The sequence below is a fragment of the Melospiza georgiana genome, chromosome 8 (assembly GCF_028018845.1).
Source record: "Melospiza georgiana isolate bMelGeo1 chromosome 8, bMelGeo1.pri, whole genome shotgun sequence".
Taxonomy (NCBI): Eukaryota; Metazoa; Chordata; class Aves; order Passeriformes; family Passerellidae; genus Melospiza; species Melospiza georgiana.
In genome coordinates, this window is record NC_080437.1 from 27,232,419 (window position 1) to 27,301,592 (window position 69,174).

Here is a 69,174-nt window from a genome sequence, read left to right on the forward strand (position 1 = left end):
ATAGCCAGGGTGCCATGACCATCTCTGGTCAGCCTCACTCTGTGACCCAGGGATCCACACAGCACTGACCTTGTACAGACCAGGTGCTGTGCACAGCCTCTGTTTGTCAGATTATTGCCTCATTTCCTCCTTTCCAGATGCAGACAGAAATATGAAAGAAGGGGATTGCAGCAGAAAATAGTGAGTCCACAAGGCAGATTTCAAATCCTTTTCCTTGACAGCCAGGCTCTGTCACCAAGGTTTTGTGGACATATTCCTGCTGTTATAGTATCGTACATACAACTCAAATGCACTTTTTACCTTTTGCACCATAAGGTTTTCTTTTCTCCTTCAGTGCTATCACATTTTAGTTAGAAGTCATCACTCTAAATTACCCAACAGCTCTGACCCCTCAGGTGCCTCAGCTATTAGATTAGCCTGCCCCATCTGTGAAGGCAAGGATATCGATATCATCTGTACATCCATCCTGATGAACTGCTAACCACTACAAGATCACCTTGAGGGAAGAGGCATTTCAAATGCCCAAGAAATTAAATTTAGAGGGGGAAAAGACAAAGAAAAAGGGGAAAAAAAAGACACTTGCGTGCATGGAGTAGAAGTCCATGGAATAAATGCTTCCAGCAAAAGATATCTCCTTCTGATGAGGAGATGTCTCTGCGTTGCTGCTGCTGTTGTTTTTATAGGAGTATGAACAAAGGACTGACCTGTTCAGGTAGGAGAAATAATTGAGCCTGTAATCAGTTATAAGTCTCCAGATGGAGCCTCATTAGCTTTCCAGGCAACATACATTAAAATTGTGACAGGTTCATGCCAAAGTCCCAGCAAGTCAAAGCTCTCCCAAGCATGTCTGTGACCTGTAAGGATCCCTTGTAACCCTCACTGCTGCAGAATTTTAGTTAGAGAGGCAATGAGGAGAATGCTCCAGCTCTGAATGCAATCCATTCACAGCAGCAACACAAAGGCATCAGGATGTAAACAGACTGACATTTGGTATATTTAGGGTTTAATCTATATGCAAATCTCTTGAACATACTTCAATAAAAAAATAATTCACAGAAATTTATGTTTACAACTTTGGGCGTGATTCTTTATGTCTTTAACTAATGGTCTCAGATCTGTACTGTTGTATTTTATAACACAGAGCTGATAGATTGTTTGAGCAGGAGCAGAACTGAACATTTCCTTTTGTAAACACAGAAGAGACCTGAGAGTTTTTTCAGATGAGTAGCACACAGTGGTTACTTGTGGTAAGACACACAAGACCTGCAGCAAGTTTAAAATTCCACTTCCCTCTCCCTGTCCCCAGTCCACTTTTCTTTTGAGTAGGGACACAGAACAGCATGGATGCTCCAGCTGGATCCTCAGGTTGGAGAATCAGTGACGGGGACTCCGGACACCTCTGTGTATGTCATGTGCCCCACAGTCTAAACACAGAATGCAGCCACTTGAAGATTTGCTGAAAGTGAGAAACCAAAATATCATGGAGGAGACCCATAGCATTGTCCTAAGTGAGCTGTAACCAAACCAGCGTCAGGTCAAGTGCATTCCTAAGGACACACACAACACTGTCAGCAGGAGCTGAGACCTCCAGAGGATCTGGCTAGACTGAGTATAAAAAAAGAAATTTGCATCAGAAACATCATTTTAGGGCCAGAAAAGAGCCTTAAAGAAAGACATAGGTCAGTACCTCCTCTAGTTTCTCCTGCACCGAGAACAATAACTCTTCGAGACAGCCAGCCTTGATTGAAAGTCTTCAAGCAATGGAGATTCATCATTCCATTAATTCTCACAATTTCTCATTTCCATGGCAGCGAAAGAGTAGTTTTCGTGCAAAATGAGAAGCAGGCATTTTGAAAGGAAATGCTCATACATACAGAAGAAATGAATCACAAATGCTCATACTTAATATCCACCTAAATCTCTCACAGCAACATGGAGGTTATAAACAAGAGACGCAACAATTTTCAGATCTTTATCTAGATGCAATGTTCTTTTTAATCTTAAATCCTGTATAATGCAGGAAATGCTAAAACATATACTTCTGCATATCACCAAGCAATTCATATGGAGATGTTTTAATTGCCTATTTCAGTAGGAGCCACATTAGTTATCTGTATGTAATTTCCAGAATATTTTATTCGTATCATGTTTGTAAAAAGACTGGAAAAAAAAGGACTACATACACTTTGATGTCTTTCTCCTAAAAAAGTAGGAATATTTACATGCCATATCTGATTTAAAATATACCAGTTAGTAATATTGAATTGGGAAAATTTAAATATAGTTTCAAGGCAAAATACATGAGGAACACATAGACGTAACTTAAGAGCAAACCTATTGCAAGCAAAATCAATAAAAATATTCATTAAAAGCCTTGGCTGCTCAGAGTTAATGGTTCTCTTAGAAGGCTCTCAAACACCTTAAGGGGAAGACAATGCACAATGAAGACATTTAATTAACCTTAACTCTGACCCCCATAGCAATAGTATTCACATATCTTGCAATCATTATTTCTTCCCTACCTGCTCTGTACCCCTGAGAGCACAATTTCTCATCACCTCCTCATCACATGGATCTTTCTGTGCTCTTCTAAACTTCTCCAAGATGAGCATAAGGGACACTTAATGAAATCACAAAAGGAATCATAGACAATGGAATGAGATGAAAGATAAGCATAGGTGGAGATCATCTCTTCTGCTGGGAAGGGAAAACTTTCAAGATGTGAGAAGATGATCTGTGTTGATGCAAATGCAGCTGTTCCTCTCCCCTGGCCGCACCACAACAGGGGATCAATGAAGAGAGGGGAGGACTTACAGAGAGAGACAATCTTCTTTCTAACAAAAAAGAGAAACTACATTATTCTGGGAATGAGGAATGCTGCCAAACCCCCCTGTTATCTTGATTCTCTGTTTGTAAGAAATAATAATCATGGTTTTCTCATAGGCACCAAAGTAGGAAGCCCTTTGGAGGTAAGATGAAGGATGGGAGGAAGAGGCTGGTCCAGGTTCCTTCTCAGAAAACTTCCCAGGTTTCTGCTAACACTCAGGAATTCCCCCTCCCTCAACACTGTAACCAAGATTAGAACTCAGACTGCAAATTGTTAAAGATTTACCCTCTATAAGCTTTTTAACTCAGCTTCCAAATGCACAGCTAATTCATGCAAGATTGTTAAAAAACCCTGAAAAAACACCATGTGGAAAAAGAAAAAGACTGAGGGTTTTAAAGATGTGCATAAGAAACACCTGATTTACACACAGACCCCTCAGTGTTCACAGGGGTTTGGGGGCACACAGATTTAATGGAAAAGGAAAGAAACCCCATACTTCACAGAAATCCCAACTATGGGAGGTGATATAAGAAAAGTGTCATTTTCTTGCCCCACAAAGAATAGTTACAAAAGAAGTCAAGCAGGTCTTAAAAAGGTAGATCTGCTAAAGGTCGAGGTGAATCCAGTCTGTGCTGGATGAAGAGCAAAAAACACAACTACAAATGTATTTGAAAGTTATTTGGAGAAGAAAAGAACTATCTGTTCTGCACAATTACAAAATAGACATCCTCATATAGCAGTTATGTGAAACAGTGCCAAAAAAACAAGAATGCAGACTATTTAGGAAAGTAAAATTTAGTCTAATATGGGTTATTTTTCCTTGACTTGTAAAGGCAGTATACTTTTACTTTATCAAGTCTTAACTGTGAACCCAAAAATCCTCTTAAGTCAACAAAGAGACTGCCATTTACTTTATCAGACTATAAATCCAGTCCCAGGGAAGATAAGTGCAATGTGTCATTGACAAATGATGGAACTGAGGAGAGCTATTTTCCAGCCATAACCGGTTCCTCCAATCCTGAGAGCATTGTCCTCTGAAGCACAGCCTCTGCCAGGGCAGCACTGGGCCTTTCAAACAGAGCAGGGCTGCAGCATAGCCTGCTGTGGAGGGGAAAGCAGCTCAAGCACTCACACATGGGCAGGAGCAGGTGCCATGCCCCAGGAACCCTGCTGGATCCCCCAGCTAGCCCATGGGTCCCTGTCATATTTCCTGAAAAATCCCTTCACCAGGATTTCCACTCCTGGGAAGATTAAAAGCCATATTAATTAAAACAATATTATTTCATTGGCTTCTCCTATGTTTGCTGCTTTGGAATGTGGTCAGGAGATTGTTTACCAGCTGGTCATTGTTTGATTGGTTGCATGTGAATTGTTTTTACTTAATGACCAATCACCATCAGCTGTGTCAGACTCTGAGGAGTCAGCCACGAGTTTTTCATTATCATTCTTGTTAAGCCTTCTGTCTGTATCCTTTCTCTTACTTTAGTATAGTTTTATTATAGCATTCTTTAATATAATATAAGTACATAAAATAATAAATCAGCCTTCTAGGAACATGGAGTCAGATTTGCTCATCTCTCACCTCATCCTGGGGACCCCCGCAAACTCAACATCCATGGTTGCCCAGAAGTGTGTGGGTATGTTCAAACAGCTGGAAGTATCAGAACAAATGTGCTTGTGCAGACCCTCTCAGGCTGTTCAGGACCAGGAATTCAGTCTCAGGAGAGATTCTATGGTTCCTGCAATCACCAGATCCACTCCCGTGGAAGATGCTAAGATGCAGTCAGCCTAGAGGGATCTGGACAGGCTGGATTGATGGGACAAGGACAGCTGTATGAGGTTCAACAAAGGGGAGTGAAAGGTCCTGTGCCTGGGTCACACAGCCCCACACAGCTCTATAGGCTGGGGCAGAGTGTCTGGAAATCTGCCCAGGGGAAAAGGACCTGGAGGTGCTGGTCAAAGCAGCTGAAAATGAGCCAGGTATGCCCAGATGGCCAAGGAGACCAGTGGCACCTGCTCTGAGTCAGCAATGGTGTGTCCAGCAGCAGCAGGGCAGTGGCTGGCCCCCTGTGCTCAGCACTGGTGAGGTCACATCTGGAACACTGGGCTCAGTTTTGGGCCCCTCACAACCAAAATACATTGAGGGGCTGGAGCATGTCCAGAGAAGGGCAACAGAGCTGTGAAGGGTCTGGAGCACAAATCTTATGAGGAGCAGCTGAGGGAGCTGGGGGTGTTTAGTCTGCAGAAAAAAAGACTCAGAGGAGAACTTATAACACTCAGAAAAAAGGAGGGTGTAGTGAGGTCTAGCTCAGTCCCTTCTCCCACATAACAAGCACTAGGACAAGGTCTTAAGATTATCAGGGTAGATTTAGATTGGATATTAGGGGAAAAAAATATTCACCAAAAGGGTTTCCAAGCACTGGAACAGGCTGCCAAGGGAAATGGTGGAGTCAGCAGCCCTGGAGGTATTTAAAAGATGTGTAGATGTGGCACTTAGGGACAAGATAATTGTGGACCTGGCAGTGCTGGGTTAATGGTTGGACATGACAATCTTAGAGGTCTTCTTCAGTGTAAACAATTGATGATTCTGTGTTTCAATCCTGTTTAATTTATGAGATTTGAGGTGATGATAGGCCAGCCTATCCAACCAGAGGGCAATGACCTTTTGCACCCATATGCAAAGCAAATTATCTGAAGTCATTACTTGCTGGAGCAGATAGCCTCTGCTACATCATGACATTGTACAGACTGTCAAAATAAATGGCTTTGAAAGATCTGGTAGAAGATACCAGGGGAGAGGCAGACAGATGGCTCAGATGGGAAAAGACAAACTTCATCAGAGCTCTGATTTGAGCTCACAGTGTCTTGATGGTTTCCTTGGACCTGGCCTTTCCAGAGCTTGCGGACCCTGCATGGACAGACTGACCTGCCTGTGGGTGAGCTGAGATAGCTCAGAGAGTCCAGACCCTGTGTAAGCTGCTGTCTCACTGCTGCTGTTCCACCCAGCCCTACGTGTATCTCCATCACCAGGCTCTGGCTGTGCTTGCTAAGAGTGACACTGGTGGCACCTTGCAGCAGCAAGCTCGGTCCCTTTCTTTGAACCAGGCATGGAAGGGCCAGGCAACACCACTGGCCTGGGTTTCCCCCACCTGAGCACCATCCCTGTCTCCTGGGTGTTGGATCCAAACACAGGGACTCTGATTGAACTGCAGAGAATCTCTGGCAGCAGATATGAATGACTTGGTGATAAATAATTCCTTCCCTGCCCTTTGAAATCCATATGCTGCTGATAACTCAGCTATTGAGTCATATTGGAAAGGAGTGGAGACCTTTTGCTCTGCCAGCTCTTGTTTTAAGCCTAACTGCTAGTTCAATGCAGCCATCAATTTTTGCCTCCTTGCATACAATATTTTGCCATCTAAAGCAGGAAAAGCATGAGGGGAAAAAAAAAAAACAAAACACCTCATCCTAGAAGGAAATTAGCATCCTGCAGCCTAATAACCCATTCTCTGCATCACATGCAGGGTGGTGTAATTAAAGCCATAAAATATTCAGAATTGATCTCTCCATTTGGAAGATACACTTGCAACAAAACTAATGATGGCTGCTGCTGTGTGCCTAGGAGAGGATATCTCCCCCAAAAGGTTTCTCTCCCTGGGAATCCTGCTGCTTCTATCCTGCATTTTCCAGGGGAGTAGAAGGGCAGATAATCCAGGCAGCAAATACACTCAGTTCCTGCCCAGTCCCAGCAAGAGGAGTCACAGCTCAACACTTCAAAATCTGAGAAATTTGAGGTGAGCTGTTCTCCTGCAAAAAGCTCCTTGACCACAAAGCTCCAGTGCACATCCAGGTCCAGCAGCACACAACTCCCCAGAGCTCATCCAGGCCCAGCAGCATGTCCTGCACAGCACAAAGCTCCCCAGAGCTCATCCAGGCCCAGCAGCATGTCCTGCTCAGCACAAAGCTCCCCAGAGCCCATCCAGGCCCAGCACCATGCCCTGCTCAGCACAAAGCTCCCAGAGCTCATCCAGGCCCAGCAGCACGTCCTGCTCAGCAGTCCCAGCCCCTGCTCTCCCCTCAGCAGTGACAGAACTCGCCACCAAGGCAAAGGGCACCCAGGGCTGGCAGATCAATGACTCCTGCCCACAGACTCTCAGTGCTTGTGGAACTGGCCCCAGCTCCCACGAGGCTGATGATTTACCAGTGCCCCCATGGCACAGTGGCATTTGCAGGTCTCCTCTCAGCCTGCCAGACTGTAATAAATTTCCTGCGACTTCTGCTAGACAAAAACACTGCCCCAATCGAGGATTTTGTTTTCATGGTCTTGGTTTCATTCTATAAGTGTGAAAGTCTCCTCAAGTCTGCTATGTTCCCTTTAGAAGCAGGATAATTTCCCAATTTTAGAAAGTTTTACAGAGAGAAGTCAAAACAAAAAACCTTTTAAGCAGAGTTGATTGACAATAGTGTTTTAAACTGTGCAGTAAACAGAAAGTATCTGATCTGCTTTAAGAAAATGTCTTTAAATTCTGTATTACATTTTTGTTCCCTGCTTTCTACCCCTACTTCAGTCACTGCAATGACACCTTTGCCATGTCTCTTCCTGATTCAGGGCAGGGTTATGAAGCTCCTTGTGCCACCAAGTGTCTCAGAACCATTTGGTGGGACATCTCCAGACTGATGCCTCCTGCCAAGTCTCCATCCACCTCATCCCAAAAGAGAAGATGAGGAGCTCTGTAGCCAGGCCCATCTCTGCTGCACGAGATCTGCTGCAAAATATCACTTATCCCAACCTATCACATGGAACAAAACTCATTACTGGGCATCAGAGCCAGTAACTACAAGAATTTACATTATAACCCAGTAGCTTCTCCCACTATATTCCATTCTGTGAACCAGATATTCTTCTGGCATGTGTAGCTAAGAGAGCAAATGAAGCCTGATATCCACCCTGCAGCCAGCTCTGAGCTAGAAGAAAACTGTTCCCACAATTCAGCTTAATTTTGCTTCCTGTCTGTTTCAAAAAAAAAAAATGTAGGAAACATTGGATGACTCCCCTTGATTTACAGCTGGAGTCTTTAGGGGATGTAAGTAAGAAGTAATTATGACCTCCTTCTTAAATGTCCTGCTTCTGAAAGCCAAAAACAATCTGAATAAAAAATTAATTGATCAATATTCTCCCACCATTTTTTGCCAATTAAGCCTGTAAGTTAGTGCACCTTAAATAATGTGCCAGAGCAAAGGTTTCATGGGCTCAGCCTTGGCTGTTCACCTGTGAAAATTAAATATGCTTAATTTTTATGTGACAACAATTATGTAACTTATTTTTGGAAGTAAATAATTCAGCACTGATGAGAGTCACAACACAGAAGAGCAGACTGTACCTGTGTTTTGCCTACTGATAAGGGGCAGTTTTCCTGTCCCTTTGAATGCCTGCAGGACCAGCATTAACCTCTGCAAGCATCTTGAGAGAGAAATATTAAATAGTCCTCCCAGCAAAGCTAAATTCCAGTGCCAGCTGACATTTGTTTCTTTTTATCTGTACATTTGTCTAATTAAGAAGATACAGTGCCGTTTTAATTTTCATATAAACTCTTAACTTCAATGGGGATGCATTCTGCAAACCAAACAAGGATTTATTAAGATAATAAAGCAAGCACTTCATAAAAATTTAAATGCCTGCTCTGAGCATCTTTTTTTGTGGAACCAAGAGGCCAAAGTGGGGGAAGGATCTGCAGCAAACCACTCCAGCAAGTTCATGCCCAGGCGCCTGTGTGAGGTCTGTGTGTGCAGAGGGAGCTTCTCATATCTGAGGCCACTTGTCCCCACAGCACCTAGAATTCGGCAGGATTGTAGCCGTGTGCCAGCTTTGCACCTTTTCGAGCACAGGGGTGCCCTGGTTCAAATTAATGGATTCATTTACAAGGACCTTGGCTGGGGGGAAGGCATATTAGTTTGCCTTGCTTGTGCTGCATCGTCTGTTTATAACAACACAGTTAATCAAAGGAAGGGGAGATGAAGATCTTTTTTTTGCCAGTGTGGCAGGAAAGAACGTGAAGCTTTAATTGACCCCTCGAGAGACAAAGTGAAAAGCTTGTGGAATGAGTTGAATTTTTAACACAAGGGCATGTTTCCCTTCCAGATCTGCCCTAGACACTCAAAGGAAGGGTCGTGCTCCCAGCTCCCTGCTGCCCTGGGTGCAGCTGCTGCACCACCTCCTCACCTGAACCGTGTCAGAAGCAATGCAGCTATTAATGCCTCAGGGTAATGACTCACAGTAATCCCTTAAACCCCGTAATTGAAAGGAAAAATGGTCACTGCTGACTAATGATTTTGAGGCTGGGGCATAATTAATTGACTTCTGGATACGGTTCCTGAGGATTTTAGGGTGGTTGGTAGCTCTGCCTCACTTGTCTGGGCTCTGCCAGCTGTTCCCAAAGGCAACATGCCCTGGATCAGCCAGGCAAAATGATATCAGGTCCTTTGAGACCAGGGCTGTCCCATGTGCTGTGTCCTCCATCCCTCCCAATGCATGGAGGCACCAAGGTGGATTCAGAAGTCACAGCCCTGGCAGGCTCCCAGCAGGAGAGTGAGGAGGGACCATGGTCCTTGTGATTGAATCAAAATTGTGCAAATTTAAAGAGGCTGAGGGAAGAGACCATATAGCACATCTGGTTGTTTGGGGTTTTTTTAAGGAGGGCTGGAAAATTCCAAACTCAGCATTTGGAAAGATGGGGAAAGAGGAAAGGATTCTCAGAAATATTCAAAATGTGATGAGAAGTTCCTGCGGAGAACTGGTGAAGTGTGCCTGCAATTCCACAGGCTTTTATCTAGCAAACTCTTCTAGTTACCTTTATCAAATCAGGTTTTCCCCCTCCACTTTATTTCTGGTGGGAAGAAAGACGAAGAAGCTGAAAATACATGTTAGAGCACAGGGCAGAAAAGGACAAGCTTCCCACTCTCTCCTCCTTCCCTGGCCATGACTTACAGCAAGACTGCACAAAACTGAGGACAGGCAGGGATCAGCTGGCCAGATGAGGAAAGATGTGCTCAGGGTAGTTTGTTACAGCAAGACCTGACCATGTTGGCCCTCCACAAAATGAACAGCAGGTTCCAGTGGTGAAGGTTACTGAGGATTGCTACAATTTGTTCCCAGGGCTGCATGTGAACTCTGCATGTCCTCTCTTTCCATTCTCCTGGTAAATCTGAATTGCAGAAGCAGCATTCTCCTCGGTGACCACAGCAGTCAATAGGCTACCACAAGTCCCAGGTGATAATTGATGTTTTAACACATGGAAATTCCTGAAGGAGATAAGCCTGTAGCTTTCAAATGCAATATTGAGGAATCATTCTAGCAAAAAAAAAAAAAAAAAAAAAGCAGATGATCTGCTTGCAATTTGCACAATCACTCTGCAGATGTGGACACGTATGTGAAAACAATGAAAAAAGTGGGTTTAGATAGAAGCAATGGCTTCTTTACAACTAAGATCTTTTACTTCTAAAAATCTTTCTGCTCTGCTGTTCATATCACTGCAGCTCCAACAGTACTATCATAAATAATAAACATCATAAGCCATGTGGCAAGAAAAATCTAAACAGCACCATAGCTGCTCATCACTTGACTTAAAATATTCTAGCTGGATTTTCTCTCTGCTGTAACAAACATTATGTTTTTTCCTCTTCTTCTCAAATGACTGTGACACAACCACAACGCAAGAAAGCTCCCTGCAAGCCCCCAGCATTATGCAGCCTCATTAGGAGCTTTGATTATTTATTTGGCACATCTCCAGCTTGCCTGAGTGGCTGAGTCTGTCAGTCCTGGGCGCTGATTCATATCGCCAGTGGTTCATACAGCTCCAGTGCCAAAGGCAAGCCAAAGGGCAAAGTCAAAATAGGTAATGGCATCAGCTGGGGAAAGCAACCACTGCACGTCATGGCAGTGACCTCATGGTGACCCCACTGAGCTGGGTTTTTAATGGGAGGCACTGAAAATGAAGATTTCATGCCCAGGGATGTATTGATAACTTCACAGAAATGACCACAGCCCCGCACTCTTCTTCTGTCAATTGTCCTTTTAATGATTGTTAATCTTGTTTAAAGACAAGAAAAACTGCAGTTTACTTGCATACTCTGGATACAGGAAGGTTTCATTTCATTCTTCCCTTCCTTCCTCTGAAGTACCAGATGCTACACAGGATTAGAGAGCAGTTTGAACTAGAATGCAAAAAAAAAAAAATAGCCTTAAGAAACATTTGCATTGCCTTAAAAGTCTTCTTGGAACCAGACATCCTGATTTTGGTCCTCATTTGAACCAGCTATTTTTTCCTCCACTGCAGCAGTGTTAAGGAATTGACTGAAAGTCAGCAAAGTTGTCTTACATATAATGCCCCTGGGACAAGATACCAAGGACCCATTGACAATCTTCAGGTTTTAGTCAGAAGGACAGAAACACACCTTCAGCCTTGTCTGGAAGTGCCCAGTTTTGATCTCTCTTATAGAAGAGGAAAAAACCAGCCCACTCTTCATTTTATGGGAATCACTTTTTGTAGAAACAATTCCTCTGACTTTTCAGATCAAATCCTCACCTAGAAATTTTTCCCCACCATGCCAAAATATAAGCAATGAATATTATTGCCAAAGGAAGCAACAGATGAATAATAATAGCTTTATTTTTAACTTATCCCTTAAAAGGCATAAGGACCCCAAAGCTGTCCCACAGGAGTTATGCTTTACCACCACTGGGTAAATAGAGATTTTTTTGGTTTATGAAGCCCAAACCATCCATATTCATGTCAAACACATAGAGTTCCTGTCAAAAAGGCTTTAATCAGACACAAAGCAGAATGTAGGTTACCCTTACACCAATAGCTCCTGATATGGTGATCTAAAAAATGTCATAGCAACCAGTCCTGCAATGAGGTGGATTTTCCCTGAGTCCTATCAACAACTCAAATCACGTCTTGGTACTCAGGCCAGAGCAAGGAGCCAGCCCCAAGGACTGCCAGCACCCTCCTTTTCAAGCTGGTAAGTTCCTAAGTTGCCTTATAAGAGGAGAAAAAAAAAAGTAAAAAAATAGGAGGAATTTGGACTGCAAATTTTCTTTCCACTGGTGTTAAGCAGTACATGAAAGTTGGAGCATTATGTTCAGAATCCAGCCTTTGAGAGGGCAAGTTCTCCACTCCAAGGGGCTGCTGGGATGGGATTTGGCTCCAGGTACAACATCCATCCTGGCCATCAGACTTCCTGGCACCCTTAAAGACTCACTGCCAGTGCTGTGACCTTCCCAACGTACCAGCTTGTAGCAGGAGAGACACACCTAGAGTGTGCCAGCTACACTCCTGCAGCCCAACCAAAGCTCCTGAGGGACCAGCACCAGAGAACTCTCCGCCTGGAGGGGCATGACCTGGGCATTTCAGGAGAGCTAGAAATGTCTATGCTGCATACAACTGATGCAACACGTGGCTACAATACAACTGAGGCCATGATGAGGCCTCAGCCAGAAAAGCCTCAGTGTTCTCCAGCCACAGCAAGGCATGGTGTTGTGGCTCCCATCACATCTTCAAAAAGCACTCTGGGACCCCACTGCTCCAGCAGCCAGGCCAAGCAGCTTTTCTCACATTGTGTTTGCTTGTGTTTCCTCCCCAGTCTGTCCTTCACACTGCAATCAGCCTTCAGACACCCCTTATCTCCTTGAAACTCAGATTCCCATCTCTTCACATGCACACCATGTACTCCTTGTACTCTGCTGGGGACAAGGAGAAAAGAGGAAGGGGTCCTATCCCCCTTCAGGAAATGCTAATTAGATTATTCCAACCTGCTCCCTTCAAAATGTACTGTTATGGACCAATAAATTGCACACCCAGAGGTGACATTCCCCAAATAAACGATTACTTAAGGATTAGTCACGCAGCTGTAGGAAGGCACATGGCTGGCTTTGCAGGAAGGATTATTGGAGCACACATGAATACAGATGACTCAAGCAGCCAGGACAGGGACCCAACTTCTACTTCAGCTGGGTACAAAGCTTCAGGTTTGTCCAACCTGTATTTGGCACCTCCTAGGCACACCTACAGCACTGCAGCTGGGAATTATGAAAGAAAGGGAATCCTCTGCAGAAAGCAAGAGTGACACTGAAAAAAGCGTTTGGCTTCCTGAAAAGATCTTGATCAACGCACTTAAAATTCTTCCCCCTCCAGCTGGCAGTTTCTGAAGGACAGTGGAAAGACAAGAAGGTTCTGAGGCATTTTCAGTGGCAGAATTCATAGGGGTGCCCAGGGAGCTCTTGGAGCAGCCTGAGCACGCGGGCCTCGGGCTGCACAGCAAACTCCTCTCCAAAGGGCCATTCTCAGACAGAGCTGAGGCTGGGGAGTTTGTATTCTCCTTCAAAACCAGGAGCTGCACTCCCTCTAAGATAAACTGTTCTTTACAAGTGCATAATTCATATTTTAGCCTTGATAGGGTGAAAAGAAATGCTACAGCTGACTTCACTAAAGGTTTCAAATCAACCCCATTATCTGTTACATTAATAATTACAGCTTTTAGCACAGTGAAGCCCAGCAGTTTCTTAGGATGCAGCAGATGCCCTTTGATTGCTCTGCTTTTTTTCTTATTGCTAATTTAGGATAATGGTTGGACTTGATGATCTTAGAGATCTTTTCCAGCCTTAATGATTCTATGACTCTATTAATTACTTCCAGGACATCGATGGGACATTTCTTCCTTTTTTTTTTTTTTTTTTTGAAGGTAGAGGATGGAGACAGGATTGACACTGGCTGAGGCAGCAGCATAGCAGAGGCAAATGTTGTTCTCCAAGCAAAGACACCTGCACCCTGCATCCACCTAAACCCATAATCACTCCTTACTTGTCTTAGGGCCCACAAAATCGTGATTAACACTTACAGAACAAGCTTGGTAGCAGAAGGCCTTACTTTTATCAAGACTATTTTACCTTCATAATTTCAAACACTTTGTCAACAAAAACTGCTGAAAAAACAGCAGGTAACGGGGAAAACTTGATTATTCGCTGTTTCCTTTCCGCTTCATCTGATTTTCCTTCGTCCGCAGGTCTTTCCCACGTCGGCTCGCTCCCGCAGGGCTCGGGGGATGTGTCCCCGGCCGGCAGCTCCCCATGGCCGGTCCGAGGGGTCCCTCTGCCGATGGAAGCGGCGGCGGCGGCCGGAGCGGAGCGGGGGATGCCCCTGCGCCTTCCCTGCCCGGAGATGCGCGGGATGCGCTGGATGCCAGAGAGGCCGGGTATCACTGAATCACTGACCCTGCCCGGGATGCGCTGGCTCCAGGACAGCCCGGGTACCACTCACCCTGCCGGGATGTGCTGGCTCTGAACAGCTCGGGTACCACTGACCCTGCCCGGGATGTGCTGGCTCTGAACAGCCCCGGGTACCACTCACCCTGCCCGGGATGTGCTGGCTCCCAGAGAGCCCGGTATCACTCACCCTGCCCGGGATGTGCTGGCTCTGAACAGCCCGGGTACCACTCACCCTGCCCGGGATGTGCTGGCTCTGAACAGCCCCGGGTACCACTCACCCTGCCCGGGATGTGCTGGCTCCCTGACAGCCCCAGACATCACTTACTCTGCCCGGGATGTGCCTGCTCCCCTGGTCCAGCCCAGCAACACTGGACTCAGTTTTCTACTTTCGGTTTTGTGCTTGTTTTCATTACTGGAAGAGCAGCAAGGTGTGCAGAGAAGGGTCTAGAGCACTCATCATACAAGGAGCAGCTGAGGGAGCTGCAGTGCTTAGCCTGGAGGAAAGGAAGCTCAGGAGAGACCTTGTCCGTCTCTACTACTCCCTGAAGGAGGGCACAGCCAGAGGAAGGTCAGCCTCTTCTCCCAGGTAACAAGTGGCAGGTGAGAGGAAACAGCCTCAGGTTGCACAAGGAAACATTTAGACTGGATATTAGGAAAAATTTCTCTGCACAAAGGATGGTCAGGCATTGGAATAGGAGCCCAGGGAAGTGGTGGAGTTAGCATCCCTGGAGGTGTTGGAAAGAAGTGCAGATGTGGTGATTAGGGACATGGTTTAGTGGTGGTCTTGGCAGGGATGGGTAAATGGTTGGACGCAATGATCTTAGAGGTTTTCTCCAACCTAAACAGTTTCATAATTCTATGATTTTAAGGTGGGATTTTCATTCCTGGCTATGTGATATCTGATCCCATGGTGGTGCTCAGCCTGCTGGGGCAGGCAGCAAAGCACCAGGACAGTGCAGATACTCCCAGGGCAATAGGATTACAGTAGTGCAGGTGGCAGTGTGGCCCCACAGCATCCTCTCCTCCACCTCAGAGCAGGGAGGGGATCAGCAGTCACAACCCAAACACAAAACAAGGCACTGCCTGCACTCAGGTTTTCAGGCTGCCAAATAGTCTGAAGTTCCATGACTGGAAAACAATATTCATCCCCAGCCTTAGGGAAATGAATCTCTAAGTCCTCCCCTCAACAGGGACACAGGTACAAATTCCAAATTCCCACACAGGAAGAGAAGGCAGAATGGGGGAAGGATGAATGATCTTAGTGCAGCAGGCAGAGGATGGACCAACAGCAATTTTCATGAGTTCAGCAGCTTGTACTCAACAAATTGTCTTCAAATACTTTTCTCACAAATCATCTACACCACATTCCCACTGATGTAGTCCAAAATAATGAAATCTTATTTAGAACACTATTTACATTTTAAGTGTCCCAAATCACTGTACTGAAGATATGGATGATTCACCAGCTCTAATGCCCTGTCAAACCTGGGGCAAGGAGGTCAGAACCAAGGAGGTTTTTCTAAACTCCCCTGGGCTTAGTGGAGACCATTGCAATTCTACTAAGTGGAAAATAATTTGATGCTGGTCCCAATCCTTCTTTCACAGTCATTTAGCCAGGTGCAAAGCTGTCAATAGCAGTGGCAATACACTACTTTAACACAGGTATAATTTAGCAGAGGGTCATGTCTGCTTTTTTCCCCGAAGAGCCTTTAGAAAAACCAATCTGTCAGACCTTCCTATTCAGGTCATTCCCAAGTCATGTTCAGCAATACAGTTCACAGAGAATAACGTAGAGTGCTTTCACTTTAAAGTGTGGTGATAAAAGAATTCCTGGTAGCCAGCAGGAAATTTTGAGGGGTGAGAGGAGCCCTTCCAACTCCTCTGGGGGTCTGACATTACATACTCCTCACACAAGTAAGGTATTAAGTTGCTTCATTCACACCCTTTAGTGGGAAGCAGAACTAAAGTGCCAATCCAAGTCCCAAGTATTTCAGATTTCATTTCTGGTTTGCCATATTACCCATAACAGGGGTTTATCACCTGAGCAGCTCAGTTTTAATGGAAGAAAAAAAAGCCCTCATGTTTGCTGAATGCAGATGTTTGCAGCTGCACCTTTTCTAGGGGCAGTGTGCCAGCTTTCTGCCAGTGCTCTAAGGCAGCAGTAAGGTTTTCTATAAACCAGGGAGGATGGCAGCTCAGAAGGCTCTGAAGCATCTCCTCTACAGACCACAGAAACTGCTGCTCCAGCAGTGACACACTCCAGAAAGGTCCCATCTTAATGTCCCTGATGGTGGCAGTGACCCCTCATTCTCACTGACACCTGGACTGTCTGAGAGCTGTCCCAGCCCCTCAGGTGGGGCTGGATACTTTGCTCCATGATAACTCTTTTCAGGATGCTCACAGGTAATGGGCAGGACTGGCCCTGTGACCGAGTGTGCTGCAGAGCACAGACATCTCTGCACAGCAGCAGCTTCCTTTGCCAAGGCACTTACACAGCCCTAAGCCATTTCTAGCCTAGAGAGAGGATTACAGGTGCCATCCTGAGAATGCTCTGCTCTTCTTATTACTTATCAGCAGAAGGTATTACTGCAGCCTTACAGTGCACTCATGCTTAGTGCTTCCTCTGCCTGGGAAAAGAGCACTAACAGGAAACTTTACACTGCAATTTATTCCTATTTTACTTTCTTCTCATCAAAACTGCTCCTAGCCCAGCTTATAATGACAGTCATATTCCCCAGCAAGGCAATCCTCACGCACTCAGAGATGCACTTCCCTCCACAGTTCTCACACTTACTAATGAAACTCCACTTTCTTGGCACCCTTAACCAGCAAGCACTTTGGAGGAGTGCCTGTGCCCCAGTGAAGGGAACTGGCAAACACACTGCCTCTGATTCTGATGGGCTCAAATTAGTCTGCAGGTTCAGCCCCAGTTAGCTCCATCTGCAATGGACTCAAGCTCTTTGCCTGATTTGCAGAGGGCAAAAGCATTCAATAACCTCCTTGAAAGAAGATTTGAAGCTCCAAATGGGAAATCAGTATTATGGATTGATAACCAGGTTTCATACAGCAATGTTTTAATTGCCTGTTGTCCCTTTTCACAACCCAGGCTGGGAAAGAAAAATAGGTTTGTTTCACAAGCAGTACCATGCCAAAGAAGAAGCAGGGAGGACTTGGCAGTTCAGAAGCTGTCTGGCAGCTCTGGTGCTACCAAGAAACTTTGAGGGAGTTCAACACGTTCTGCAAGTTCAGCACATTGCGGTGTGCTGCACAAAGAGGCCATAAGCTCTTTTCTGCATCCAGCCCTGGACAAGGATCCATTTGATCCATATCCCTTTGAAGCCCACCAAAACTTTCCCATTAGCTTGGATGAGGTTTGAGTTGCACCCAGAGACTATCTCCTAAATGGTCACCTAGCTTTTGATAAGGTCCAGCCTATGAGGATGTGAGGTATTTGTTCCTGCTTTGTGGATTTAAGATGTGTCTGTTGTATAAATAACAGGGACACCCACGCCTGTAATTTCAAACTGCCAGGAGTGGGAGGCCAGGGCTAGAAGGGGGGAGAGCAGGGGCTGGGTGCATCTCTCCACCCAAAGGGCAGACAGAGCTCACCAGCCCCTGTCCCTGCTAATGAAGCCAAATAGAGCTAATGAAGCTCTATCTTGGCACCTAGGTAAAGGTCAAACTTTCCGAAATCACGCCCTGCTGTGGCTCTTGAAGGATGATTTTCCCAAACATATGAAGGAAGAGAATATGCCCAAAGCAAAATTAGGATATAGGCATGTGAAGTGTGAAGCTGAAGGCTTATGGTACCTTTATGATGTCTCAAACTCCATTGATTGATTAAGTTGATTTCTTTTCCAGAAGGGTTCAATCCTGTTCCATACTTAGGGAAAGGGTGGGAGTTCACAGTACCTAACTTCAGGCTTCCTTGAGAAACCCCTCTCTTGTTCCCCTGACAGAAAGCAAGGGCAGGCAAGATCTCCCACTTTTCTAGCACAGGTGGATAAATTAGTGCCCAGGTGTCTAAAAGTGCAATTATCACAGATTTAGTGAGCTTTGGGACTTCAAAGTGTTAAATTTGATTCTGCACCAGTTTGGTAGACCATGTGTGTGCAGGGATATACTCATCCTGTCCAGAAAAAACAAAGCCAAGAGCACATCAGGACAACCCAGCCTTAGCACACCCATGGCAGGCAAAATTAGTGGGTGGTGCACAATATTAATTCAGCTCCTTACCCATATGCACCAGGATGCTGCCTTTAATTAAATTAGCATAAGCTATCTCTTTGACATTCTGATTTAATATTATAGACTCAAGGTTTTATCCCAGTAATTGCATAAAATGTGAATGCATCCCAGGGTCATTTTTTCATGTTTCTCTATACGTTTGCTGTTTTTATTTTCTTAATGACCCAGTTTGTCTCTGCCAGCTGGAACGTGTGTGTTACAGACCAAGCCAAGTTTGGTGCTCAGAAGTGGAAGGCAAAATCACTGCAGTGGCTCCTTTACTGCAGCCAGGGTGCAGGGGGTCCCCAATGGACGGAAGAGACTTATGGCTGCCACCTATCCAAAAGTCTTCCTGAGCCTGAGGAACGAGCAGTAACTGAGACCAGTTTGTGCTGGGCTTGAATCCACTGCTGCCCCATTCACCAGGGCAGAGGTCTCACAGGTCCTTTGACCACTCTCCACCAAATTATGAGGGCTATGGAAAGACTCCTCTTCTTGGGCTGTTTCCTCTCTTTTCAGAGCACTCTTGGCACTGTTGAGTCCTGTGAAAATGTCACAGATAGCTGAGAGTCATGCTCAATATGCAATATACATAGCAGGGCTAGGTCACTCTGCCTTCCTCCCCCAGGGAGATCCCCTGCACTCTGTTTGGGCAGGATTCCTTTCAGGCCCCTTGTGCATGAAGCCTCTGGACCACAGTGTCCCACCTGGCCAGGCTTATGTCCACATCACTGCCCACCACCCTCCTGGATGGGTTTTTGCCAACCCAAACCCCATCCTGGACTCCCCCTCGGTACCAGCACTTTTCCTTCAGACTGTGTTCTCTCTCCCTGTGTGCAGGAGGTTTGCTCTGGGGTGGTGAACCCAGGGGAGCCAAGGAACTGAACTCTGGCTTGCAGCATGTGATCTGTTGCTTCCACACAGCCTTCACATTTGCATGTTACTGAATTAATCACTTTAAATTAATGCTTGCTGCTTTTCTCATCTCAAGAAATGCACTGAATGCAAAACAGTGTCATCCTTACAGGGACTATTTCTAGCTCTACAGCAGATTAAAACTAAATTAGCTGATGTTTCAAAACTGGCAAAACCATGTATCTGCTGTACAATTTGTAATGCTGACAGACTGTTATTAATGGTGGGATGGCATGTATTAAAAATTCTATGTTTATGAAATGCACTTTTAAGAGCTTGGCTGTAGCAGCAGAACACTCCCTTGCTTTGTTCTTTAAAGGTAAAGGGAACCTTCTCTACTCAGCGTCATTACCAGGTAGGTTGGGACTCTGCTGCTTATCTGGTGCCATTACATGTCTCCTTTTGATTCAGCAGCTGGAATCTTTCTGAATTTTTACAGTTTTTCCACCCCACATTGGGAACGTCCTTCTCCTGCTGCAGGTCCAAATGTCCCCAATGTTTCACCCTACAAAGAATATTTGAGCTGTGATTGAGTGATGTCCTTCTGCACAAAGAGAACTGGATAAGTGGAGCTGGAATACCTTCTAGACAGCCTCCTCTGTCCCAGCATTTGTACTTTTCTCTTGCAGAAAGCCTCCTACTTCTTCAGGAGCTTTCGCATTTATCCAGATTTTGCACAGAGCCTGTGATCACACACGTTGCATGATTGGTTTCATATCTTCAGGCTCAAGGAAAAGATGGGTGTCCCAACTGTTGTTAAGATAGCTTTGCACTGCTCAGGAGGAAGAGCACAGGCAGGAGAGGATGGGTGAGCCCTGCCCTGGAGCTCATCTTCCAGTCAAGAACAGGAGTGGCAGGACATAGCAGGCCACAGTGGTACAACTGGGAATGCTCCTGGACCAGGCTGTTCCCTGAGGACAGACCACATTTGGACAGTGCCAACACCCTTTCCCAGAGTGTTCAATTCACATTATCTCCACTTTTTGTTAAATGGGACAGACAGGCCCTGTGCCACCCTCCCCAAGACAGCAGCAGAGAGCTCAGGGTGCTCAGCTGGTGATTAAAGTGAGATCCATGCAATTTTACAGCTCTGCCTGGTAGGATTCAAGGTTTATTTCTGCTGAGAGCTGATACTTAAAAGCAGCAATAATTTATGGTTGTCAGCTTTTACTGCCAGCTACCATTCCTGCTCTCCACCCTGGTGTCAGGGCCCACACTGCTCCCTCTTTAATACTGGCACCTCCCTGGTGCTCAGCTGAGCTGCTTGAAGAATCCAGAGCTGGTAAGAAATTATAGCCATTTCTGCAGGAGCAGGAGAGAGCATGCAAAAAAGCTGCCTCTGCTGACATTTCACAAGGAAAAATTGAGTCACACTAAGCCTCCTTGTAGCCATGCAGAACCTTTGATATAAAATGGGTTTGCAGTTTTTGGTGGAAAGACTCTATGAACAAAGGTGAGGGAGCTGGGTATCTCTCCATCAGGCTGCTCATGTTACCACAATGCTTTCACAGGAGTTTTTGCAGGAGAGGTTGTGTTTCAGCCTGGCTACATAAGGGACTAATTACCCCAAAACAGCCACAGTCTCACCTGTTGCTTGCTGCCCAGGAAGAGGTTTGTGTTGCTGACTCTCTGCTTATTGTGGGGCAAACACAAGTTCACCTGTCATGGTGGCATGGAAACACAGAACTTTACTCTTGTGGTAATGATAAAACCCCTGCACTTTTCTTTAAAGAGTGCACTTGTGTAGAGGGATTATTTTGTAAACAAGGGCCCAGACACGTGCCTCCCATCCCCTCCACTCTGCAGCAGAAGCAAGGCAAACTGCAGGAGACATCTCCATCCCATCCCATCCCATCCCATCCCATCCCATCCCCTGCACTGCCAGCTGTGCAGGTACCCACAGCCTTCAGCAGGGGAAATGCAGAAGCACCGATGCCCAGGGTTATTTGTGCTCCCAAGCAGAAACATTTGGCCCTAACCCAAGGCAGTATCAGCACCTGCTGCCTCTGCCCCAGGTGGGAGCCCTTTCAGACCGCCTCGCATAACCCGGGCAAGGGGTTGGACAGGACACAGCTCAGCTGTGGCAGCAGAGGGGGAAGCACACAGCTCTGTGCTGGCTGCCCACAGACCCCACAGCGCACTCAGCATCAGCAGGGATGCCCAGACAAGCAAGGTGCAGCCTGGTGAGCAGCTCACCTGGTGAGCTGCTCCTTGTGCAAACACAAGGTCACAGCCCCGGCAGGATGAACCCACACTTGGCTGTCTCAGCTCATACTCCTCTTTCTCAGAAGCACTGCAATCATTCTAGCAGATTTTCAGCAAAATGTTTTACTTCAGGGGATTTTTTTATGCTTTTGTGTTTCTTGTCTGAAAAGTTCAAGTTCTTCAAAATTCAGCCCGCACAGGAGTTTAGGGCCAGGCTTCATCAGGTTTATGTCAAAAAATATTTTCGCACTGTTTCAAAAAATGTCAGACTACCTTGTTCCAACAAAAAACCTCTAACTAATATTTCTTCTACTGCTCTGAAAACTAATCCAATCTTTTCAGTTTAGTTAGAATGGCCAGTATTTACAAAACACCTCTATAATAATAAAAATTAAAATATTCTATGGATGTGACTCTTTCAGCTCATCAATTTTTCCATGGTTTATTGTAAAAAATTTTTCATGATTTTATAATCTCATCCCAGAACAGGATAGACCTACAAAATATTTTCAAAAGGCAGAAAAAAAAGAAATATTTTCTGTTTGTCCCTTGTCTCAAATTGCTGCACTGTTGAGTTCCCATAGGCATTCAGCCTCCTGAAGGGAGAAAGTGAATGCTAATTTCATGGTTGGCTTTACTTAATGAAATAAAAATATTCTTGCCCAAATATTGTGCAAATAAGGAAGCATTCTTCCCAGACCCTTCCCTGATCAAGCTGCACTCAGAAACATGTGATCTGATTATCCTCATTTGAGCAAACTGAGTGTCAGGCTTTGTCCCCCAGCAGGAAGGTGGGCTGTTAACAAGTCAGGTATTTACAGCACAGATGTCAACAATTTGGAGTGTTTAATCACAGCACATTTCAATTTGTCCTCAGCTCAGACGCACAAGCTGCCTGTGCCAAGGGTCATGGGTGTGTATGGAACTGGTCTGGGTCTAATATCATTATATACATCCTTGGGTTTGTACCCAAAAAATGGGAAATAACCTCTAATCAACAAGTGCTGGATTAGCACATCCCCAGCCAAGGCCATCTCCTATATATCTACTGAGGCTGAGCCCTGTGTGGGCTTAGAAAAGCCTTGGGTGGGGATGAGGAAGATTTGCTTTTTCTGACTAATGGCATGGCATACATTTTGCTTGCAAAAGGCCTCTCAGATATGAAATTTCACAAATACTATGAAAAGGTTTTTTCTGAATGTCCAGAGACAGTGCACAAGCTAAAGCTATAGCACTGAGATGATAAAAGCACACCCTGAAGGAATGAATAATTGAAGCCCAGGCCTAAATATTAATAGAATACAAGGAGAAGAGGACACATTCCTCAACTTTGCACTTACCAAGCTGCCTGTTTGGATTTGAAGCACAGATATTCTCACAACCACTCTAAGCTCCTTAAATCCCCTCCTGGAAGACCAGGGTGCTCCAAGCTTTTGCTACATTTGTCTGAAACTCTCCAGCTCATTTTGCATTCAGGCCTCAAGAGGAATGTGGTTTGTTGGAAGATGTGTTTATTGGAAGATGTGTTCCAGAGGCAGATGGCAGCAAAGGACACTGTCTGCTCCCACAAGGGGAGAGCAGCATTTGTGCAGGAGAGGGGATGCACAGAGGGACAGCTTGCTGTGAGTGGGGACTTCCTCCAGTCCAGAGATGCCCAGCCAGGGGAGCCTGACAGGGGTGACAGAGGGATACCAAAGGGACACAACAGGCACCCTTCTGCTGGGCCATGTGCTGCTTTGGGAGATGTTTACAACCTGCTGGCCCCAGCCTTGTTCCTAAACAGGATCAGCCCAATGCAGATTGGTGCATGGCAGTCACAGGCTCTGAGAGCTGCAAGAAAGGCTCACAGCCAAGCACACACATGGGAGGCCATCCACCTTCAGGCTCTGTAGGGAAAACCCTGCCCTGACATCAGGAACCAGAGCGAGCCATCCATCCACAGGGACACACAAAATGGACAGAAATGGATTTTTTAAAATTCAAATGCCATGTGAGAATGGAGGTTGCACATGGTGTCTCGTGGGAGCAAGGCAACACTTCTTCAGCAGACCATGGCAGTGGGCAGCCCTGATGAACCAATTCCCCTGCAACCTTCACAAGCCCTCAAGCCAGTAAAATACAAGCAATTTAAATTAATTTTTAAAAAAATGCATTTCTCTCTGTCTGCTGATATGTCTTAGGTTGATGTCTGCTGGCACTAAAATAGCCTCAAGTACCTTCTGGCTGTAAATCAGAGCCATTTGAGGCATCGGAGCAGCCACACTCTCTGACCACCTCACACAAGACTGGAGGGGGAACTCCCATCCCTGTGGCTTAAATCAGGGGGAAACTCCTGAAAGGTTTGACACAGTGATGGGACAGGGAACAGGCAGGATAGCTTGGGACACCCAGGAACAGGCAGGATAGGACAGCCAGGGAACAGGCAGGATAGCTTGGGACACCCAGGAACAGGCAGGATAGGACAAACAGGGAACTGGCAGGATAGCTTGGGACAGCCAGGGAACAGGCAGGATAGTTTGGCACACCCAGGGAACAGGCAGGATAGCTTGGGACAGCCAGGGAACAGGCAGGATAGTTTGGCACACCCAGGGAACAGGCAGGATAGCTTGGGACAGCCAGGGAACAGGCAGGATAGTTTGGCACACCCAGGGAACAGGCAGGATAGCTTGGGACAGCCAGGGAACAGGCAGGATAGCTTGGGACAGTCAGATGTCCAGGTTGGATGTGTCAAACCAGCACACCCCACTGTCAGCATGGAGCTGCCCCAAGCCTGCCAGCCCCCGCCTCCTGCAGCAACTCAGAGGAACCCTAAGAAACAGGAGGGGATTTATGGGATCAGACAGCATTTTTCTGCTTCTTTACCATGTGGATCCCCATCAGACAGACATCACTGCTGCCTCGTGGAAGCAAACACATCCACGGGCATCCGCCACTTCCCAAATTTAGAACGATTTTTAACAAGCTGGAAGCAACAAAATAAACAACACTTGATCTGCAAGCTCCCTGCTCTTGACAGTGTCCCCAGAGGTGGTGGAAAGCCGAGGAGATAGCTCCTTGCTTTAATTGGTACATTAAAATTCTTCCAGGCCACTACACAACTGTTAATAGGCAACTTAATTAAGCACTAACACAGTTCATATTTCTACCCTCCAGAGGTTCTTGTTTCATTTTTTTTTTCTTATTACATCCAAAGCCATGGGGAGTTTTGTCCTAATCATGTAAAACAAGCTGAGGGCAGTGACACCATGCAAGTTATTTAACTCCTGATCTCCAGACACCATTGCCAGATGTCCAGGCCTGCAGTTTCTTCTCCAAAAACAAGCCAGAGGACTCCAGGAACAAGGTGTGAATTGCTACAAGTCAACAAAAATTAATGTCAGCAATCCTTGGCACCAGCAGCCAAGTGACCCCACTGAGTGCCAAAAGGAAATGGCGCTGGGCAAAGACAGGGCGTCTGCAGGCATCAAGTGACAACAGGCATGTGGGGTTTTATCCATTGCCTGAATGACCATGGAGCTTTATTCAGCATGCCATGAACATCTTCCAAAATGCTCCGTGCTGTCCTGTGCCTCGTGCCACCCAAAGGAGACTCCTGAGGAACAGAAGTGGCAAAGGAAAGAGACAGCATCTTTAGATCCCCAGGAGAGCTTTGATATTCATCTGCTCCCACCACCTGGCTCCCGCTGTCCCCTGCTGAAGGAAGCACAGGAACAAACACCAATGCCTCACAACACCCCCAGCCCTTCAGTGCTTCTGGGCAATCATTTTCCTGTGTGCAGCCTGCACATCAGGCTGGTTTGGTGGATTTGCTCAGGAGGCCCTCAGTGACAGTGTTCTCAAAAGTTTTCTTCTTTCTACCACTGTAAATCAAAACTTGCTCCAACAGCTGTTGTGGGAAGTGACCAGTTTAATAGTCATGCAAACAATAGTGGGGTTTAGATTATAGGTGAGTTACAAGCCATTTAAGTTAAAAACAACTGAATTTTACTGCTACCAAGCACACTTAAGGTAACACACACAGATTGAGGAAGAAGGGATGACTGGAGAAGCCAAGCAGTCACTTGGCCTATGGAGGCAAGGAACACTTGTTCCTGGTGATGAATAAATATTAATCCCTCTGCTCAAGGAGAAATGGTTTATTTGCCTCAAAAGCCTTGTACACCAACAATGTGTGCATCATGATTCATGATGGAACTGTGGAGCTGAGGTGGGTTTTCCTTCATTGGCAAATAAGGTCTGTCTCCTGCTGTAACATTTTTAGTCCAAGGGAACAAAGAATTTCAGAGCCCCTGAACGCAACAATAGCGCAGTTGGAAATTTCTAGCACAAACATTAACAAACAGCTGGGAAGGGGACAGAGAGGGCAGTGCTCTGGTGACATCAGGCAGGGGGGCCACATGGGCCTTGAGCATGGTTTGCATTTGCTGAGGTCCTGTCCCAAGGGTACAAACAGGATCATGTGCTGGTGGTGAGGTGCAGCCACCAAGCTCCTGGGCTGGTGCAGGGATAGGACTGGATGGGCTGAACCCACAAACAGCCCTGCAGGAGATGCTCTCTCACAGCTCAGAAATGTGCTTTGCAGCATGATCTAAAGGTACAAGATGCTCACTAGGTTAAAAGTACTGCAAAACAAAATGGTTTGAAAATAGAACACTGAGTATGTTGTTATTGAAAATGCCCCTTCCTTCCTTCCTTCCTTCTTGCTTTCCCACAACAACAACAAAAGCCTTTATGGGCTTTTTTTTCCCCAGAATTAAATAAATTTTTTTCATTTGAATAACGTAATTTTGTGGCTATTTCTGTGGATGATTCACACAAAAAATAAAACCCCTAAACCTGGCATTGGTTTCCATTCAATTTTTCCTTGCTTCTCTCTTCCTTAACTTTTTCCTTCCACCAGGAGAGGGGAAGGGAGAAACCACTCAGGGAAAGCAGGCACTAATGGAATAAATGAAAACCTGATAAAAGGAAGAGAATCCAAGTTTAATTTCCATTAGCAACCTAAAGCTCAGACAGGGCAGGATACCAAAGGCAGTTGAGTTTTCAAGGAGTGAATAGGGAGAGAGATAAACGCCTTAGTTTGGAATGTGCGCCCTGCCCTACAAACACGTGTGACCCTGCTGAGGTGCCAAACCCCAGAAAGGGGCACAGATCTCCCAGCTGTGACCAAGAGCTGGTGTCAGATTCCCTGCAAGCCCACAGGGCTGTGTGGTGAGGGAGGATGAGCTGAAGGGTGGGAGGGATGTGCTGAGGCTCCAGGACTGAGGCCTAGAGGAGAACACAAGTATGGGTTTCCTACCTCTAACCCTGTGCAGGCTTTGGGGTGGGAACAAGCCATGGATTTCTGTGATCTGTGTGGGAATGGTCCCAGGGTGGCATCTGGCTGCAAGGAGGGTATTGAGGTGGGGAAAAGGTCTAATAAGGCTATTCAAACCTAGAAAACTCCTTTTGGTGTTGTGCTCCCCATTCACACCAACGTCCAAGCCACCCACACTGGCTTTAGGCTGCAGGGACAAAAGCGTTCCTGGCTTCTGTGTTTCTCTGTTTGGTAGAAATCCTCCTCTTCCACCTTCCTGTGGAAACACCTGCCCTTACATTTGAATAGAGACCTTTCCAGGAGGTCCTCCTCTCCATGCCGGAGATCCGGGATGCCGAATCACCTCGGGAGCCCCCGGGTGAGCAGCGCATCCCCCGCAGGCCTGCAGCGAGCAGCAGAGCCTGCCGGAGCCCCAGCCCTGCCCTGCCGAGCAGCTGCAGGGATCCGGGAGAGCCTGCAGCGCCGGGCTGCCGGCGGAGAGAGCTCAGCCCCACTGAACACAGGGATTTTCCTGGGAAAGAGCCGCCGTGTCACAGCACAGCGTGTGCAGAGATCCCTCCCTTGTCCTTTGACCCTGTACCCAGGGACAACCGGCTCCTTCGGCAGAGAGGGGATTAAGGTGGGGCTCAATAGGTGTCTCATGAGGATGTGCTGCCACTTCCAGTTCCAAGTGACAGCACATCCTCGTGAGACACCTGGGAGGGGTTGAGGTGTGAGCTGGGCTTCCGCAGACACAGCTGAGCTGAAACTGCTGCTTCCAGCGGGTGGAGAGAAACCACTTCATTATTTAAATACATGTACCTGTCTGCAGTGGCTGGGAGGTGATATTGACCTTTTAAAGCACTTGTTGCACCTCTGCTTTATCACCTCTTTGGAAAAAAAAAAACAGCTGGGGGCAGGAGGAAGAGGGAAAGAAAACTATGTACACAAACATTTCCATTTGCTCAGAAAATTCCTTTGAAAGATCAGGAATTCGTTTTGCTGTTCCCGAAAAGGAGCCTTTTCTATCTGATACTGATCAAAACTGGAGTTTTGATCCAACACTCGCAGCGAGCGCGGCAATCCCTGTAAAACCGCTCAGCCCGCACTGCCCCGCTCGGCCACCAGGTGTCGCTGCGCCCGGCCGGCAGCGCTGGCCCAACCGTGGAGCTCGTCCTTTGTCCCTTGTGGGCACATTTATTTATTTTAACTTACTAATTGCTTTGTGTCCAGGAAGAGCTGCAATTCCATGATACTGCCCACGCATCCTGCACCGCCACGGGCTATACAAGCACTCAGTAAGACATAACAATAGACACAAGTACTGGCCCAGGCACTCTGCACACACAAACCTCTGAGTGTCTCCGTATCCTTCCAGGACCTGTCACAAATCAGAACTGACTGCTCCTGCCAGCTCTCTCCATAACCTCTGCCCAGCACCAGGCAGTCCTAAACATATTTGTTCCCTGTCTGAGTTAGATGCACACGTAAGGGTGGAAAGATGAGGTTCCTGTCCTTCTTCAAGCTGCCAAACCCAACACATCACTGACCACAAGAGAAGACAGATGGAGCAAACAGTGGATTGGAATCTTTTATTCAGTAATCAGTCCTGCTGTGTGGGTAACATATTAGCAACTGGAATCCAAGTATGCAAAAATACTGAGTTTTCACAGTGAAAAACCAGACAGTATAAAATATTCCAGTATTGCCTCTTAGAACCATTATTGAAATAAGACCTCTGTTTCAAAGGCAACGTGCTTATTTATTGTTTGTTTTCTATGCTCAACCCCTCCCCCCAATACACTTATTCAGACAGTTACCCTCCTCAGCCCCACATTGCCCACACGTGCTGTGGGGCAAGGAACACTACACAAAATCCCTTCCTGATTTCCAAATGCTCACTGCAGAACGTCCTCCCAGCGGTGCCGAGCTCCAGGAGGACGCGGGTGACGGTGGAGCTGTCCTGGCGCTGTGCATGGCAGCGCTGGTGCTACTGCAGCGGGGCCAGAGGCTCCGTCTCGCGGAGCAGCCAGCGCAGAGCCTCGTGCCGGCCCTGCCTCTCCAGCTCTGCTCCCACCACGTCCCTGCACTGCTGGTGGTACTCGTTCACCCAGTGACGCTGCAGAAAGGGAGGGGCAGCACACTCAGCATGAACACGCAGGAGAGTTCATGACCTTACACATTGTTATGTACAGCCAAAAACATTTGTAGGCCCTTGTGCTCCTTAGGTCTGAGCTGGGATCCTGTCCTGAAGAGACAGATCTCTATTATGTGGAAGGGACTTGTACATTTGATGTGGGTAGGAACTGAAGGAATTCGTCCTGGGTTTTCAGAGGAGCCAAGGGTCAATTCAGCTGACAAGTAAAGTCTCTGCAAATCACTGCCTCCAGCAAGTCTGAATAGCTACCTTGGCACAGCTTAATAAAAAGCTTTGCAAAATTGTGACTGGACAATGCACTCCTGAGGCACAAGCTGCCCTATTGATCTGAACAGGTAACCCTAGGGCAGATCTTGGTACCCTTCACAGCCCTATTCAGCAAATGGAAATGCAAAACAGGGTTATCATTCCAAAAAGGAGGATGTGCTGAGGTAAAATAAGGAGTACAGTAGAAAAACAGGATGAAATATGCCATGGAGAGGGTAGTGGGAGACTTAAACAGAAAGAGCATGAAGCTGTTCAGGAAATAAATGCTGCTGAGCAGATATCAGAGAAGGCTGCTCAGAGTTCATGTGTACTCAGCAGTGGGGTGTGCCTGAATGGGACTGGTCACAAGCAGATGCAGACAATGAGACAGGACAGTCATCACTGTTGTCCTTGGGGAGACAGCATGGTAAGACAGACATTTGCCAGAAGCAAATCAAGGCAGGAGTAGGAAAAGAGATGATAGCAGCAAGTATCATATTAAGGGAACTACCAAAACAACATAATTGGTGGAATCCTCAATGTCTTCACCATATAACGTAGATTGAAAGGATGTCTGAAAAGCTGGTTTAGTTTACTCCCTCACTTCAAAGTGGGTCAAGCTTAAAAATAAGTCAGAGTGCTCAGGATTTCTCTCTGGATCTATGAAATGGAACAATGGCCAGTGGTTCTAGCAAACAGAACAAAATAAGCTGGTTCTAGTGCAAAGAAGCCAATGCAAACCTGTTTTACTTACCTCCTTTTCTGTCAGCAAATTAACATCAATCATTTTTGTCTGGATTGGAACCAGGGTTAAGGGTTCAAAGGTCAGGCTGCCTCTGTTTTTGAAATTGTACTGCAGCAGAAAGACAGAGATTGTACAATTTTAGAAACAGCTCCACCCTGATCACACTTACTCCTTGGTTATGTCATCACTACAGAATAACCAAGGTAACATTCAGACAAGAGGGTGGCAACTTACAGCATTTTTCTTACAGCTCAAGCAAAGAATCTTGATATAAACCTTAGTTACTTCTTTTAATGGTTCCTTTCTAAAGGTGAAAATTGTACAGGACTTCAGCTTGATGACTACATGATCATTTTCAGTCTGGTATTTCTAAAAGCATAACCCAGCCAGACTGGCAACTATAATGTCAAAATCTGCCTGTAGTTTTGTTTCTGCTGCCACTGTCAGCTCCCCACCACAGAGGAAAATCCCAACATGAGATCAACCAGTTCTACAGCAATAACTCTAATTAATAAAGTTGCTTCAACACACAGACAGAAGACAATTTAAAACAACTCTCACACACACATTTCAACCCATGGAAACTATGCAGAAGCAAAACTGCCTTTTGTGCTCCCATTATGAGGGGAGACTTAGAACCAGTGTTCATCAATAAGGGGTTTTGGAGACCAGGAATCTTGAGTAGGATTTAACTGTCTGCAGCATAGCCCCACATCAAGTTCCAGTACTTTAAGTTTTATAAGCAGCAAGTCATGGAGAAAGGTGCATTGTGAGCAGGTCATTCACCTTGGTTTCAGCAGGGATGACGAGGACAACGTTTTCTATTCGGATCCCAAAGGACCCATCTTCATAATAGCCAGGCTCTGCAGAAACAGACAGTAATTAACTAAGCCACATTGCTGCACTCTGCAAGTACTCATTCCCTATGGCCAAACTTCTCCTCTATGTCTCTAGTCCACTGAAGTCACTAAGCAATCCTGACATCAGGCAACCACAGAGGCAAATTTCTGACGCTGCTAAATCTGCACAGAAGCCCCGAGCAAGGTGACAGCAGAAGTTCTCAAAGAGAGAAGAAACAAGACAGACAGCCCTCAAGCTTCAGAATCTCCTTGGAATTCAAGAGAGCACAGAATACTTGTGTTCAAATACCAGAAACTCTGAAAATATTAATATCTTCATGAGTAGGTAACCCCTTCCTCAAAACACTCTTTTAGAGACTGTTTCCCTGACTTGCTGAGAGAGGACTTTGCAGCCCTGAAGGGATGTAAGTCTCTCAGCAAACCCCAGCAGGCTGTCAATTTACTACTGGAAGAATAAGGCATGCAAAGATTTAACAGCTGCCTCGAATAGCCCATAGCAAAGACAGGATTAGCTCCTGAAAGCTTGGTGTCCACCTTGTACTGCAGCCAGTTCTTCCAGAGTATGCCAGAGCCAGCTGGTCAGCACAGCTCTTCTGAGGCTGTGCTGCAGAGGGCAGGAAGCAGTCCTGCAGCACCCCCAGGAAAGGTGCTTCATGGAAGGTGAAAAGCTGATGTGAGGGTCTTTACCTAGAGAGCTTAAATGACAACTAAACCAGCAAGCTGAGGAGGCAGGCCCAGAGCTTTTGATCCAGCCTTTCCTTCACATCAGTCACATTTATTCCCTCTGCATCTTGAAGAGCTTGGTCCCTCCCCAGTGACCAGAGAGAATCACCAGTGCTAAATACCATCAGAGACAATCATGCCAGCCTCCAGGGGCTCATCTGCAAAGGTTTTGTAGCTAATGCCACAAGGACCCTCGTGCACGTTTAGGAAAGAGCCAACTCCATGTCCTGTCCCGTGCAGGTAATCCAGGCCACAGTCCCACAAGGCAGAGCGGGCAAAGGAGTCTAGAAGGTGACCTGCAGACAGACAAGGAGAAAGAATTCAATCAAGTCAGGCTCCTTCAGAGACACTGAGAATCATTCTGAAGGTTCAAACCTGGAAAACATGCAAAAAAAAAAAAAAAAAAGCCCCAAACAAAAAAAACCCTACCAACATCCCCTCAAAAAGCCACACCACCCACAAAGAAAGCAAGTCATTGGATGGCTAGAAGTTACAGGGCAGATTTGGCAATTCTGACATTCAATCCCTTTCTCAGCTGAAAAGAGCCCTTCTCTCTTCCATTACACAGGCCTTCAAGAGATGCTTGTAACAGAAACATTGCACTGCTGCTTGTTCTACTGACATTTTCAGGAAAGAATCTAATGGTTAAAAGTCCCACAGAGAATTCAGTACCTGTCCTAAAAGGAGCTGCACTTATTGAACTGAAAATAGGAGACCTGCCAATTGAGACTAATCAGCCAGGCTTTTTTCCTGGAAGGCCACTCATTTCACACAGTTTCAACCACAGGGCACAGAATTTCTGTTGCCTGCATGTGAACACCAAGTCCATGCATGCAAGTTCAGATACCCTTTTCAATTTCATAGCACTGTGCAGCTGCTTTTACCTTGCCTACCCAAGAATGCAAACTTGAAGAAATCTCTAAAAAGAGCTGGTTTTGTATAAGGTGTGACCAGGGAGAAAATATCATCCAGAGGTGGATGATATGTCACTACTTTTCCTGCACAAAATAACAACTCCTTTGTGTGTCATATTCCCATGTGTTTTCCCACTGATACAAGAGATTCCACAGTAATTGGAAGAGAATTAGCCAGTCCTTGTGAAGCTGAAGAGCGACCTCTCACTTTGATAGAGCCGTTAGTAAAGAATAAAGACAACCTCCAAGCAGATGTGTTAGAGCACCACTGAGTGATGAAAGTCACTATCACCCTAGAAACAGAGCACTCACAAAATCCTTCAGACTGCCTGCCTCAGAATTTTCAGCACTGGTTGATGCTGAGACAGAAGGCATCAGTAACCCAGAATCCACAATCTTGTGATGGAAACAAACAGTTATATCAACTGCCTGATCTGCCTAGGCCTGTCAATCATAATGCTGTTCTCAGACCACTTAATGGTTCTTCAGAGTCAAAACACTCCGACTCACCAACCCACCTTTGGTTCCATTTGGGAAGATGGCAGCACTCACAGCTATATGTCCCTTCAGGACATATGTGAAGCATTCCTGTCAAAGAAATGTGTGCCATAAGTAAAGAGGGAAAGGAAAAGCTTTGTATTCCCCAAGAAAGGAAAGAGAGGATGCATCTTGTAGCCAACTGCAAAGGATATGGAAAAACTTGCTCATGCCCTTGTGTGGCTGGTAATGCCAAAGCAAACCATGAGCAGAAGGAGTTTACATCACTCTGAAGATCCCTCTCCAGTAATTACAGAGAGACTATCACAAACTCAGAGTGCAGGTTTAGCAGCAACATTCCCCTGATCTACATGACTGGTTCTCTTTGTGGCTGTACTTTTACTTTCTGGGCATATCCTACAGCTTATTTTTGTCACCAAGTGAACTATAATAATGAAATTAGTTTTAGTTAATAAAAAGTTAAAGAAGCAATTTAAAATAAACAAAATTACACTGCTCACTTTCCAACACAGACCTTTTCAGGTAAGTCTGAGACTGATTTTTTATATGATACACTAGGCACAATCTGACTGGAGCCTTGCATCAGACACTGAGCTTTGCACTAAATCAGACTCCTCTGGCTCCCTTATTGGCCAAACCAATCTGCTGATTTTCTTATTTATTAGAGGAAACAAGTTATTTTGCAGATGAGAGCTCTGCATTTTAAGATAGAAAGGTGTCAATTCTGTAAAAGAGTTTCTGTTTTGGAAGTCTGAAGTATGACAGTCTCCTTTTCAGTCCTCATCCAAATGCTGCCACACTCTGGTAAATAAATGGTAACTCCATAGAGAACTTTGCATAGCAATAGAGCACATTATTAATTTAAGCATCTCTAATAATAAGGGTCTGATTACAAACCACACTGTGATCCCAACTTACCTTTTCATAGGCTGATGGTGTGCCAAAATGCATTGTCCTGGTCACATCTGTTGTACCATCTCTTCAGAAGCAAACAAAGATGCAGGAACCAAAGGGATGGGGGGAAAAGAAAGATCAAAGTGAGAATGCACAGGAAAACCAGTCACACTGCAGCAAACCAACCAAGCTCATAAATGGATAAACTCATCTGCTCTGTGCTACACAAGGCTGATGATGTAACTGCTCCTAATCTCCAAAATTCCTGAACACAATGCCCCAGATGTAGCAATGATGATTTACAATTCCCACTGATATCTTCCAATCACAAGTATCCCAAAGCTCTTCCCAAATTAGAATCTAAACTGCTCATAAAAACAATGGTAATTTGAGGTTTAGCAACAGGTACCTGTCCACTGAGAACAGGCCAAATTCAGCCTATTTGTATGGAAGACAGTTCACCAACAGCTTTAAAACACACAGTTGTGCAAAAATGACAGCCACCAGCTCAGAAAAGGGAAGTGTAAGGGCGGATAGTATCCCTTTCATCTTCAGGATGTCTTGTGCTAAGATTTCTGCAAATCATCCTGCATTTGGACAGGGGTTAATCTAACACATCAGAAACTGGCTCTAAGTTCCTTCTGCAAATAGCATTTTGAGCCTGCTGTCAAAAACAAAGTGGCTCTTGAAATAACGAGTTCCCTTTGAAACTTGCTCCTGTCCCTGTGCTCTTCCCCAGCACTCACAGGCCCTGGGCACAAAGAGCTCACGGTTTAACTTCTCAGCAGGGACAAGCAAAGCATCCCTGTCACAATGCTGTGCTAAGTGCCATTGATGTCCAGCTTACATTGTATCCAAAGGGCTCCTTTTCATAGTGGCACTAAGGAAATCCTTAATTAGGCCATCAGAGGGGAGGAAAAAAGATCTCCTTGTAAAAATCTTATCAAAGGATGTCTGTATGGTTCTTTTTCAAAGCTCTTCCTGAGTGACATAACAAAAAAAGCACAGCTCTAAAGACAAAGCTCATCTCAAAGGAGCAGCCAGGCTTGTCCTGCATCTTCCTGAACAAGCCACTTCTCATCTATTTACACTGGTTAAAAACATCACTTCTTTTATTTTCCATGGAGTCAAGAGTTCCACAGTAAAGGAACTGAGGCCACTGAATGGCACTGTCAAAACAGCATTGAGCGAGTTTTCAGACATGATGCCCTCCCAAAAACATACCCAAGAGGCCACTGGGATGAGGAACCCTGACTCTGAGTCTCTCTGAAAAGGCAGAGAGCACCACAGGGCAGTGCTGTCCTGATTCTTCACCCCGCCTTGTCCTGAGCTCAACATCAGTCAAATCTGCCCACAGGCAGATCCTGGCAGGGTAGGTGCCTCACCAGCTGTGCAGGCTGCTGAGCAGGCAGCCCAAGGCTAAGCCTGGGCACTCAGGGCTGCTCCCTGTTCCTGCAACTTAATACCAAAACCACCAGCCAAAGCACAGCTCCCATCACGGGGGATGGATGGCACTCAGATGGGACCTGTGCTTTGACATCTTGTCCCTGACTCCAGCAAGGCCTGTCAGCAGCCCTGATCTGTCCACTCAAAGCTCCACACTGCCTTGCTTGCCAAGGCAAATGTGAGCTGACCCTGGAGAGGCCATGGGGATAGAACACCTGGCAGCTGAGCACCATTCATGCACTCACTTGTACTGTGCTCCTGAGTCCAGGAGGTAGATCTCGTTCACCGACAGCGTTCTGTTGGTCTCAGGAACTGGCCTGCTCAGTTAAACACAAAGGGTTTTGTTCCACAGTTTTAAGGTCTCCAGCCCACGTCTGCAGCCCAGAAACCACATTAACTACAAGCTTGGATGTGTTGGCTCTGATTTCTTGTGGCAGTGATGGAAATCCCACACATGCTGAGCCAGGGATCATACTGAGGAGAGGATTTGTATACAGCAAATGGCACTACAGTACAGAGCTTTGCTGCTTCCAGCAAAACTCTCAACATCTGTTTCTGGATGTATTTCAGAACAGTTGTGGCACTTCATACTCATCCTTCCCAGACTTCCAGCCCCTAAATAGCCCTTTTCTATGGCCCTGAGGAGATCAGCATCATAATACATGCATGCTGCCAGCAGGGGAAGAACTTTACTTAGTAAGGAGTAAAGAAAGATAGCAAGCAACATCTCCCTGGAGTACTCTGTTGTGACTCCATGGGGAAGGGAGACAGCTCATTCCAACTGTGTTTGCTGAAGATTGAAAGGAGAAGCTGTGTTTCTCTTACTTGTAGTGAATGATGGCTCCGTTTGGACCTGTGCTTGATATGGTAGCAAAACTCAATTCGACAAAGTCTTTCTGCTGACTGAAAGAAAAGATTGTGAGAGGAGCACACCAAGCACCTAGGGCACCAGGAGTGCCCCATCCTCAATTTCACATCACCTCAGCCTTCCTCTTGGCCTTGAAAGCCACTCCCAGCCATCTGTTTTTCAGATCTACTCTTTCCTTAGAAGAAGAAAATTTTCCACCCAAATCACCCAGGAGAATGTGCTGAACAACTTCTACTTTGTTACTTATTTACTCCAAGGTATTTTAGAGGTCCTGCTGATGGGAGTACCTCTCAAAATAAATAGTGCTCCTTCTCTATGAGAAGAGGAAGAAATCTGACTTTGAAATATACATTTCTCTGTGGTAAGGAAACAACTGCCTTGGATTTAAGTGTCCTAACCTGCAGTACTCCTCACTGCTATCTCAAAAGGAAAGTGGACAGGATCCAGTGGGCTGGGACTTCTATTTCCCAAGAGACCAAATTCTTCCCAACTCTTTCAAGTTTTCAAATAAATCCATTAGTAAAGTTCCTCAGGTAATATATATCTGCAAGTGAGATGCATTTCTAAAGAATAAAATAAAAACAATGGATAAAAAAGCCACCCAGAGATCCTCCTCAGAGAAGATTTATTTCTTACCTGCGGAACTCCTCTGCTTTGTCTGCAGCAACTATTTCTGTTACTGTTCCCTTTGGGACCTGGTGGACAAGGACATGGGCTGGATTAGTGCAAACAAGGAAAGAAAACCCTGTATGCTTAAAGTGGGTCTTGTCTGTGCCTTATGAAACCCTGGAAGTGGCTTCTTTCCAGGTTTTCTGTCCTCATTCCTCAGTAATGACAAACACAAACCCAGCAACATTGTGCAGGGCGTTTGAGACGGAGGAGGTGGAGATGGTCACAGCAGGACTGCTGAACCCTGACTAGGGAGCAGTTAGTGCAGTACTAACTTCACTGACATGTGCACAGGCAGCATCCCTTCACAGTCAGGTGACACTAAGCTTAAATAGTTCTCTTTAGCAGCCCAGGCTGAAAGAAATTTTATGCTTTTAAACCAGGAATGGAAGCAGTGGCAGAAAAAACAAAGTGTGTTAAATTTTACTTTAGGCATTTGAGAAATTCAAACCTGTGACCCAACTTCCCCTGGACTAGAAAACAAGCAAAGCAAGGCAAGAGCTAGGTTTCAGAATCCCTGAGGCTGACTTCTTGAGGTACTCAGACATGTAAAAAGGCACCTTCTGGAAGCCATCAAGCCTTCTCCATAAATAAAGTCAATAGACTCAGACATGCAGTGGCACAGCTTAGTAAGTTGCTGTGTAACACCTGGCACTCTGCACATCCACTGAGTACTTCTAATCCAGTGAATACACAAATAATTTGTTTTTATCCCATTTTCACTGCATCTCCCATTCATAAATGCCAAATTTGTTCATACTGGCAGACAACACTGATTATCATGAGAATAACTCCCAAGTATTGTATGAAGCTGAATATTATTTCATGATTTACACTACCAAAGCAGCACAAGACAGCATTAACACTACACTAAGCCTGCTCAGGTAATTTCTCACTTGTCTGTATAAAATGAATGGGAGAATGTTTTCAAAAAAATTAATTCAGCCTTGGACAAAAGCATGTTTGAAATCCTCACAAAAAAACCCAAACCACCAGATAAACCCCCAACTGTTTCCCCACTTTTAGTAAAGGTACTATAAAGACTAACAAAAAGTTTATGCCAATGAATAACTTTAAACAGCAACAGAACCTTCAAGTTAAAAAAAGATATACAATACCTCTTTTTCCAGCCAGTTAAAGAGCTCACACAGGGCAACAGCATCTTTAATCTGTGTTAAAATAGGCACAAAAAAAGGCAATTGAGAAGGAGAAAGATTTATCAAGCCTCAGTATAAACAGGTTTTGATGCAAAAGCATTCAACCTGTAAGTTTCAGAATCACAAACTAAGAGATAATCCAAGAGGTATTTTCAGGTTTTGCACCTTGTAATTAATATGAACACTGGAAATTTACCTGGAGAGTTAAAAGAATGTTAATAATTATTGCTAGGACATATATTACTGTGTGAAGTCTGGCTTTACCCCACACATCACTTTCAAGACTATTTTCCCTTAGCAGCCAAGATCTTGCATCTCAGACCACAGAAGGCAAACACACAACACATCTGGTGATGTGACAGGGGAATGTGTCCTTTGGGCACACAGTCTCTGTTACACAGCTTCTGGCTCTCTTACCTTATGACCCCCATTTTTGTTCCATTTTTTTTTCTGCATGCTTGCAGCATGTTGGGGCAAGAAGCAGGAGATGTGTACAAGAATGAGGCACAATTTTGTCCCCAGGTGGCAGGTGACAAAGTGCCTCTTCTCAGTACAACTATTTTTACTTCCCTTTAACTAACAGGGAGAGCAAAGCATTGAAATACTAAGTACTGGTTCCCAAGAAGCTGCAGAAAATATGGGACAAGCCCAAAACTGCCAGCCCTGCTTCAACTGGCACATTTCTCTTATGGTGAAAAGTGCTGCTTGACAACTAACAGGAGATAAACAAGAGAAAAGCTCAGCCCCACCATGAACCTGTTTCACAGACAGATTCCTTGCTTGAAAATATGAAGCTTCCTGGGAAATCAGCCTCATTTCCAGTGTCATGATGACAAGACTAAGAGAGTGCTTTGAGGACACTGGCTGCTTCTGAGCATCTTGGCCTGAGCTTTGCACCATGTGTTGAAGAATTTCTGTGTGTTATTTAGGCTGTGTTTATTCAAGTGATAACAATTTAAAGACTCCACTGACAAAGACAACAGAACTAGCAAAGGGGAAACAGCATCCCTTTAAGGGCCCACACTGCAAACAACATTTCTCAAGTCTGCACAGTCTTCCCACAGAGCAAGGCTGTTTCCTCACACTATTGCAAATGTTGTTCTTCAAGGGAATGCAAAACAAGCAAAAAACCTGCTTCAACAGCAGTAGATGTCTGACAGAAGACCTTTTTTATCCTCCCATCCAAATTCTTATTTGCTTTTTATCCAAAACATTAAAACTGAAAGGGAAATGTTGTTTCTTTCCCTAAAAGTAAAGCAAACCTGTTGCCATGTGCAAGGAGACACTCAAGGCTTCACTTACATGTGCTCTTCTCATGCCTTCTGTTTCTGCTGCATTCTTCACAGCTTTTGCAATGCAGATGGGGGTATATGGGGTGAGGTATCGGTAAGCCTGCAGCAGAAGGACAGGGATTACTTGTGGATTAGTCAGACTACATAATCCTACAGATTTAATAACTCAGCCTGGCCACAATTTGTACTTTGGCAGCCTCTCTCAATCTTCAGCACTGTGAGATGCTGGTTGCCAACACTCAGCCTAGTGCACTGGGGAACAGAGAGGAGAAACAGTCCCTGACTGAAGGAAGAACAGCCACAGGGAAATCCAAAGAACTAAACAACAGCTTGTCATGAAGCAGGGTGAAGTCCTGGATATCCTAAATACCATATATCTATATCAATGCCTGAGCCATAGATTCCTGTTGCTGATGGACACTGAAGGCCCAGAGACCAATGAGAAACACTAATCCCTGATGTTATGGTAGAACTTAGGCTGTGGAAATGACCTAAAATTTGTTACCTGACAGCCACCCTCAAGTAGCAGGGAGCAAAGGTACCCAGCCCAGGTACCAAGCACTGAGCATCACCACTGTTAGTGATCAGCAGCTCTGACAAACACATCAAGAACTGAGGAAACATGAATGGCCTTTGCAAAGCTCAGCTTTACACGCTGTCAGTTCTGAAAGGAGCTTACATCAGTGGGTTGAGACAAAGCTCTCCTGTGCTTGGATGGGGTGACCCTGCATTAACAACTAGTAACTGATCCCTTACTACTGCACACTTCTTCAAACACCAGCTGTCCTTAGATTAGCAGGAATGCTTGGCTGGTCTCAGCACATCTTCAGAAATTCACCAGCTGAGGTGACTTGCCCAAATCTCATCACACTTGGCATCAGAAGAAGAACCAAGTCTTTTGCCCAGTTCTCTGCTCTACCCATTACATATCAGGAGATGAGATGAGCACCTACTGAAGCACAGCCCAAGCAACATGTTGTTTCCTACTTTAAATGCATCAGCATACAAATATATATCCCTCAAATTCAAGGAAAGGCCCAGTAGATCCTCTGCAAAGACTAAATTCACATAAATCCTACAGGCTTACAATTTCCAAATTCTTAAAAACAGCAAAACAACTACACTACATAACGCAGAAACTAAATTACAGAAGTCACAAGAAAGTCAGAAAAGTCCTTTTATCAGTCAGAATAAATAGTCAGATTCTTATTTTGGCTTGCCCTTTATAGATACTGGTAAGTACTATTAATCTTCTGTGAAAAGTATATTTACATGCAGCTGTAAACAAATCTGTAAAGGGTTTGCAGATCTGTGTTTAATAATGGAATGGATTTTTGCCAGTGTCAATATTTGGCTCTGATGGAGACAGACAGTAGATGGACTTCCAGCACTGGTGTTCTTCACACCAGCTGAGCAGCTGGCCTGGAGTGCTTTGAAGTGGTGGAGAGCCAGGGAGGAACTAGAAAAACTCTGGCTCTTTCAGTGACTCTCTAAGTGGCTTTTAATCAAGACATTTCAGTCCTGCTTGCCTGCTTTCTATTGCACAGAGCTCCTTGAGGCAGGGACTCTCCCCATTGCACACAGGGCATGCAGCACTGTAATGACTCAGAACCAGCCAAAACTTCCAGTGCTCACAGGGTAAATAATGTCACTCCAACTCATTATATTCCTTTCTCTAGGTCAGCCCTTCTGTACTTCTCCATATGGATACTCTACATAAATCAACTACAGCAGCTTACCCAAACTGGGGATAGACCACTGACTGCAACTACAGCAAGGAGCTTTCTACTCTGAAGTCAAAAGAACAACAATTTATCCTGAATGCTCCATAGACACTATGTTGTCAGTATTTTGTATTAGGAGGCCTAGAAATAGACTGATGGTGTCTGAATATTTAACCCTGGGCAGGGACAAAAACCTGTATATTTACTCACAGTATCTGTTAGTTACTAGACATCACTGTAAACTGGATGGTATTCCAGAGAATGTGATCTCTAGCAAACAAGAGATGTACACAAGATGCATGGAAACCAGCTCATTTGTCCACAGTTGCTGTGTCCTTCCTTCCCCAGGTATTTTTCATGCCTATTAGAATATTAGGTGGACAGAGGGAGTCCCAGGCAGCAAGTTCAAAAGGATAGCAAGATACAGCATGTATGGCTGTGCAGAAATTATTCTGATGCTACAACTGCCCCTCAGCAGATGCACTAAGTGCATGGACAACCAGTGCCTGCAGGTTATCTGTGTCCTCATAAGATTCCCTGCTACAACAACTGTCATCTTCTCCCTCCTGCCTTCAGTAAAGGACATCACATATTGCCTGATATCCTCAAGGCACTGAACTAAATAAGGGCAACTATCCTCAGACACTCAATAAAGCCAAATGCACTCTCCCAGAAGTCCTGCTCAACTTTCCTGCTTCAATTTCTGCAAGTTACCAGTTCTTGCTGCTCGTCCACATGAGGCTGATGCTCCACCCATGGGCAGAATGACCTGAGTTCACCCTGCTGCCTCTTCCCTCCCCTCTCTCTCAACTTGTTTTATCTTAAGCTGACAATTCTTTGGATAAATCGGCTTAGCGAGTTGGAAGGGCAGCTCCAGCAGGAGCAACCCCTGGATTAACAACCCCTCGATACCTCAGCATGGCTGGAACCCTTCTGCACGAGCTCCAGCCTGCACTGGGCCTTGCAGAGGGGAAACTGAGGCCAGCTGCCCTCATTAACACCCTTGCTAACCACAAAGAGCAGAGAAGAGAAAAGCATTTTCCCCTGCTAGGGCCACTGACCTTGGGAATGGCCTCAGTCAGAGCATAGCTGGCTTTGTCACTGAGCCACACTTTCTCCTTGGGTGACAGGCCTGCACCAACAGCCTGCAGCTCCGACAGGATGGATCCATAGGGCATCACCTGGATTTTGAACTCTGGTTCCAGGGTGGAGTCAAGCTGTAAGTGCTCTCTCACAGCTGGGTCCATCATCCTGTCACCATCAATGAAGAGCCTGAGAAACAAATTGGAGAGATCAAATAGGTGAGATCATATCTAACAGTGGCTGGAATAAAGGAGGGAAGGAAAAACCATTCTGGCAACATTTTAGGGAGAAAGGAAATCACGAATTATGCACTCTACTTTGTCCTATGTCATTTTAACCACCAGCTTTCACACAGTTTAAATCCCAGCTTGAAATTAGGATGTACCTCCCCCAATGAGAGGAAAGAGCTGACAGCATTTCTATTGGTATGACATAGTCAAAATGGCTACATCCCATCACTGTGCTTGAAACAGGAAAGTAACACTCTAACTTTTAAGGGCACCATCTGGAAAGAGAAAAGCTACTGTAGTTCTAAGTATCACATTGCTCTCACTTCCACTGAGTTGAAAAGTTCAGCTCAACCTTCACACAGGCTGTACTCACCCACCCAGCCAGGTTTTACCTTAGATGGATCTAGGCAGCAGCTTACAGATGCCTGCAAAGGAACTGTGCTTGCTGAGGCTCAATATATGGGGCAGTCACAGGAAAGAAGCCTTCTGTTATAAGCCCTGAAACTTTCCTGCACTGTCCCTGCAGTTTTGAAATGACTCAGCAATTAGACTTTTCCCTAAAGTTTGTAATGTCCAGGCCAGGCACATTCCACCCAGAGCTCCAAAGGCCCTACACGTTATCTCAGGGTGACAGACAGAGGACTCTGCCATCGTGCCCAAGGTCACCCAGCATGCCAGCCAAGGTGCTGAGGAGTGCAGCAGAGCTCTTGGCTGCCTCTCTAGCTCTGATCAGGGGAGGAGGGTAACGAGTGTTGGAGACAAAAGAGCTCAGAAAGGACACTAAAGTACCAAGCATAGGTGGTTTTGAAAAGACTTTGCTAGAACAGCTCTCCCCCAGAAAACGCGTCTTGGGGAAGGGAATACAAGCACCTGATTGTGTTCATTCCTATGACGGCGTATGCAAAGAACACAGGATTGTACTCAACATCAGAGCCTCGGAGGTTGAAAAGCCCTGAAAAATAAAAACACCAAGAATCACAGTCCTGGGTCATCTTCTGCAACATTAGAGAAAACCAAAAACAATCTCACAAAAACACAGGCAGGCAATGAGACATCGCAGGTACAGGCTGTGATGTGCAGCTATCCCACAGCCTGCTTCATTCCTGGCAATCCTAAATTTATGCCAGGAGATGGCACCAGAACCACAGCATGAACATTCCCGGGTGTTTAAACTGGTGTTTAACTTCTAAAGGAGGGCTGCCTTGGAAAAAAGCAGGTACAGAAAGGAAAGACAAGGACACGTACCAAAGGTAGGGTCTGTCCTTTCTGGTCCGTGCAATGCAATAAAAGCTCACTTTTTAACAACCAGAAAACTTCAAGGTTACAAATTGTCATTTCATTCCAATCCTTTTGACATTTGAGGTAAGAGGAAAACACAATAGGCAAGACTACAATACCTCAAAAAGGCCTCTTATTTGGGCCCCTCCAATATCTCAGATTCAGACTGTACAGTCTTAGCTATTTTTCAGGAAGATTTTGTCCCACACAACTCCAGACAAAGTCAAGAGGAGAAGTAGATGTCCAGCATCTCTAAAATCCTGATTTTAGGGTCAAATAAAAACTCCAGGGTATCCAATTAGCTGAAATAAGTTACTCAAGCCAATAAGGCCAGCCAGCAGGACAGCTGGGAAAAGAACCAACATGTCCTAAATTACAACCCAGCACTTTATTCATTGAACTGTGCAAATTCTGCCATGAAAGTAAAAATAGAGCTTAATTCTCTCCAGGGAAGCAGCAGGTCACTTGAATGCAGGAAAGAGCCACAAAGAACTTTTTACTTCATGGGCACAAACTTCCTTGCTCAGCCAACTCCCAATGCAGTAAGAAGGCAACAATCTCCTTTGTGGTTCTTTTTCTGTCCCTAGAAACTTGTCTGGAGTTTAACACAGTGAACTGAATTAGATAAAATTAAAACAACTTCTCCCCTTCCCCCTGTAGGATAAGAAATCAACCAGGCACCCGAAAATGAGCTGCTCTAGTGACCTTCTCTGGTTCATCTTAACACTCTTGATTCATAACCAAGCTTCACTTTGCTGGAGACATTTAATCTGAAACCACCTCAGGGCACCAATTTATCATTAATTTAATTGGAGATGCGCCTGAAAAGGTGAGACATACAATCTCTGCTCATGCAGGCCTCCCCAGGGAGGAGTCATATTCACCACTCTCAGAAGTAGTTCTTTCACAAAAAAAGCTCTTTGCTCAGTGTCCCAGATCCAGAACAGCCCAGGGACCTCATCAAGTTGGCTTCACCCAGTGCCAGGGACATTGTGCTGGCAGTGCTGGAGTGAGGAAAACAGCACTCCCATTTCTATCTTTCCAGATCAGAGATGGGGCACAGGCTGAGCAGCACTCACACCCTGCCAGGGTTACATTCCCCTACAGCAGTGTGTGCACTGGTGATTTCTGCAAAAAGGACACACAGTCCTAGGAACAGCAGTTCTGGGGAAATCACTGCTGTTTCTGGCCATTCTCCCTTCCTACACACTGGGCTGGGAGCCAGGGTGTAGAGACCCAGCCAAACACAGAGGGGACTCTAGCAAGACCCTGGGTTGAAATGATCTGGAAAAACAAGTTGAGCCCTGACATACTTGTTTTAACCAAAGCATTGGCTGAACACTGGAGAGGTAGAGACTGACTTAAGAAGTTGTGACAATTAGGAAGATTACTGTGAATGTGGTGTACCCCACCCTTGCTTTATGTATACAAAGCCACATGTTGCACTGCTTTGTTTATAGCCCAGACTCCACAGCAGAAAACAGTCTCCATTTTTCCAATGGGTGAGGCAGCATCAGGATATTTAACAGCCAGAAAATCTCATAGGTCTTTTTCTTTCCATCACACTGCCTCAGGCTTTGTGACCTTCTCCCTTTGCCTGGGCTGTTTTTCAAAGGTGGTGATTTGCTGCATTTCCTGGGCCAAAACTGTACTCAGGAGCTGCACTGGTGTAATGAGGCATTGTGCAGAAATACAGGCTGGCTGTTTGTGACCTGTTACCACCACTGCACTTGATAAGAAGTTAATTGATGTCTAACGAACATGCTTTCATAAGGGCCTCTCACCCTGGCATGATTCTTCCTTTCCAGGGCAGGAAGAACATTTATTTTGTAGAAAGAACAGAGAAAGGAGATGCAAAGACTTACATGCTACTTCATCCAAGGCTGTTACCACAAACCACATGACTTTCCTCTCAGCCATTTTTGAACGAAGGGCTACAATTTTGTCTCTCCAGCTGACTCCTGTAAAACACAACAGGAAAAGCCACATAATTCCCTAACTTTGCTGGGGATGATGATGTAAACACAGACCAACATATCATGCTTGTGCTCCTCACTCCTTTCTAATAACTGATATGAACTATCTCAAATGAGCTGCCTTTTAGATGCCCATGGATTTGTATTGAAGTCATCCAACTTCTAGAAAATGGTTATTTGAAGTTTTGAGGACAGAGGGGTCATTATTCACAGTGACCACATTGTGCTGTGCTACTGTTTAACTCTCCTCTGTAAGAGAAGAGCAAAAGGGGGATTTAGGGCAATAGGAACAACCCATGTCTATTGGGAGTTCAGCTCCTCACCTGTATAACTCAGGCCAAGTGTGATGAGAGGTTTGCAGGGGCGTTGAGGACAATCTGTCCAGATTGTATCAATCAGGTTTTCTTTGACAGGCACAAGGTCATGGCCAGCACTTCTCAAGACTTTGGACATTCTCTTCCACTGGTCTGTCAAAGGGAAGAAAGTCAAGAGTGGGGGCTTTAAGGAGTGCACATATGTTCAACAACAGCTCTCTTCACAAAGGTCAAACTCAAAAATCATTCTTCTCCTTTTCTTCCAGCCTCTCCTTTTCCCATTCCCTTAAGAAAGACAGCAAAATCTACTGAAGTTACAGTTCCACAAACATGCCACAGTAGCCAGGGGCAGGTACAGAACCTCACAGTCCTGAAGCCTCATGCTTGAGCTGAAGAACTGCTCCAGCTGGGAGACAGAAGTCTCTGGAAGAAGCCACAGCAGAAGCTGCCCTAAGGGTGTCCTCTCCCCAGTGCAGAACCACGCTAGATCTAAGCTAGACAAGATAAGAGTTACTTCCACACAGCCACAAGACAGGTCCTTAATCCATCTGAACAAGCAAGTATCTCCCCTTGCCTCCAGTGACCTTTGCATTGTGCCTCATGTTTTGAAGCATGAATAGATGGATACTTTGATATAAATGACACTTCTCCCTGTGCTTCCTACAGGGAAAGCTGCAGAGATCCCAAGGCCACCAAGCAGGAGTAACAGCTTGAATTGTGCCTGGGTGTTCTTGCTCACATGCTGACCAAGGCATTCAGAACCTTTGTACTGAAGTGCCCATGACAAGCCAAAGCACAGACAAAAAGAGGTGATCAGAATTCTGCTTTTCAGGTAAAGTCACTGCAAGCCTAGAAAGCAGTTCTCAACCCTTGTGCTTTGGAGTCAATGCACTGCAACGTAACTCTTGTGATATATGGCTAAACAAAAATCCAGCCTGTTTTGCATAACAGTTTAACCAGCACTACATCTGAAACATGGTTAGCTGCACACCATCACACAACAGCTCAGGCAGAGAAGAAAGGAAGAAAAATCCAGTTGCACTACCCAGAGTTATAAGTATAAAGTAAAACCAACCTGCTGGAATAATGAAAGGGTCCACTCCCACCTTGGAGCCTTCTGGGAGGACACTCACTAGCCAATCCTCCTGAGTTGGTGTATCTTTCAGACCTTCAAGGATTAAAAAAAAAAAAAAAGGTTCAAAGAAGCAGTCACATTGAAACATTCCCACACTATGCAAAAAGTCCAAGCTAATGCATTAGATATGTCTGCTAATGAATGTCTAGACCCACAGGCAAGAGTTCTCACAGGACACTAAAGCAGAAGCTGTGTATGCAACATGTCCCAAAGTCCCTGCATGATGGGATATCCCTACAGCTCAAGCTGTACTAGTGGGAAGTGACTGTTCTCTGTTGATCAGTGGAGCAGTACCCCAGGCTCCTGCATACCCATTTTCATGAGTGTCCAGTTGCTATCCATTTGATGTGCAGCCTGCAGGAAGTAGCGTCCGTCAGTCCACATGGCAGCGTGCTGCTCGGTCACTATGGCAGTACCTGGGCAGGGAGGCAGAAAGGGATTCAGGGTGGGCAGCCACCATGCAGAGACACACACAGCAGGGACAGGGTTTGAAATTCACCCTGATTCCCTAAAAGGCACCTCTGATCACTGTTCAAAAGTTATTCCTGTTCCAGTGGAGATATTCACTGTTTCCCCTGCCCTGTGACCTTCCAAATCCTACTGGAGACAGTATGCACAAGGATGCACCTTCATGAATTGCCTCAGATGAACTCAACTTAAGCAAATCTCAGCCAGCCAGTGGAACTGGGTAAGTGGGGCTTTCCAAACCTTCTGTAACAGAGACTGTGGTGTAACTTGGCTGCTGTCACAGTAACATATACTGTACATCTCTGAATTCCATCCTAGTCTCTTTTGGAGAGGAAGCCTGGGCTCTGGCCACCCACAAAACACAGCTGATAGCAGGGCTGCAGACACGGGTATCACCCCCAGCTGTCAGCTGCACCCCTTTCCCAAATGTTACAGCTCTAGCAGAGATGGCTGAACAGGAAACATGAACATAAACTTCTGCTGCTTTCATTGTCTGTCCCAATCCACTGACTCCAGATGGAGGGATGCAAACAGACAGCTGAGGGGCAGTGACATCCCAACAAGGAACTCAAGCTGCTTTGCCCTTGACAATACAAAACAAAACAAACCATGGCACAAACTGAAACTGAATCCAAGTCATTGGAGTCTGCATCTTGACAATACTTTCTGTCACAAAAAACTGATACTCAGATTAGCAGAGCGGAGTTTCCAATTATTAACTCATTGTCTTCTACCAAATTCCCCCAACACAAACCCCATTTTAAGTTGCTTCAGCCTGAAAAGATGAAGCAAGAAACACAAGGTGAGCCCCTGTGTGAAACCTCACTGTGCATCAGGCTGGGAACAGACCTTCCAAGTACATAACAAGGGCACAATTAGAGAGGAAGGTTATGAAGAGGTTGCGCAGAAGGAGCAGAATTAATACAGGATTCATGTTAGCCATTAACAGCAGCCCACAGCCCTGGATTTATCACCTTCCAAATGAGGCCCCAGAGCTCATAGGAACTGATGAATAGACCCTCCAAACATAGGTACCAGTATTTATTATAATTATATACAATTAGAGAGAAAATAACTTCAGCAGACTAAAGTGACTTTCCAACAACCACAGAACAGAGTAATTTGCACAGCTTAGGGTAGAGCTAGGGTAAAAATGAGGTCTCTTGAAACACAGACCTATCCTACAGCCAAGAAAACATCCTGTCTCGGCAAGATAAGCAAACTTTTCCACAGTGCTCAGTTTCCAAATGCAGAGTTTCTGGCCCTGGTTCTGTTCAAACAGAAAGGCCAGCTAAAGCCCATCCACTATTCACCCAGCCCAAATGGGCAACGTAAAAATCTGTTCATACTGGCTGCACATCAAAAGAAATGACCACAGGTTACAGGCACCACATTAAACAGTTAACAGGATTTTACTTTATGAGAGGTTCATTTAGGGGTCAAACATTTTGTGAAAACTTGTTATTCTGCTGATATTACATAATTCCAGTGGGTAGCCAAGACATAATTCTGCAGATGCTGAAATGGGAATAAAACAGTCCAAACAAGCTGGATAGATTTTCTTTTCCATCCTGCCTCTATGCCATGAAAGGAACTATTTCTTTAGAGGAAAATTATGCAAGAACCCAAGTTCTGGAAAGGTACCTGCAGAGCCATCAAATCCAGAGATGAACGCCCTTCTGCAATCACAGGGTGCAATGTACTCGCTCTAGAAAACAAAAGAGGCAGCAATTATTTATAGCAGCAGGGGAAAAAAACAATCAGCTGATGACAAATACTTTGATAAGCTTTTTCTCCTAAAGGACACCACAGAGAGAAGAAAATTAGTTAAAAATTCCTGGGCTCTATCCCACTGTGATTATACTGTATTTTTGTTTAAATGGTGGGTTTTTTAAGCTGCAGCACTTTTCTCCCACAAACATCTGTAAACACTGAAGTGCTTCAGAGTTTGCAGACGTTTATTTCACACTCAGCCTCCCCTTTGAGCAACAAACAAATCATGCCTTTGAAGCTGCAACGTGAAGGGAAGGGAAACCAGAAGCACCCCTTGTTCTTAAGGTAATCAGCACATAAAATCTGTAAAATTCACTATGTCCACTGAAGTCCCCTCATTTTATACGCATTTATAAGAATTCCTTTAAGACTTTTTTTTTTTCCTGCAATAGTGACACTGAAAGAAAATCATCAAGGTGGTAAGACTGTAAAAAATTTAACACTTGGGACAAATAGATACTGATGTTTTCACTTCTTCCTTGCCTAGTCAAAATCAGACTACAGCCAAAACCACAAAAGCATGGTTTGATAGATGAGAGGGAATAAGAGCCCATCTTCATCCTAAACCTGTTACAACCTGTGTTTCTGGATACATCGTTTCAAAATGTTGAAGAGCCTGAGAATGCACAGACACCTGATATTAACAGGAACTGCCAAAATTAAAAGAACAACTGAACCTTCACATGACCCACATGACTTTTTTATGGGATTCCATTCTGGCAAGTTTGTAGGTCAGAACTGCTGAGTAGGCCTGTTAATGAACTAGTGCAAATCAGCAAATCAGCTTAATCCAGGCTGACAGCACTGACGATTGAGCTGCAAAACCCCTGGATTTGTACCTTACAAATGGCCTGAAATTCAAGTCTGTTTCTCTGCCTCCAGCTGTGCTGGGGCAACAGAAACATCTTAGGAACTGAGCTAAGAAATCACAGCCCAATTCTCAGGTGCTTTTAGTCCCTACTGTGAAAGAATCACCTGATTGTTAAAATATACTCCCTTCAAATCTGTTACTCTTCACGGTTCTAAGGAAGACAGAGGGCTCAAAGCACAGGAGTGAGCAAGCAGCACAAATTACAGCACCTGAGACCTTTATTTCTGCTCCAAATCACTCCATCATCAAACCCCTTCCACAACAGCCATGTCTGTCCCCTCCTGGGAGAAGCCAAGGAACCATCCACCACTAACATTTTGAAACTGAACCTTGGGACAGCAAATCTTATGGCCCAAAAGAGGATCTTGTTGAGTGGCCTTTGCTCCAAATTGCCAGGGAAGATTCCTGGTATATACCCCAAAGAAATCCTCCATTTTATCCAAACTCTAGTGAAAGTTGGCAGAAAGGAGGGGGGTATGGAGACCATGAGGGCCCAGTTAGTTTCCTGTGCCTTTTCTTGTCCAGCCCCATAGGGCTGTAACATGTTCAGCATGTCACATGTCTCCTGTGGGGAGAGTGGAGGTCAGGACAGCCACCTTGGGAAAGGATGAGTGGCCTCAGCACAGCTCCAGCTGATGGGGTGGGTCCCTCAGCCCCACACAGCACATGATCAACAGGAACTTTCTTTTTTCTGGCTAACAACTTCATTCCCAAAGTGGCCACCAGGAAAAAAGGAGAAGAGGCAGAACCTATGGACCCATCCCAAGCAAGCAGAGACATTTTCCCCCCTGAGCCTCTTTAAAATAATGGCAAAGGCATCAGCAGACAGAGTGGACAGAGCTGCTGAGGGAACAGAATCAAGTGTCTGTTTCCCCACTGCCTGCCTCAGAACAGCAGGACAGAACATGAAGGCAGAGTGATGCCAGACCTGAGGATTCCTCATTTCAACACTCCCTAGAGACTATTCAGCCTGCTGACTGCTATGACTGCCCTGTCCTACACTTCCCAGCTCAAAGGTGGGACATCCTCTCCCAGGGTCCACTGCCAATAGGAGATCCTGGAAATTCTCCATCATGGATCACATCACTTAAATACATCCCAAATGATGTACTTAAGTATAAATCAGAGCAGTGATTTATTTTCCATTTCTCTTGACCAACACAGCAGAGACTACAGGCTAGTTTGCTTGTGAAAACTTCCCATTCACAGACCAGGGAGTGTTCTGAGTGTTTACAATGAGGCAGAAGGGCTTTAAAAATGAGTATCAAGGATCTGGAGGGAAAGACAGTTCATTCATCTGTCAGTCTGAATTCTTGCACAACCACCTGTTCTGTTCCATGCAGCAACCCCCACTGTGTAAAGATGAGCCCATGTTTTGCACAAGCTAAAATTACATGGGGAACACCTGTGTGTGCCACACAAAGCACAGACCACAGCACAGTGAGAACAAGGTATTTCCCTGGGGCTTGTCTTGCAGCTTTGATGGCCTTCAGCCTGGCCCTCCTCAGTCCTTTCACATCTGCTTCTCACTGCACCTGTCAGTCACACAGACAAAACTGGGGGCTACATCACAAAAAACCCTCATCTAAGCCAGGAAGAACCCCCCAAAAATCAGTGCTGCTTATCCCCAGAGCCTGCATGGCTGTGCTGTAAACATGTTGAAGCTCATTTTAGTCTATTGTCAACCAAGATCAGCAATGCAAAGTGCATCTGGCTACCCTTAGAGGCACGACACTGGTGTCATTAAAGAACAAACACTGCAGTGAACCTGGAGGGAGGGAGGGATTCACTGCCAAAAACCAAACTGCATTGGTAAGAGCTGGAGAACGCCAGAGCAACCTGTGCACAAGCCACCTCCTGCTTTATAACCTGGCTGATTCCTCAGCTTAGCACAAGTGTGTGTCAGAGGAGCCAGCCCTGAGGAGAAGACAGCACCTCTGCCAAGCCAAACACGGGGCCCTAAGCTGGGCAGGTGCTTCCTTCATGTGGACAACCAGCCAAATCTGACCAAATTTGTTTTGAGTCAAGGCCTGGAGGGTGAAGCCAGCTGCAGTTAAGCTGTGACTGGCTCCAAACCCAAGCTCTAATCCAAACCTCATTCCCTCCCATTAAGAAGCAGCTCTTCCAGTCTCTGAATAGTCCCATATGGGCAAACTCCAGATTCAATGTAAACACACATTGACTCAACATAAAAATGGATCCTGCTTTTACCACTGCAACATCCCAAAAGCTCTGACATTTTAAGCCAAACCACAAAGGGTTTAGGCACCTCATTCCTAAAAGCATGGCTTTTCATCCCTTCATGATCCTTGGGCACCTGTAGCCACCCAGCACTCATGGAAGGAAGTGGGACTCTTTGGGTTTCATTCCACTTTTGGCTGGGACTGTCCTCCTTTCTCATCAGCCTCTGGACCACCCTGGCCCCCAAGGAAAGAGTCTGTTTCTCTGACTTCTTATCACCAGCATCCAAGTTTTCAAAAATTAAAGGAGCCAGCCAACATCCAGGACTGAGTGCAAGAGCCACAAATCCAAGGCAGCCTTGGTTAAGTCTGAGTCAGAGGCAGGTGTGTTTGAGAAGCTCTGCAAGTCTTTCAGTTCTTACACAACTAAACATGGAAAGCAAAGGATACAACTGGTAGCAAGACTCTTGGCAGCATGATAATCTAAGCCACCTAGCCTTGCAGGGAAACCAATATTAAAAGCATCACAGAACTCAGAGCTCATCAACATTCCCAGTGTTACAAAGTGAAATTAGTGAAATTAGTCAGCAAGTTGCAGCATCAGGTTGTAGCACCATCAGTCCAATCCAGGGGTTCCTTTGCAACCCAGAAGGGAATAAAGAATCCCACAACCTAAACCCTGTGGCAACACCACAGGAAGGAAAGCCCTATTTGTTGACAAGTTCTGTGATGCAGATGCCAGGACAGCCTCAGGAATAGCTGAGAGAGGCAAGGACAGTAATACATATCTTGTTTGGACTGTAGGGAGGAAATGGCTTAGGCCACCAAACACTTGGGTATCATTAAACTACAGTATTCTGACTCATGGAGGGAGGTGCCTAAGAGCAAAATCTGACTGCAAGGCTGTAAAGTTCTTGTTTGCACACAGGAAACAAACCCTTGCTTGGAGAAGTTTCAAATCACAGGTCATCACAACTTACCTGGAATCAATAAGGCTGTTCTGGGATCAACAGGTTTCTGTCATTGGCAAAAACTGCATCAATTTCCAACCCTGACAGAAAAAAACCCTGCACCAGCTATTCAGGAGGCACCAGAATCAGCAGTTTTTAGTAATCATTCCTATTCAGATAGATTCCCTCTGCAGAGAAACCTGACCAACTCGCCTGGCAGGAAATAGCAACATGGGGTTCTCTGCTTAACTGCACTTTGTCAAGGAAAAGAAAGCAACAGAAAAACCCAGAAGTCCTGAGGGTCACATTCTTCAACTCACATGACAGCATTTAATGTCTAGTGAAATGAAACCAGAGTTATATATGGACAGAGGCAGCTTGAGGCAGGAATGCAGCAGACAATAGCAGCTGCAGAAAACGCCTTCCCCCTACCTGCCCAAGTTTGGATCTCCCTGTGAGGAAACACGATGCTGCACATATGGTCCCAGGGCACAGGCAAGTCTGGACCCAGCTCACCCCAGTGCCAAGTCAAGGGCAAAGGTTCTGATTCAGTTGCATTTTGCTCTTGTGCACCCCGGGGTAAAAGGGAGCTCTGGGTGTGTGCCAGTAAAGCTTCAGGTCTTTTGTTTCCTGAAAATGGCTGAGGAGGGGAAAACCCTCAGCAGTTCTTGGGTCTCCTAACAGAGTGAACCTTACACATGAGCAAGCAGGGGAGGTAAAAGGCAGTTCAGCAATTTAAAATTTATGTCACGGACTACAAAATTCCTAAGAGTGGAAGCAGCACACAACAGTTACTGCCATGGGTTACCACCCTGGGCCCAGACTTGCCTCCTGTCTTTAATGCACAGAATGTGATGCAGAGCAGCATGGAAAGGCAAGTGTCACTGTGGCCTGTGCCTTCCCTGCCCCTCCTAAGGCCCCTTCATCTGGGATCTGAAGGGCTCTAGCATAAGGCAACAAATTCCATCAAGAACTGGATCCAGCAAAGGGAAAACTCTGCATCTAAACCTTTGCTACCTTCCTTGAGAGTATGTATTGATCAGGAGATGCTACTGGGGAAAGTAAAGCCCAGATAAGGCCTGTTTCTCCCCCAGTAAACCCTTCCTTCCCAACAGCCAAGATGGGCACAGCAAGTGCCCTGGCAAGCTCCCTTTTCTGCAGTGTGAGCTCCCTGAAGACAACGTGATGAAAAGCTGTTGGTGGAACATCCACCTTGTTTTGTTACAAGAACACAAAGACCTCCATCTCCTGAACAGACCCCAGAAATGTTTTCCAACATGATATTTCTCAAGTTTCCCAGACTTTTATGCTAGAACCATTAAAGTCGTTAAACAAAGGACAATTTTAGTTATACCTGGCTTTTATTTTTTGCAGGGAATGAAAGTATGACCATTCCCATAATGTATCCATCCATACCTGGTGGGCATCTCCAGAGGGCACTATGTAGGCTTGGACAGGCTCCTGTACATATCTGGGGTTCTTCATCACCTGCCGCAGGTGCTTCAGCAGCTCTGTTGTAATTTTCGGACTCATCTTCCTACCTGCAACTAAAACAAAGCACAAAACTTCAGTGTCTCCCCAGCCATCTCAGGTCACCCATGTGCACAGGCTGGAGGAAGCTGTTTCCACTAGAAACTCCCCTTGAGGACAACTGTGCCAACATCATCCCTCTCAGACCAGAATTTCACATGTCTTGTCCCTACATTTCTTGAGAACAAGAAAGCAGGTTAAGGCCAGAGAGTTGAAGCTGGCCTGTCCTGGAAAGGATCTTTCCCACCTGGTGAAGGATGGCATGCCCTGTGGTGATAATGCACTGGTCAACCCCTTCTTGCATGTGGAAGCAGCAGGAACAAAGCACCTGTGACAGCCAGGAAAGGTCCTGGCACGAGAGCCAAGTACCCACAGATCAGAACTGCCCCATCTACCAAGTGCACTGAGAGAAACTCTCAGTCTTTTCACTTTAGGGCCAGGGATGCTGTGGAGAGGAAGACATGCACATCTGGAACTCAGATATGGACCAGTTATACATGTAACTTTTAGAGGTTTTACTGTAGCCCAGAGTTTCATCCTGAACTGCTGACTGAATTAACTCTGACAAAAGAAATCTGCTCCCAAGGACATTCAGAGGGATGTATTCACTGGCTACATTGACCTCAGGGCTGCAGACTAGTTCACCTAGCAAGAACCCAACTGTAACAGGAGGAACAGTCCATTGAGCTCTCACAAGTGACTGCCAGAGGACAACTAAGGATGCTCATGGGAATGTTCTCTAAAGACCTTTGGCAAATGCTCTGCAGATCTCAGCTGGTGTCAGGCAGGGGTGGGGCACAGCCTGGATGGCACACAGCAGATAAGAGAGAAAACCAAGGGCACAGGCCAGCCTCCCTGGGTGTGTTTTTGCAATGGATGTGCCTTTGGCAGTGCAGTGAACAGCAGCCTCTCCATGAGCTCCCCCAAACCCTGATCAGGCAGTGCCCGCTGTGAGCGCCCAGCACAGCAAGGTGCCAGGCCCTGCTGCTGTGCTGGCACAGGAGATGGCTGCAGAGGATGACTGGCCAGAAAAACTAGGAAAATCAAACAGCCTAAACCTCAGAGGTTCTCCACCTTTTTCTTTGCTCATATCTCCAAAGCATGCCCAAAGTGGGATAACCCCCTTCCTGGTTTTCTCCCCAGTCCTCTCACATTTTTAAGAACTCGTAACTTTAATGCTGTCACTTTCCAGAGCAAGGTGGGTTATGTGCTGCTTGAAGGCCATGCTATGAAGTATTTTATTCTGACCAGTTAATTTCACAGCTCGTTTCACAGCCATATATACAAACAGGTCATAGAGGGGAGATGCAAACAGCATGCAAGTCTCAAACATTTTTTGCTTATCCAGGCACTTATTCTATTTACACCTCAGTAGCTACCAGGAGTCCCAGATGACATTACACTCTTATGGCAAAGCACAGTAAGGCACAGTCCCTGCCCTGAGATGTTTGCCATCTGAACAGGAAGGCAGAAAAGCTGCCTCCCTTTCACAAGGTTTGATTTGACCGAGGTCACACAGTAGCCCTGTGACCAAATCACAACGTGAACCAAGATCTGGTGCATTCAGGTGTAAAGAAAACCCAAGACAACCATTCACATGTCTCCTCACAGGAAGTTTAGAGCACACCAGACTTGTGTGAGACTGACTCTGCCCACAGAGTCAGGTACACAGGTAAACTGTCTTTTAAAACCCAGAACACAAAAAGGAAATCAATCTCAAAAGGCACCATACTAGTGTATCCTCAAACTGGTATCTCATCCCTTTGCAGGGGATTACACCTCAGATTTATTTCCAGCACAAACGTCATTGCTTTATACAGTGTTTGCAAGCTACACTGAACTTTATAATACTGTGATTGTTTCTGTTTGTCCTCCACAGTGAGCTGCTGTAATACTCTATAACATTGCTGCTGATTTATGTTCAGATAGGGTGAAACACACAGGAGAGAGAACAACAACATAGTGACAAGCCAGCAGAAAAGAATCTCCTTCTACAAACTCATAAGGACACAGCTTCCTTTCTTGGCCTGTGCTTTGTCTCCAGGAGTCCAGAAGTCTCATATAAATAGGCAAGGCATGACAAGGCTTTGCTTTTTAATGAAGCTCCTTGCTGACAAGCCATGGTTTTGTTAGCAAGATAAGATTCTCTCAAGGACAAAAAAAAAAATAATTTTAAAAGCATTCTCACTGTTGAAAGATTTGCTTTCAATATTAAAAAGACAACTAAGGTAGATTAGCAACAAAACCCAACTTAAGGAGTACTTCTACCTTGGATAACGCCCACAATATAAGAAATGGTCTTCAAAAGATTCATCACAAACTTCACAATAAAAATTGTCTTCAGTTTCCAGAGAAATAGAAGCCATTTTCGCAGAGACAGTTGGTAGCCATTTACTGTGGTCACCCCTATAAGTCTTAACAGGTGACTTTTCCTCCCTTGGCCACCATTACAAGCCTCTACAAAATTAAAACAGCTTCTCTATCACTATTTCTATCATTATTTAATCAATCCAGATATAAAAATGACACACAGCTTAATTAAGTTAGTGGCTGTAGCAGTGCAAGAACCACCCCCATTTCCTGCCCTAACTTTTTCCAAGGTACCAGGCTCCCTTGTTACCTGTCTCTGCAGTTCCCCTTGTCTGGATGTCACTTGTCTGTGCTCACACAAAATACCATCCAGCTCTTTGCTGAGCCTTCATAAGCTCCACTGTGCCTGAGAAAGCAAAGGGCAAAACTGAAGTGGCTAACAAACTTTGCCCGCCCATAAAACATTCTCATGCCCCAGCCAGGAGCTGAACATGCATGAACACCGAGTTCTTGGTGGTAAGATTAGAGATGCACCGAGGGTGAACCATGAGGGAACAGGGAACGTCAAGGGTCAGGCATTTGCTTGTCAAGATTTATGATTAAATCTTGCAAGCGTGTGCTGCTTTATGCCAATTTGTTTTCTCAGTCACTCTATCAGGGGCCACTCCCCATACTGCAGATGGGGAAATTAAGGCAGAGCAGGAGTAACATGCAAAGTACCACTGCAGCATGACAAGAGACAGAGCTGGATCCCAAAATCTGCCACTGTCTAGACATGTATTATCTACACCTCACTCAGACTGCAGGAGGCAGCTCTCCAAGAGCCCAGACCAGATCCTGCCTGGACAGCCTCTCCATCAGACACACGGGGCAAAGAGCAACCACGAAAATGCTGCTGGAGGAAGCAGACACGTCCTCCTGCCTCCCACATGCATGCACAGAAATGGACAGCAGCAATGGCCAGGGCCACCAGGCATCCTGTGTCAGGGTGTGTGCCAGTGCCACACTGGGGAAGGGAGGCGAGGTCAGCACCTCTGGCTGCAGCTGGGTCTGCCTGTGGCTGCTGTGTAAACGACTCTGTTTATGTCATGTTTTCTTCAGATACGTTCGTCCTTGTGATAACTTCCTCTCCGCTTTCTCTTTTATGAACAGTCTCGTTCAAAATAAGCACATGGGCTTGGATAGTCGGGAGCCAGCAGCACCACCTCAAAGCCAGGCTGCTCTGCACACAGGGCAGCCATGCACTGAGGGACATGCCCATTGCTTGTCCCCTCTCCACAGAACCAGGCTGCACCTGTAACTCACCAAAGAGAATGGCAGAATTGTTGGGGTAGGGAAGGACCTCTGGTCCAGTCCTGCCAAGGCAGGCTCACCTGAAGCAGGTGACACAGGAGCACACCCAGGTGGGTTCTGGATGTCTCCAGGGAAGGAGACACCAAAGCATCTTTGGGCAGCCTATTCAGTGCTCTGCTAACCTCAATGTAAAGAAGTTCTTCCTCATGTTGAGGTGGAGCTTCTTGTGTTTTAGTTTATGGCCATTGTTCCTCATCCTATCGCTGGGCCTGGACCATCCTCCTGCACCCACCTTCAAACCATTTACATGCATTGATGAGATCCCCTCTCAGTCTTTTCTTCTGCAGACTGAACAGGCCCAGCTCCCACCGGATCTCCTCGTAAGGGAGATGTTCGTGCCCACCTGGGCTAAAAGCCTCCCCCAGCCCTCTAGAGGACTGGCGGAGCCGCCTGGGCCTGGCCACCCCGGCCGGGCCCGGCTGTCAGTGCCGGATCCCCTGCGGGGCCTGAGCGCCCGGGCTGGGCCTGGAGACCCGCCGGGGACCGGCTGGAGGGGAAAGCCATGGCCCGGCCGGGCCCCGGGCACAGGTCCCGCTCTCTGCCATCAGCCCGGGGCACCCACCCTGGGCTGCCCCGCTCGCCGCGCCTCACCTGCCGCCGGCCCGCCCGCCGCCGCCGCGTCAGCGCCCACGTGGGCCGCCAGGGCCGCCCCCAGCGCGTCACCGCCGATGTCACGGGGCGCGGGCGGGACCGCGACCGAGACCGAGACCGGCACCGGCCCCGGGATCAGGATCAGAATCAGAATCAGTCCTGGCACAGCCACCGCCGCGCTGCCCGGCGTGACCCCCGTCCCATCCGGCGCTGTCCCGGCCGGCGCTGTCCGGACGGGGCGCGGGGCTCCGTGTCCCGCTGAGGGGAAGGCGCTGTGGAGTCCGGGGCACCGGAGTGCGCTGCAGCCGTCAAGGAAGGACCGGACCGGAGTGGAGCGAAGCGCCTGTCCCACACCCCGGCCTGCGCTTGCCTCCGCGATCCGCTTCGCCCTTGAACTTCCAAAACCCAGCGTGGAGCAGCGATGGAGGCAGAGCAGCGAGCGCCCCCGGGCCCAAGGCGGGCGGAGAAGGAGCCGGGGCAGGACAGCAGGGGCTGCGGGCGCACACCGGCTCCCCCAGCACCAGGTTGAAATTCCATACTGTGAAGGAATTCTGTGCTGTGCGGGTGGTGAAGCACTGTAATAGGTTGCACAGAGAAGTTGCGGATGCTCCAGCCCTGGAAATGCTCAAGGCCAGGCTGGATGGGACTTTGAGCAACCTGGTCCAGTGCCCGAGGTTGACACTAGATGGTCTTTAAGGTCCCTTCCAACCAAACTATTCAATGATTCTGTGAAAATCTGGTCATTTGCCGTGCATGCTTCCTAATGAAAATACCTTCCATGGCCCTGCTCTGTCCTGGCAGAGTATCATAAGCTGTAAGTGAACCCTACTGACAGAAACAGGAGGCTGTTACAGAAATGCAGATGTGAGAAGATCACCACCAAGAAAGTTACAGCAAAAGAAAAAGCTCTGCTTTGTGACTGTGCCCAGACAAGAGGGGTTTGCCTGCAGCAGTGGGCTTTTGGAAGTCTCCAGTCCAGCCCTCTACTAAAACAAGGCCAGCTTCAAAGCTAGAGCAGGTTGCGTAGGGACTGTCCTTTGGGCTTTTGAGTGTCTCCAAGGTTGTGTAGGGACTGTCCTTCTGGGTTTTGAGTATCCCCAAGAAAGGAGCACAGCCACCCTGGGCAGCCGGTGCTAGCGCTGACCACCTTAGAGCAAAAAGGTTTATTTCAGATACCCTAGCAGATATCCTGCATTGCAGCTTGCCCCTTGACCTTTTGCTGTGCACATCTGGAAAGGGTCTGGCTTCTTTTTCTCTCAGACTGTTCTCCAGACTCAGCATTTCCAGCTCCCCTGCAGTCAGGCCTGGCCAGCAACTGTGGTGTGCTCCACACTGCAGATCCCTGGAATACAATGTAGGGTACAACACAGCACAGCAAAACTTGTAATCCGACAGAAGAGAATAAAAGGTCTGTTTGCAACCAGCATTCCAGCATTGGGAAGGGTCATTGGCAGGGGCTGGGATTGCAAACTGTCCCTGAGGAGGGACAAGAGAGAGGGGAGGGAGAGGCTGGTGACCAGGACTGTTATAACAGGAAAATTTCTGTCCTCATTAACCTCCTTGGGTGAAGCTAATTGCTGTTTCTCGATTATTCTCACCTTATCTTTCAGCCTTGCCCACAGGGGACTCCTACAATCCTGGCAGTCTGGGCCAAAAAGGCCCATTTAGTTCATCACACATCAGTGTCCCCCTCGGGGTAAACTACAGCCGTGTTTTGCATTTGTGTTACAGACCACATTATGCTCACCCTGCAGAATATTTGCTGAGAAGATTAATTTCTTGGAAACCAGCCAGAATCCAGTGATGTTCATACTAAAGCACGTGTCAGGACATTTTAAAAGCACTGCAACATTGGCACGATGATCACCATCATTTGCTGATGGTGAACTCTGCAGCTGAATCCAATCAGGGTTCTGAAATACTCCTTTCAGCCTCCTCTGACTCACAATAACAGTAATAATAATAATTTGGGGTTAGATTTTGAATTTGGCTGTGGCTCTTAATAGAGGGTTGTGGAAATCTGCACCTGCCAGAGCTGTGCACCAGCCCAGGGAAGGGAAAAGGATCAGTCCAAAACATTTCAAATATTTGTCATATGCCTTTGCAGCTCTCCAAGTGGGGATGCCTTCTCCTCTCCTGTTCTGCAGCATTTTCAGTTTGTTTGAATTTAGGACAGAGGCTAAACACAAGGTAATCAGCCTGTGCCAGTGAAACTGTTTGTTTGATTATTTTTTACCAGCAAATCATTATTATATCACTTTGGGCTAGCTCATGGTCCGTGGGAGCAGTGGCAATCAAATACAGGGAGGAAAGAAAATACTTCTTGTATGTGGGAGTGTGACTTGGGGAGCGTGCACAGCATGAAATACTCAAGCTGCTGGCAGATCCCAGTGTACCAGGGGGAGGACAGGGAAGGGGAAAGCTCAGCATTTTCACAGAACTTGCCCCAGTTGCTCCAGGTCTAGAGATGCCATTCTGCCTGTCCACAGCCAGTCCAAGGAAAACAACTACAGTGTGAAAGCAGGTCTGCCCTCCCTCCTCCTACAGCCTCAGCAAGAGAGGAGAACAAACCAGGAGGATTGAATTTTATTAACTTTCTCTACCTTGGACCCAGCTCAGGGCAGAAATAACAAGCATCACTGTGGACAGACTATCAATGTGATATTGATGTCTCTATGTAATTTAAAATGAATTAAGCCACCACACAAAAATACCTTACTGCATTGTCTGGTGGCCAAAATGTGTTCCCATTCTGTCTTCCTCATCAAGTTCTTTATTTAATAAAGGTAAAAAAAGACTTCATTCCCATCTCCTAAAAATGTGCTAAAGGAAGCGGAAAACAGAAGGGAAAATATTGATGTCTGGAAGAGCTTCTAGGTTGTTACTGAGTGCCTGGTATTACAGAGCCACATTGTTAAGGTTTCTGTACCCAGAGGTGACTTCTAACTGGTTCTGACTCATTGAGCACTGAAATTTAGACTAATTTGCTTTCCTTTCTGATAGAATTAATAATGACCAACTGATGGGTATTCTGCATAGGAACCTCATTCCAGAAGAGTGATGATCTTGTAAGAAAAGATATTTTCACGTCACAAAGCATTGTGCAGCACTCTCCTGCCTGTGCTGGTGACAAGTCCTGTGCAGTGAACAGCCATGTCACAGGTGGAGGTGTGAGTGTGCCATGTGAGCTGCTGTCCTGCCTGTCTGCAGGGACCTGGGTCTGAGCACTGCACCTCAGTGCCACCTGAGCCAACAGGAGCATGTTTAGCCCATGGATGAGCCCTGAGGGCTCTGGATTGCATGGGGGGTTGGTGCATGGCCAGGCTGAATGAGCCAGTGGGTTGCTGCTACAGGCTTTGCCTGGGTGAGCAGAGGAGGCAGCACTATTTATTTCATTTGAATAATACATGGCTAATAAGTTAAATAAGAGAAGGCAGAGTGAGCTTTCCGGTTAAGCCAAAAGGTCTGATGCTTGTTTCCTGGGCATTTGGAGTCTCTGGGAAGCTTTGAAGTGGTCCTAATGAACTTGCCAGTGTAGATAATGTAAAATCTTTAATAATTCATTTATCAGGCAGAGCTATGATATATGTTATTAAATGTTCAAAGAGATGAAAATGTCCTTTCTAAGTGGTTGTTTGACCTCAAATAAAATGATGGAAATTGTGATGCAAAGAATTTTATGGGAGCACTTCAATCTACCTTGCTTTGGATTAAATTCTCCTAATTAGGCTATCTTTTATGTCCTTAAATTGCTGCTTTTGCATCAGATAACAAAAGAGAGGGGTAAGGGAGAAAGACCTGAAGAGAAGCAACCAAAATTCCCAGAGACCAACATCACCAAATAACAGCCATTAACTGTTGTAATCTTGATCTGTATCAAGTGATCAAGGCCAGGAAATAAGCCATAAAAGAACTTGCTTTATCTTATCAACCCTCCTATACCCATTATACCTTTATTGTGGTTGTAACTTTCATTTCCTTCACCTTCTTCTTTTGGGGCACCTGTGATATTTAGACTCCTGCTTTGCAATGTAATCACCAAAAATGCCCCCTGCCCATCTCGAGCATCCCGCAGCCTTTTGATGGCAGATGCTGTTTGGCACCTTGGTGAGATTTTGGTGACAGAAGTGACCCAGCAACCAGTCTGTGACCAGGATTTTTTTTTTTCCCTTCAAAGTAATGCAGATTTTTGTGGGAGACAGCAATGGAAACTGGGGATTTGTAGGAGGGGGCTGAGCATCTACACAGCTCTCACCAAGGGCAGGGGATGCCAGTGGTGTCTGCCAGTGGCTTGGGACATCTCCTGGCCACAGGACAGATGAAAGGGTGCTCTCAGCCCTGCTCCCCTGACACAGAGGCTGGTGCCACCAGCACCACTGGGCTCTTTGCCATGGCCCCACAGTGCCACAACCTCAGCGCTGTTTCCGCGCTGGGAAACGCAGCAGGAGACACACAGGGGGTTGGAGGTGAAGTGTGGGATCATTTCCTCCCTGCCAACACAGGTCCAAAACACATTTTTACAAGGTTGCACACATGACTGAGCAGTCCCTCCCATCAGTGTGTGAGTGCTGGGATTGCCTGGACAATAACCCAGCCTCTTGTGTTTGTGTTTCCAGGGACTGTCCTGCAAACTGTCATGTGAAAGTTTTACTCACAACAACCCAAGTGAGCATCTCAGTGCTGGCTGGGCAGGGTCACATTCTCCCAGCCCAGGGGCACACCTATGTCCACGTGAGGGACAGCAAGTCCAGTTTTGTTCCTATTTCCACCCTAGAAAATTACCTAACAACAATTAGTGCCAGTGTTTTGGTTGTATATAACAGCAGTGCTGTAATGTGCCAAGACAAGGAAGGGCCTGAGAACAGCAAAAATTTGTTTGTATTTTTAGCTCTCAGCTCTGAGTTAAATGAAGGTTTCAAACATGTGGCATGAGTCCTCTTGGATCATGTTTAAAATAAATTTTGTATGTTTGGAAACAGTGAAACTAGAAACTGCAACAACAAATGTTGTGTTTGGGGGAAAAGATAGCAGGGGGAGAAGAAACAAGCCTATCTGGAGATCTTATCTTCGTTTTCCTTGGGAGGACAATTTATCTGGCCAGCACTGGAAGTTGATCATGGTTGGGTGGTTCCCAGCAGCCACATTTGGAAAGGAAAGGGAGGCAGCAGTAGGCCAGGTAGATATCTGAGTACTTCCATGTCTGCTCTTTAAGTGAAATCCCAGATGTTCAGGCTCTGCCTGCAAACCTTTAATGACTCAGATGAAAACGAAATGTTTGCTGCATTCTCTGCCTGGCTCCACTTCAACACCACAGTGCACACACATCCCCTGTCACCTGCACTTGCCTCTTTGCAAATGGCCCAGATTTGAGCCTTGTGGCCTATTTCCAGGACTCCTTAGTTTTCCCTTGTCCATTCTAGCAGGAAAAGAGATGGGAAAAGCTAGATCTAATGTATGCAAAAGAGACCACAGTGGTCACTGGTGCAGCACTGGTGATAAATGCTTTAGGAGACCCTTTGTTCAGCCTGCATGAAACTCCATTCTGCCAAGGAATTATATCCTGATGAATTGCATATATTTATCGATATATACCATGTCTAAATTTTAAAATCATGCTCATTGCACAACAGAGACTTTATCCAGTTCCTGTGATGCCATTCTTCCTCAAAGTCTTCACTAGCACAAACATTAACAGGCCCCAGTGACCTGCCTGTATTTTGGCCTGACACCTGGGAAATATTTTTATTACACAAGGTTTCCTTATCTGCTCCAGCTATAAAACTAATGGAGCCAGGTGTCTGCTAGGTCCTGTCTGCTTGGGAGGCAAATGAGAGCCCTCCTGTGAGCTCCTGCCATGGACTGGGATAGCAGCACTCCTCCCAGTGTTAACACCAGTTTAGCATCTGAGATTGCCAGGGGATTTTGTTTCTAATTAATATGTGCAGGGTAATAGACATTTATTTGTGTAAATAAATATATAAAAGGGCCACATTTTACAAGCCCAGTTCCCACCCAAAGTCACTGCTTTTGTGAGCAAGGCCCACTCACCTGCTGAAAAATCCCTTGAGCCTGAATGTGTTGAAATAATTTGGTGTCCCAAGCTGTATAATATATTAAATGAATCCCAGCACAAGAAACAGATGTTTATTCCAGTGAGTGCAGGAGTCCAGACAAAAAGTATTGGGTTACTGTCTGTCTCAGATAACAGTACAAAGCAGAGAAAAGTTGGGATTAAACATTCTACATGTGTTCAGTGGAGAAACTTTAAACCTTAAAAATGTAGCTCAGGTTCTGTGCCTGGCCTTATGGGACCAAACCTGCAGTTGCCATGAGGCATTCCTCATTCCCAGGCTGTGGTCAGCACCTGGGCACAAACCTGGCTGCTGGCACATGCCCTGCACATTACACCAAACTGAGGCTTAGCTGCTTTACTGTGGGGTCTGGCCCTGTTCCTTAACTCTCATGCCCAAGGCACAGTGATCCATAGCTGGTATCTGTGAGAGATTTGGGACATCTGAGACCCCACCTAGGACATTTCAACTCTTTAGACACTGCTGTCCTGAGATCTAACTGCAGAACTGGGCTTTTCAAATTAGCTGTTTTCCTTAAAATAAAGGCTCATTATATTTGATTAGTTGGTTTTGTCTGTTAAACCAAAACTCTAGATTAGGAGTGATAAAACCTGGGCTGATTTTTTTTTCCCCAAATGAAGCATGAAATATGAGGCACTCCAGAGAAATCTGGGGGCCAGGGTATCTCTGTCAGACTGGCCCCTTGACTCTTAGCAACTTCTTACAGGGAATGTTTGCTCAAAACTCTGAACAGGAGAAAGAAGGAGCCCAAGAAAGCAAATGAGGTAACTTTTCTCTCTGTAGAAAGATCATGCATATCCAGGGATGCTCCTTGCCTGAAACTTTTGTGCCCTGCACTGATTCTTTTATCATCAGCATTACCCACATGAGTCCTGTTTGGGGTCATTTCTAAAGACCTGAGGGTCCAGGCTGTGCTCTGTGCTTGGGGACCCTGAGGGATCTCAGCCTTTGGCCCCACAGGAAGGCAGCCAGTGCAAAGCAGTGTGACCAGGTCTCCAGCAGCTCCTGCCACCAGCAACCACTGTCCTTCAGCTGGCAGCAACTGCAGAAAATGAAAAGCACCATTTCTATATTATAAAATCTGTTTAAACAAACAGACCTTTGCTCAGAGAGAGCTTTGCCTCCTCCCACATCCCACCAATTACTGTATCACAGGCAGTGCTTCCTGGCTGCAGAACCTGAGCTTCTCTCATAAAGGAGGAAAGACCTGCTGCTTCTTTTCTGTTCCTGTTTGCATCCCTCACCACACTTGAAATGAGCTGTATCCTGAGTTATTCTTGTACAAGCCTTCCCATTGTTCACGTCACGGGTTATGGATTCTGTCCCTTGGAAGAAATATGAGCCATGTTATGGAAAAGTGAGAATGGTGTTGAGTCTGCACGAGATACTCATGGATGTGACATACAGGAAAAGGATGAGTGCTTTGCTCTGTCCTCATGAATGAAGCCACAGGAAGGAGATGTGACAGGGCACTGGGCGAGCTGCTGAGAAATTTCCATGGTTTGTGACTCTGCACTGGCTCAATTTGCATCCTCATCCTGAATTTTCATTGACTGAAAGTGTTCCTCATAAAGGGCTCCTGTGGCACAAACAGTCTTGTCTCTGCTAAAAGGTTTTTTAAACACCTAGCACCAGTCATTCAGACTTAATTTGCAGAAGACTTGGAGAAGAAGAGACTGAAGGGTGTCTTCATAGCAGGCTACAGCTTCCTCACAGCAGGCAGGAGATGGGCAGGTGCTGATCTCTCTTGGGTGACCAGCAATAGGACAGGAATGAAGCTGTGCCAGGGGAAGTTCAGACTGGACATTAGGAAAAGGTTCTTTACTGAGAGGGTGTTGATTTCTGAAACCAGCTCTGCCAGAGTTCAAGCATCTAGAGGATGCTCTCAGTCATCGGGCTTATCTGTAGGTAATACTGTGAGGAGCAGGGAATCAGACTCAGTGATCCTCATGGGTCTCTTCCAGCTTGAGATATTATATGATTTTATGACAGTCATTGGTCCCTTGCCCAACTTTCCACACTACACTGCTCCTATATTGTCATCAGCACTGCCAGCTGAACATTTGCAAGAATGGGAGAAAACACTTTGTGCTGGTAGAGACTGGTAGAGACCAAAAGTGCCTCTCTGCTGGCTGCGGTCTCCTCCCCAGGATGCTGTTACCACAAGGTGTATTTTGCTGGAACAGGGGAAAAAATCCAAAACACCACAGCCAAAGGCCTGATTCAGGCAGGTGCTGAGCATCACCAGTCTGGAGCACTGTCCCTGGGATCCATTGTCATTTTTCTCCCCTCTCCCAGCCCTGGCAGTGCCCATGGTCACCAACACGGGCTGTGCTGCCCATGCCGAGCTCCTGCAGGCTGCTATCATGAGCACAAAGGAAGGAGAAGGCAAAACAAGCACAGCCAGGAATCACATAATATTGCTGCAGCCCTGCCAGGAAACAGACTGTAGAAGTTCCTGTATTTAAAAGCCAGGAGATGAGTTTTATTGTTAGGAGTTGTTATAGCAACCGGAGGTGCTGGAGAGTAATACAGGCTCGGCGCGTTGCAACAGACTCTGACAAGTTCAAGACTGTTGCCTTGCTGCTAAATCTTGTTGCCAAGGCAATGCAACACAAGGCAAGAGCCTAGAGAAATTAATACTGCTGACAGCTCATGCCAGCAGGCCCGGGCTGATTAAAAGGGAACTTTTAAAATTGATGTTAAGTTAAAAAGCACAGCAGCAGAAAGGAAACGGGAGCACAGATATGGAGGAGAGCATCCAGAGGAGGAGCAATGGGTAAATGTCAAGCAATAGGTAAAGGAAAGCATTTGATTAAAAAACAATGTGGCTGAACAGGATGTCTTAGCTTGTGATGCAAGAAATGTGCTGCATTTTTGGAGAGAGTAAAAACAAATTCACTAAATCCTCACTTTTTATATTTGTTTAGCCTGGGCAGTGCTGCTGTAATTTGAATGGGAACTTTGGCTTTTTCCCAACAGTGTTGACAGCAAAAATAATTTTCTCAGTAAATTTGTTTAGTGGGATGAATGTTGTTGCTGCTGTAGTAAAAACCATGAAGTAGCTCAGTCAACTTTCAATTTTATGTTCATTTCCAGCCTTTTAAAATGCTTCATGGCAAAAGGTTAGCTGGAAAAGAGATGAAGCTGCAAGCTGATTATTCTCTCCTGTCTATGATTCACTGTTAATGCTGACAGTATACTCTGAATTGAAGGAAGAATATTACCCCAAGGACCACAGAGTCAAAATAAATGATCAGTGCTGAAGAAGTTAGGTAATTACATTAATTTCAACTACATATACAATATTTTTACATTGCTATGGGATACTAGGGCTCTAAAATTCAAGTACTGCAGAAGTACCTCAGATACACAATGATCTCAGATGAACCTGTTGACTTGTCAATTGATTTGTGAATAAAAGCAAAACATTTCTTGGACAATTACCATAGCAGCATTCTGTTCCACTCCCACTTATGCCCCCCATATTTTACATTTCCATGAATTATCAATAGCTAAAAATGACCTCATGTTTTCCTATTCAATGACTGCTCCATCATGTGCAACTTTCAGTACAGTAGTACTTCACCTGAGCAAATGCCCTGTGTGGGAATTTGTTCTTCTGGCACCTGCTGTGGATCATGGAAAAGTCAGGTCTGCAAGTACTTTCTATTATATTAAAATGGGAAATTAAGACATGGGAAGTGGTTTGCCAATTGTGCTGGAAATTTTTGTGTGCATTCCTTGGCAGAGCCATCTCTATTGACCTTCATAAAAGTCAGGGTTTTTAATTAACTGGCAAATATTTTTGTACTATTTTGAAGTTCTTAAGCTGTGGGCCAGGAAGCAGGCAGGTGACTGGTCATATGCTTGTAGCCATCATTTGGTTTTCAGCAGCTAAATTATATTCAAAAAATCTGGCAATGTGTTACTTGCACCCTTACTACTGTTACTGGCATTTTTCCACAATTGCCATAGCTAGCTGTGAGATATTCTACAATCAGAAAGAAGGGAAAAACTGGTTCAGGCAATTGTGAAAGGAACATGGCATTGCCCCAGAGGATGTTTTTGTTTGGAGACTGTCCATTAGATAACAAAACATGAGAGTCCATG

The 69,174-nt window shown here is 45.9% G+C and overlaps 1 protein-coding gene across 2 annotated transcripts; it reads right to left on the reverse strand.

Annotated features, from left to right (window-relative positions):
- Nucleotides 1–26,269: 26,269 nt before the first annotated feature.
- Nucleotides 26,270–58,993, reverse strand: XPNPEP1 (X-prolyl aminopeptidase 1). 2 transcript variants are annotated; one of them, XM_058029443.1, is made up of 21 exons: nt 58,970–58,993; nt 57,336–57,431; nt 54,602–54,732; nt 49,056–49,119; nt 47,255–47,359; nt 46,884–46,976; nt 45,818–45,961; nt 45,384–45,479; nt 43,111–43,192; nt 41,989–42,199; nt 39,214–39,303; nt 37,873–37,923; nt 36,722–36,780; nt 36,043–36,120; nt 35,463–35,534; nt 33,796–33,856; nt 32,898–32,967; nt 31,588–31,761; nt 30,669–30,745; nt 29,892–29,990; nt 28,319–28,852 (listed from the first exon to the last, which is right to left on the reverse strand). In XM_058029443.1, the coding sequence occupies exons 3-21, from the start codon at nt 54,716–54,718 to the stop codon at nt 28,724–28,726; spliced, it is 1,872 nt and encodes a 623-aa protein (XP_057885426.1). In that variant the 5' UTR covers nt 54,719–54,732; nt 57,336–57,431; nt 58,970–58,993; the 3' UTR covers nt 28,319–28,723. The 2 variants fall into 2 exon arrangements, with proteins under 2 accessions (XP_057885425.1, XP_057885426.1); XM_058029442.1 differs by lacking the exons at nt 28,319–28,852; nt 49,056–49,119; nt 54,602–54,732; nt 57,336–57,431; nt 58,970–58,993 and adding an exon at nt 26,270–26,395 and having other exon boundaries at nt 47,255–47,355.
- Nucleotides 58,994–69,174: the final 10,181 nt, after the last annotated feature.

Excerpts from the sequence above, each read along its gene's own strand:
- XPNPEP1 (XM_058029443.1), bottom strand. The coding sequence starts at position 54,718 with ATGAGTCCGAAAATTACAACAGAGCTGCTGAAGCACCTGCGGCAGGTG. Across the intron at positions 37,924-39,213 it reads AAGGCATGAGAAGAGCACAT|ATTAAAGATGCTGTTGCCCT; the intron begins GTAAGTGAAGCC and ends ATTTTAACACAG. Across the intron at positions 33,857-35,462 it reads GACTCAGGAGCACAGTACAA|AGATGGTACAACAGATGTGA; the intron begins GTGAGTGCATGA and ends TTGCTTCTGAAG.